The 67,261-nt window shown below is 18.4% G+C and overlaps 4 protein-coding genes and 1 long non-coding RNA gene across 5 annotated transcripts in view; 4 read left to right on the forward strand and 1 right to left on the reverse strand.

Annotated features, from left to right (window-relative positions):
- The window catches only part of LOC128959374 (macrolide glycosyltransferase-like), a 1,648-nt gene extending 757 nt beyond the window's left edge, over positions 1 to 891 (reverse strand). The window contains exons 1-2 of the mRNA XM_054305320.1: positions 273 to 891; positions 1 to 43 (exon numbers count right to left, since the gene is read on the reverse strand). The exon at positions 1 to 43 is cut by the window's left edge and continues 757 nt beyond it. Coding sequence (XP_054161295.1) covers positions 1 to 43; positions 273 to 891 — 662 coding nt within the window. The remainder of the gene's footprint in view (positions 44 to 272) is intronic.
- Positions 892 to 10,143: 9,252 nt separating this feature from the next.
- Positions 10,144 to 10,763, forward strand: LOC128959386 (uncharacterized). The gene is made up of 3 exons (XR_008484581.1): positions 10,144 to 10,216; positions 10,328 to 10,408; positions 10,704 to 10,763. It is a non-coding gene; the product is annotated as an uncharacterized LOC128959386 (long non-coding RNA).
- An 18,949-nt stretch (positions 10,764 to 29,712) lies between these two features.
- On the forward strand, positions 29,713 to 32,645 carry LOC128959384 (kelch-like protein diablo). The gene is made up of 8 exons (XM_054305330.1): positions 29,713 to 29,726; positions 29,795 to 29,986; positions 30,054 to 30,136; positions 30,232 to 30,287; positions 30,678 to 30,900; positions 32,192 to 32,310; positions 32,383 to 32,549; positions 32,631 to 32,645. The coding sequence occupies exons 2-8, from the start codon at positions 29,915 to 29,917 to the stop codon at positions 32,643 to 32,645; spliced, it is 735 nt and encodes a 244-aa protein (XP_054161305.1). The 5' UTR covers positions 29,713 to 29,726; positions 29,795 to 29,914.
- Positions 32,646 to 39,402: 6,757 nt separating this feature from the next.
- On the forward strand, positions 39,403 to 44,530 carry LOC128959375 (influenza virus NS1A-binding protein homolog). The gene is made up of 12 exons (XM_054305321.1): positions 39,403 to 39,434; positions 39,507 to 39,698; positions 39,810 to 39,898; positions 39,989 to 40,044; positions 40,294 to 40,513; positions 40,875 to 40,993; positions 41,058 to 41,138; positions 41,349 to 41,443; positions 43,480 to 43,674; positions 43,796 to 43,878; positions 43,995 to 44,050; positions 44,307 to 44,530. Exons 2-12 carry the CDS (start codon positions 39,627 to 39,629, stop codon positions 44,528 to 44,530), a joined length of 1,290 nt encoding a protein of 429 aa, XP_054161296.1. The 5' UTR covers positions 39,403 to 39,434; positions 39,507 to 39,626.
- Positions 44,531 to 51,969: 7,439 nt separating this feature from the next.
- Positions 51,970 to 54,381, forward strand: LOC128959385 (kelch-like protein 5; the record flags this gene model as incomplete). Its single annotated transcript, XM_054305331.1, has 9 exons — positions 51,970 to 52,020; positions 52,113 to 52,313; positions 52,389 to 52,471; positions 52,576 to 52,631; positions 53,026 to 53,245; positions 53,696 to 53,814; positions 53,876 to 53,956; positions 54,170 to 54,264; positions 54,341 to 54,381. Coding segments are annotated over 9 exons (918 nt in total), but the record flags the coding sequence as incomplete, so codon positions are not given.
- Between the last annotated feature and the right edge of the window lie 12,880 nt (positions 54,382 to 67,261).

Consider the following 67,261-nt stretch of genomic DNA (forward strand, 5'->3'; position numbering starts at 1 on the left):
CTCATTTCAGTCCAACTGTTTTTATCGCTATCGGCTGGAAAACCTATCAATATATACATATATAATAATTGTAAAAAATAATTAAAATATATATTTTATTATTATTATTATTATTATTATTATTATTTTTATTATTATTTTTATTATTATTATTATTATTATTTCTATTATTATTTCTATTATTATTTCTATTATTATTTCTATTATTATTTCTATTATTATAATTATAAATATTATTATTATTATTATTATTAAAAACTAATAATAATTACCGGAAGCAAATGGTGGTGTCCTATAGTCGTCGATAGCAAACAGCGGATTACCGCTGAAAACACTGACCCACGGCTTACCCGAATGTACGAGTGCTGGTCGTCCCAGAAATTCATCCAAAATAATCAAATCGGGATCCACTTCCCGGACAACTTTGGCATACATTGGATCCGATTTTCGGGCTTTTTCTAGTATTGTATCCAAAACTGGTATATTTAACATCATTTTCATTTTGTCCACTGACGACAATCCCGTCATTAGTCCCGATTTCAGTATCATTTGTGCCCCTTCTTCGCCCGGTTTTTTGTTTTCGCCGGTTTGTTGCGTGGATTGTTGTCCCGATTGTTGTCCGGATTGTTGTCCGGATTGTTGTCCGGATTGTTGTCCGGATTGTTGTCCGGATTGTTGTCCGGATTGTTGTTGTGTCTGATTATCGCCACAATCATCGATAATCACTTCATCGAAACCATACTGAGCTAACTGTCCCCTGAATGCCCGGTCGACGATAAATGTCAACCGATGGCCACGTTTTTGTAGTACTTGAGCCAAACCGATACAAGCGTTTACATGGCCCACGCCCTCCATAACCGACACTAAGATATTTAACTTTTTATTAGACATAATTTTTTTTTTTTAGTTTTTTTTGTTGATTAATAAATAATTTTAAAAACTTTTTTTTTTAAAAAAATTTTAATATGAAATTAATGTGTTTTCAATTCAAATGCACTTAAAAATATATTTAATAATAATTATTATATTTTCATCAATAAAATAATAATTTACACGACTTTTATAGTATCAAAAACAAAACAAAAAATATTAATCAAAAAATTTACGTCAAAAATAACTTTTATCACTATTAAGTTATTTATATATTGAATATAAATAAATTTATTTTCACAGATATATATATATATATAGTATTTGCAATACTATTATAAATACTGTACTAAACATAAAAGTAATAGTTTTTATAAACAAAAAAAGAAAATTCAAGTAATTTACTAAAAAATAATGTCCTAATTATTATCACTTTTTTGTATTGAGATTAAACAAAATTTTTTAAAAAGGACATTGGGGACAAAATTATGATTATTTTTATCAATATTATTATTATTATCATTTTACACACATAGTTATATATATATATATAATATTATTAGTGCATTAGGGACAAATTATAGTTATCATATAAATATATATATATATACCGGTATATATATATACAGTATATTTTTATTAATATATACACATTAATAACAATATAAAGTAATAAAAATTTCAAGGACTAAAACTATGCACTTAAAAATCAAATTTTTATTTATTATTATTATTTTTTTTGTATAGTATAGTATATAATAAATTAGTAATACCAACAAAATACTGTATTATTAAATAATTTAATTTGTTAGTACATTGTAACTGATTGTACCTTAATGTACTTAATTAAATATATATATTATTAAAAAATATTTTAAAAAATATATATTATTTTTCATGTGTTTTAAATTGATATACATGTTAATCATATATATATATATATATATATATATATAAAATGAGTAATTAATTGTAAAATTATTATTTTTGCTCAATTATCTTTATATTATTAATATTAATAATGATTTTTTTCTTTTTAAAAAATAATGTATAATAAATAAATAGTAAATATTAATTTACATAATTTATTTTTATTTTGACAATGTTATTGTTAATTGAAATGTTAAAAAAGTATCCAAGGTAATATATTAAACAATTACCAAATTATTTTAAATGTTATAAATTAATTGTTAGTAATTTTTTTAAATTTTAATATCTATTAATAATAATATTATTAGTTGTTTGATAGTGTTTTCATTGTTTATAATAAATATATTGCCATAGAACTTAATGTTTATTTTTTAAAATAAATTTATCAACTTTTAATAAAATAGTTATAAAAATAACAAAAATTATTCAATTTTTATATTCAAAAAAAAAATTATATAAAATAGGATGTTTACATTAATTTTTTTAATAACATTATATTTATAATAATTAGTTGTATTAATTAAGTAATATAATAAAATTTTAAGTTAAAATTGATTTTTTATAATTATAATTATTATTATTAATTTGTAATATTAATTTGTAATATTAATTTGTCTTTATTATTTAATTTAAATTTTACTTAATCATATTTAATTTTTTTATCACATGTTTTGCATAACAGAAATATTATAAAAATTTTATTTATTTATTTAAATAATTGCAAATTTTAATTAATAATTTTAAGTCTATTTTTTCAACATTTCAAATTATAAAAATAAGTAAAATTTTAATTAAATAAAAAGACATAAAAATATTAAATCAATAACAATAATTATAATTATAAATTTTTGTTATTATATTACCACATGTTATTATATTAATATATATATATCAGCAGCCATTAAAAATTAATTTTTTTTAAATAATTGTAAATTTAAATTAACAAACAATTGTTATGAATGAAATTTTTGCTAAAACTAGTAAACTATTTGTATTATCAATTATTATTATTATAGTAATCATAGAGATTAATGCAAAGGATCCAGATAAAAAACGTAATTATATTTTAATTATTATTATTATTATTTTAATTATTATTATTATTATTTTAATTATAATTATTATTATTTTAATTATAATATTAATTATTACTTATTTTTAAAAAAAATAATAATCTTAGCATGTCCAAAAGGACAAAATTTAAATGATAAATGTGAAATTGATTAAGCAATCAAACTAAATCTCATGGATTAATATGTCAACTTGTTGAAAAAATTAAAAAAAATTAAAAAAAAAATCATTAATTTAATCAATTTATTTTATATACAGAACATGTATTAATTTATTTAGCTGTTATAATAATTATTATATTTTTATAATTTAATTTTTAAAAATTTCAGTACAATATAATATAATTTTTTTAAAAATAAGTCTAGTATTTTAAACTAAAAGATTGTTTCTAGAAATCTAATCAATAAATATTTTTTATTATAATAATGTTTTATTTTAATTATATTTCAAACTATAAATATACAAAATAATTAATGTCTAGTATTTTAAACTAATATATTGTTAGGTTAGATTAGGTTAGATTAGCTTAGGTTAGGTTAGGTTAGGTTACATTAGGTTAGGTTAGGTTAGGTTAGGTTACATTAGGTTAGGTTAGTTTAGGTTAGGTTAGGTTAGGTTAGGTTAGGTTAGGTTAGGTTAGGTTAGGTTAGGTTAGGTTAGGTTAGGTATGGTTTTATAACATTTGAATACATTTTTAAGCAGAATTTTTTAAATAAATTTGACATTTCAAAATGCTCTAACTTTTTAACCTTTAGTTTGCGACTCCTATTATTTTACATATGTTCACTACACATTAAAGCCTGTCTACCTATCCGACCCACCCCCGCCTCCGGTGCGCCCCATTCTGGAAAGTGTAGAGATAAATACTTATCATTTCTTAAAATAAAAAACAAAATAATCAATATAACTATTGATTATTACTTAAAATGGTTAGTTTATCTTTTTAAAAAATAAATATTTTAATTTAGATTATTTTACAAACTTAATATCTTATGCTTGTAATTGTTTTTTTTTATTTAACACATGATATGTTTAATTTTATTAAACAGTATAATTATATAAAAATATATTATTTATTTTAGCGCTTAATTAATAGTTATAAATTTAAATGATAAGTAAACTACACTATTAATATTTAATTAGTTAGTTATAAAATAATTTAAAATATTTACTAGAAATTTACAAATTATAATGGAATTTATATTATATTTTTAAAAAAATAGTAATTAACTTTTTTTTATTAACTTATTTTTAAATTTTTTTTTAACTTAAATAGTGATAAGTTATAAATATAATATTATATATATTTTAAAAAACTTAAGCATTAAAAGCAAATAAATATTTTTTATAAAAAAATGATTACTATAGTTATAATCAAAGATAAATATATTTATTATCTAATAAAATTATTAGTTAAATATAATAGAAATTATTAAAAAATATATTGTTATTTTGAACTATTGTTAAAGTTATCGTTAACTTATTGCCAATAAACTGTGTCAATTAATATTGTAAATAATTTCATTGTAATAATGATGATTTTATTTTTTATTTATTTAAGGACTTTTAGTATTTGAAGCACTTTAGCAATACTTTTTATTATTATTATAATAAACACGTATCTGAATTCTATATGTCTGTCTGTCTGCCTGTCTGTTGGTCTGGCCATAAGTCATGATCAATGGTAGTCATATAGGCGGCCATTGGCTCAAAGTAATTTTTTGTTATAAATATATTTATATACTTTATTAGGCTTCCGTACAATATATATATATATATATATATATAATAGGATGTTATACTCAGTTATACGCTGTCATTGGCGACAATTCAGGTATGGCCGTTGTAATAGTAATTAGGCATGGTTCACATATTACGTTCGCACTTTTGGGGAGGGGGGGTGTTAGCCAAAGCGAACTTTTATGAACGAGAGAGAGGGGAAGGGTTTAGACTTTAAAAACGTTCGAATTTAAATAACATTGGGGAAGTAGGGGTCTAGATTTCTTAAAAAGTGCGAATGTAGTATGTGAACACCACTCTAGTGTAGTTCACATATTACGTTCGCACTTGAGGGAAAAGGAGGAGGGTCAAATTAAAAAAATTGAGATTTTAAAAAATATTAGTAAATTTATTATTTAAATATTTTCATATCTCATTTTAGATTTTCATTCATTTTTATACACTTAATTAAAACTAATATTACTAAAAATTAATAACATACAGATTTTTGCAATTAAATTAATTAAATGGAGTTTTTTAATAATTAATTTAGCAGAAAATAGCATAAGTACTGTATAACGTTGTGTAAAATAATAGCTAAAATTAATAGCTAACTATTGAACTATTGAATAAAATTAATATAGTTTCAAAAAACTTATTGTTATAATAATAATACTACTACAAAAATGATTGGACAACAATCAACTAATGAGCATGGTGGTTTTGTTAGTATGATGACCATTGTCATAGTACTAACTGTATTAATAATACAAATTACAATCGATTTTAATGATCCTAGATTTAGTCGGTCTGGTGCAGGTAATTAATAAATACAATATATATATATAGTATTATTATTACTGTATATTTAATTGTAATTATAATAGTGTTTATATATAGATTATTTATGGAATAAATTTATAAATACCATAAATGATAAAATAAATTAACATTTTGAATTAAATTTAACATAATTAAAAAATATATTATTAATATTCTATATTATTATTTATATATATATTTTTAAATTTTGATTCTATTGTTTGTTTGTAAATAATTAGGATGCGATCCTAATTGTGACTAATCGGGCGAAAAAAATGCAATTTATTTAATTGGGAAAAAGTAAAAGTAAAAAAAGCAGCAGTAAATAAACTAATTTATTAAAAATTATTTATTAAAAAAAACTAATGGAAAATAAATAGTTTTTTTACCTAGTTATTAATTTCTAAAAATTAAATTTAAATAACATCCAAAAAAATTATTATTTGTAAATTAAAAAAAATATTTTATTAATAAAATTGCTTTTTTAAACAAATATTTCATGTTGTTGTTTAATTTAATTATATAAATAATTTTTTTTAAATATCTAATTTTAACATAATGAGCTAATACTAGGCGGCCATTTATTGAAAAAATACTAATATATAATTTTTTTTAATTATTTCATATCCATTTTTATAACATTTTTTTAATAATTTAATTTTGCAAAAAATAGCATAAAGTAGTTAGGAGTAAATAATAACATTTAAAAAAATTATTTAATGGATAATTAATAAATTGACGTCAATAAATTTAGAAAATTTAGTTTTAAAAAAATATTAATATATTTATTATTTAATTATTTTCATATCTCATTTTCTTAGATTTTCATCCATTTTTATCCACTTAAATAAAACTAATATTACTAAAATTAATTTATAAAATACAGATGTTTAATTAAATTAATTAAATGGAGTTTTTTTAAAATTTAATTTAGCAAAAAAATAGCATAAATACTATATAATTTTGTGTAAAATAAATTAATTGTTAGTTAACTATTGAACTATTGAATAAAATCAATATAGTTTACAATAAACTCATTGTTATAATAATAATAATAATAATACAAAATGTTTGGACAACAATCAACAAATGAGCATGGTGGTTTTGTTAGTATGATGACCATTGTCATTGTACTAACTGTATTAATAATACAAGTTGCAGATTGGGTTAATCCTAATTTTAGTGGTGCAGGTAATTAATAAATACAATATATATATAGTAATATTATTACTGTATATTTAAATGTAATTATTATAGATTATTTATTAATAAATATAAGATACCATAAATGATAAAATAAATTATTTTTAAATTAAACTAAAAATAGTTTTAAAAAATATTTAATAATTTTTAATCTATTGTTTGTTTTAATAATTAGGATGTGAACATGATTGCTAAATGACTTATCTGGGAAAAAGTAAATGAAAAAAACCAACACTAAAAAAAATCTTAACTCAAAATTATTAAAAAAAATAAACTAATGGCAAATGAAACAAATAATTTTTTGTTATCTAATATTTAATAATTATCTAATAATTAATTTTCTAAATTTCTAAAAATTAAATTTAAATAACTTATTTTAAAAAAATTGGTTTAAAAAAAATATTTGATGTTATTGTTTAATTTAATTACAAAAATGAATGATTATTATGCCTAAATTTTAACTTAATGTAATAATACATTTATATTTTATAATAAATATATTTTACTGTATATACAGTACTAATCTATAACTATACTGTATTATACCTTAAGTGACTAAATTTGAGTTTATTTTATAGTATTTAATCATGTGATAGCTTACATTATCTGAAGTTAAGTTTACTTTTTTAAAACATTTATTTGATTTTATAAAGTTACAATTTAATATTTTATTTGTATATGGATTTTCTATGGAAAACTATTATAATAATTATAAAATTTTTGTACACTAATTGTTCAACATAAATATTATTTTATTATAATAATTATAATAAAAATAATGTCTAATAAATTTATTAATTTATTGATTTTATTTATATTCATTAACTATTTTAATAGTATTTACTAGCTAGTAATAATAATAATTATTATGATTATAATGTAATGTATATTTATTAATTTTTTTACAATTTTAATATTCAAGTTATTTTTGTGTCTAATTATTAGCAAACAATTGACTTAATTGACAAAATTTAAACAGTTTTTAATTATAAAAAATATATATAATTATAAATGTTTGTAATGTTAAGTTAGTAAAATAATTTGATAAATATAGATTATTTAATTGATATTGTTACTACTATATATATATATATATATACAGTAAAATTAAAAAACAACGATCTTAATTATCATGTTTTTTTTCCTTAAAAAAATTTTACAATTAAAAAAAATAATTACTAATGTATATATATCAATAATAGTGGTCATAATCATAGTATAAACAACACATTTTCTAACAAATATATTAAATTAATTATTATAAACTAATTTTTGTATATTTCAGGCATTTTTTTTAGTTATAATAGTGTTATAATATTTGTATTAATTAATTATCAACAAAAAAACTAACTGTTAAATATAATATCTATATATTTTGCTTATACACTGATTAAATTATTGCATTTAGACATTACAATAGGTAATTATTGTATTGTTGTATTTAATCTAATATTTAAGTACAATAAGGTTATAATAAGTTTTCTTTTGAAATAATTTGCACTTAAACTTATGATATGATATTTTTTTTATTAATAATTTTTTTCATATATATATATATAATAGCAATAACAATATATTTGTTGTACACTAATTGTTGAACATAAATATTATTTTACTATAATAATATTTTTTTTTTAAAAAAATGTCTAATAAATTTAATTTATTGATTTTAATTATATCCATTTACTTATTTAATTGTTTTTATTTGTTAAATACATTAGCAATTAATAATAATAATAATGTAATGTATAGTAATTTATATATTTTCATTTATAAATTATTAATTAATTTTTTGTTACTAATTATTAGCAAACAATTGATGACTTATCGGGCGATAGTTTTATCTATATATGCGGCGGATATGATGGGACAACACGTTTGACTGTATGTTATAAATATGATAAGCAAACAAATGTTTGGCAACCAATACAATCCATGTCCACTAAACGCCAAGTGTTTAGTTTGATTTCAATTGATTCAAAATTGTATGCAATCGGCGGTTGGGATGTATGTATCAGCAAAAAAAAATATAATTAAAAAAAATATAATTTTATTAAAAATATCAATAACTATTATTAAAATTATTAATAACTAGTATTAATTAATTATCAACAAAAAATAACTGTTAAAAATATTATAAATATATATATATTTTGCTTATACATTGATTATATTATTGCATTTAGACATTACAATAGGTAATCATTGTATTGTTGTATTTAATCTGATATTTAAGTACAATAAGGTTATCATAAGTTTTTTTTTAAATAATTTGCACTTAAACTTATGATATGATATTTTTTTATTAATAATTTTTTTCATATATATATATATATAATAGCAATAATAATATATTTGTTGTACACTATATGTACAGTATAAAAATATTAATAACTAGTATTAAAAATATTAATAACTATTATTGTATTTTTTAAATATATATATCAAAAAATAGGGTAATTATTTGAATAGTGTTGAAACATACGATACGCAAACAAATCAATGGAAACCAATAGCATCGATGAATCAATTACGCGGGTATTTGAATAAAATTAATTATTTTTAAATATAATAATATTTTTTAAATAAATTATTATAAATTATTTAATTTTTATTGTTTTTGAATTTTTTTAAAAAAGTTACAATGATGCAACTGTAATAGATAATAGAATTTATATATGTGGTGGACGAAATAGTAAGTTTATATATATATTTTTTTGAAAAATAAAATATTTTTTTAACTTAGTATTTTTATTAAATTAATTTACTAATTAATAACATTTTCATAATCTTATTATTAGTATTAGGAAATACTAAATTTTTTTTTAACTTACTATATGTTACTATCAAATAATTTATTAATCAATTGATATTTTTTAATATATAATTAGATAATATTTCAAAATCATGTGAATATTATTTACCAAATACTGATGAATGGTCTTTTGCGACACCAATGATTGAGGAAAGGTATGGTCTGGCACTGGTAGCACACGATGGGCTTATGTATGCTATCGGCGGTAAAAGTGGTAATGAAATTGTAGATACAATGGAAAGATTGGATACAACTACACAACAATGGATACCAATGAAACATATGAGATATCCGAGGTTAGTTTTATTTAGTATTATATATATAATTATTGCTTAAAAATTATTTATTATACTAGTAGTTATTATTTTTTATTTTTTAAAAATAATTAAATTTAAGTTGATTAGAAATTAATTAAATTAAAGTTGAATATAAATTTATTAAATTTAAATTGAATAAAGATTAATTAAATTATTTATTTGAATAAAAATTATTCAGTATAGTGCTTTGTAATTTTAATAATTATAAACTAGTTAATTTGCTAGCTAAATAGCTAATTAACTATAACTATTTATTACTATGTTGATTATAATTAATGTAATATATAGAAAAATTTTAGCTATATATATAATTTTTATTTATTTATTTTTTTTAATCAATAAAATTATAGATATTTATTTGGTTCAGCATCATTTATGGGTAAAATATATGTTTGCGGGGGTGTAGGTTATAATGATTGGAAATCATGCGAAACATATGATCCCAAAACAAATAAATGGACAGTAATTGGTTGGTTGTTATTAACTATTAAAATAATTTTGATTTTTGATTTTTTATTTTTTGATTAATATCTATTAATTATAATTAATATACAAATTATTTATTTATTTGAATCAATAGCACCAATGCTTTCAACTAGATATCAATTTAAATTGATTGCATTCAATGATAAATTATATGCATTGGGTGGCTATACAAATGGTATAATTTCAATTTATTTACTTTAAAAAAACTAAAATTGTTATAAAATTGTATTGTATTTTTAGTAACTTTTTTTAGATATAATTTTAAATAATTTAAAATTTAATTATAGGTTAAATATATATATATATTATAATGCTTAACAATTGAGTATATTTTATTTATTATATAATATAATTTTTAATACATTTAATAATACCAAAAAAAACTATAAAATCTATTATTATTATTTATTTTTTATGTTTATATGCTTTATATCTAATCTATAAATTTTTTATTATTATTTATTATATAGTTATTGACGGTGTAATAGATACGGTTGAAACATATGATTATAAATTAAATCAATGGTCGTATACAACATCATTGTCAATAAAAATGGCTGGATTTGGGGTAAAATTAATTTTTAATAATTTTTATAAAATATTAATTACAGTAATTTTTTGTTTCTAGGCAACAGTTATATAAAAATTATGAAATTAAACAAAATTTTTTATAACTATTCATAGTTTGATAAAAATTAAATAAAAATTATAAATTATTTGTTTTTGTGTTTTGTTTTTATAAATAATATTTATAAATCACTTATAGTTATTAATTAGCTTAAAAAGTTAATAAATTAGATTAGATTCAAATAATTATAATATTATAATAACAACTATTGTAATATCAATTAAATTTGAATAATTAAAATAAATTATATTAATAAATATATATTTTTCAAGTAGAAAATAGCTATTTTAACTAGTGATACATTTTAATTAAATTTTTTTTTAATTTATAATAATAATCATAAAAATAATAATTAAAGCGATCCGTAAGTATCAGCAAATGTATGCAAACAATAGGCCGATAACAAGTCGTCGCCGAACCGATGGATCGATGAAATATTTCGGTATTTTTTTATTGTTGATTATTGTTGTTGTTGTTCTCTTCAAAAATGTTTGTAAAACTATTAAATAAAATATTTTAGAAAAATAATTTTAAAAATATATTTAGTAATATTTTTGAAAAATAAATTAAATAAATATATTAAGTAATATTTTTTTTTAAAAAAAATACATACTTATTAAATTATTTTGATAATGATCTAGGTGCTCTTGGTAGTCTTGTGGTACGGGTAAAAAATTTTGCATTATCACGTTTTTCATTAATTACGAATATAGGTCCAATTAGTTTAATTGATAATTTTATAATATTACTTTTAAATTTATTTGTATATACTATATTTTGATGTTTATTTATATATTTAACATATAAATTTATTATACTATTGGCGCATAGTAAAAATGAGGCACCTAAATATAAACTAATTAAACTAGCTAGTTGGCAAAAAAAGTCCTCAAATGTATACTTATATAATGACACAAATATTGTTTCCGGTTCATTAGTATAATATAAATATAAATTAGTATTATTTGATTGAGATTTTTCATGAAAATTTGTAACAGAATAATGATAATCTATATAATCTATAATTTTTGAGCATTTATGGTCACAATAAAATTCAATAGTTTTATAATAGAAAATATTTGAAAATTTATTTACATCATAGCCGTCACTTGTAGTTAAATTGTTCCACAATATAAATGGTGGATAATTATTAAATTGTTGATAATATTTTTCAACAAAACATTTATTATAACATGATTGTTTTGTTGAATGTGATCCAAAATCATTTATAACGGTTTTACGTTTAATAACTAAATGATTTTCATTATATTTGTTTATTTCAAGATAAAATATTTTGTCACTATGTTTACGTAGATATTTGTCTTTAGGATTAAAAAAATATAGAGATAATAAATTGCCTAGATTATCTTTATTAATTGAAATATTAATGCTTAAAAAATATAGTGGGAAATTATTTTTTTGAACATAATTATTAATATTTTCCCATTGAGTCATAAATATGGCACAAAAATCATTATAATCTATTGTATATTTAATTGAACTAATATTTTGACATTTTTTTATAAATGTTACCATTTTTATCATATAAACTACAATCTATTGAATTTTTATAGTTAATAAACGAATTCATTTGTTGTTCAAATGTTAAATTATTAAATTTTTTATAATTGAATTTATCGGATTTATTAGTAAAATATTTAAATTGTTGATCACTTTTAATAAGATAATGTTTAGGTAAACATAAAACAATTGATGGTAAAACAATTTTTGTTGTTATTTCATATTTAACTATTGAATTAAGTGGGTATGAAAAATAGGAAATACTTAACTTTAAACTTTGATAAATTAAACTAAAAAATAATATACTATAAAATATTAAATGTAAACAATTTAATTTCATTGTTATTATTTAAAAAAAATAATAATTTAAAATTGTTTTTTTTAATTTAAAATATATTGACTATTCTCATTAAAATAATAAAAACATTTTTTATTTATTATATTATCTAATAGTATTTAGTAGTAGTTAAATATTTATTAATTTTATATTTCAAAACATTTTTTATGATAATAAACTATTTCATCTCTATCTAGTCTATCACCATGCTCAATACATTGTACATGACTTGGACAGCATCTGGTCTCTATACCATGACCTATACTTTTGCAATAATGTAGACCAGATTTACATTTATTATTATGACCATGGACAACTATAGATATTGTAAAAAATATATATAAAAAATTTTTTTTAATAAATAATAAAATAATCACAATTATTAGTAATTATAGTTTTTTTTTGTTAAAATACTATCTAATTATAGACACTGTATATATATATTGTGGTGTGTTGCCGTCTTTTCTGTCCCGCTTTAAGTCCCGAGACCTTAGTCGACACACACAACCCGAGATCTGTCCGACCGTAGATCTCGCCGAAGACCGTCCGATAATAGCCTTCGCTGAGGACCAACTTCGATTAGTCCTCAACAATATCACAGTCGACACAATGAAGTAATCCGTAATAATGTTACACACAGTATAATAGTTAAATGAATTGTTTATTTGATAATAATAATAATAATAATAATAATAGTAAAATAAAGTTCATAACAATATACAATAATAACTAATAATAATAATAATAATGCTGACCAATGCTTTGCAAGTCGATAATAATAATAATGTGTGTGTAATGTAATAATAATAATAATAATAATAATAATAATGTTAATAGTTAAATGTTAATAATAATAATAATAATAATAATAATAATAATGTAATTAATAAGACTAATAATAATAATAATAACATAATAATAATAATAATAATAATAACAATAATAATACATCAATAATTTATATGCTAATTTGAATCAATAATAATAATATTGTAATAATGCAGACGACATAATAATGAGTAATAATAATAATAATAATAACAATAATAATAATATACAATATATAAGTTAATAATAATAATAATAATAACATTACTAAATAAATTCCCATTAATAACAAAGATATAATATATAATAATACTAATTAATGTTCCCATAATATTAATAATAATAATAATAATAATAATAATAATAATAATAATAATAATAATAATAATAATAATAATAATAACCAATAATAATAATAATATTTAATAATAATTATAATAATAATAATATTTTTAGACGGGATAATTAATAATAATTAATAATAATAATAATTATCCCTTAATAATAATTTATAATAATAATAATAATAATAATAATAATAATAATAATAATAATAATAATAATAATAATAATAATAATAATAATAATAATAATAATAATAATAATAATAATAATAATAATAATAATAATAATAATAATAACATAATAACACATAATAATAATAATAATAATAACATGTATGTAACACACATAATCATAATAATAGATAACACACATAATAACATACACAATAATAATAATAATAATAATACATAATAATAATAATAATAATAATAATAATAATAACAATAATAATAATAATAATAATAACATAATAATAATAATAATAATAATAATAATAATAATAATAATAATAATAATAATAATATAATAATAATAATAATAATAATAATAATAATAATAATAATAATAATAATAATAATAATAATAATAATAATAATAATAATAATAATAATAATAATAATAATAATAATAATAATAATAATAATAATAATAATAATAATAATAATAATAATAATAATAATAATAATAATAATAATAATAATAATAATAATAATAATAATAATAATAATAATAATAATAATAATAATAATAATAATAATAATAATAATAATAATAATAACACACACACACACACACACACACACACACACACACACACACACACACATAATAACATAATAATAATAATAATAATAATAATAATAATAATAATAATAATAATAATAATAATAATAATAATAATAATAATAATAATAATAATAATAATAATAATAATAATAATAATAATAATAATAATAATAATAATAATAATAATAATAATAATAATAATAATAATAATAATAATAATAATAATAATAATAATAATAATAATAATAATAATAATATTTACCTTTAGTATTACAATGTATTGATAGTATTCAGTATTAATGCAGTATATGACACACTACTTATTATTTGAAAACAAAAGTATTATTAATATACTAATAACAACAGTATTATATGGGCAACTCTACTTAGTATTACTACAACAATATTAATTATATTCTGTATTAAAACAATAGTATTAAAACAATAGTATTAATATACAATTTGTATTATTTAGTTATTATTTATAATGTATATAAAATATATTTTTTAAAATGTATTTTAAAGCCGTTAAAAAGCCTATACAGTATTAATAACATTTAAGTGCAAATACTTTATCAGTATTTTAATAAGTTTTAATTATTTGCATATTTAGCAAAAATATATCAGTAAATAGTATTACTGATATAAGGCAATATCATAATTATATTTAATAAAAATCGTATTGTTTTTTATCTAAAAATATAATTTTATTTTTTAATATAAAATAATATTTTCCTATTTTATCTAAAAGTTAAGCAAGGATTTAGATTTTTTTTTTAATTAGAGTAGGGGTCTACAAAAGGTTACAACTATATACTAAATTAATTCAATTAAATAAACATATATTTTATATTATTATATAAATTTCTAATTAAAAAAAATATATTAGAAATTAATATTTATATTAATAAAAATAAGCTTACTAATTAGAGTTGTCAATAGTAGTACAGCAAACATTAACATCATTTTAGCCATTTTTTTATTTTTTATAATAGTATATAACTATAATATTTTATATTATAAAATAATATTTTAATTTTAATAATCATAGCTTTTACACTTGCTTTATATACATAAGTTTAACTTAATAATTTTCTAATAATAGATAATTATAGGCTATTTATTAGTTTATTGTACTTAATTAGGTAATTAATACATTTTTTAAATAAATTATCTATTATTAAGGTTATTTAACTTAATAATTTATTATCAAATTTTATTATTAGTATGTATATGTATATAATTACTGTATTAAATGTCAATAGAAAAATTTGCTTATGTAATCATATAACTAAAAAATGTTTATAAAATAAATTAGTATTAATGTACAGATAATAGATTTTATGTTTTTTAAACTAAATTATTAATTACATATTGTTTAGAAACATTAACATTTAATATAAATTATATATTAGTTTATATATTAGTTTATATATATATATATATTATTTAATAATTTTAATGTTTTATAGAAAAAGTTTAATAATTTAAAATTAAGATATATTTTAGTAATATTTTTTTAAAAAAATCTATCACATTTTAGAAATTATTAATTAAAAACTAAAATAATTATAATAAATAATTTATATAATAAATATAAATAATATATTTTGCTTATGTAAGCTAAAAAAAATATTTAACTAATATAAATTTTTTTTAAATTATATATAATGTACTAAATAAGTACATTTTATTATGTAAAATATTTTTTATTTGTTTGAGTTTAATGTTACTATTAATTATAAAAGTTTATATTAATATTGAAACAAAAAATTTATTATATATTTTACAAGATATTTAATTATTTGTATTGATTAATATACAGTATATTAAATTATTTGTAGATATATTTATTATTGAATTTTTTTTAGTTAATATATTATTTAATAAAATTAATTATAACATATATTATTAAATGTGAAAATTTGATTTATTATTAAATCTAAGTTTAATAATTTAAAATTAAGTTATTTTTCTGTAATATATTTTTTACTAAATAACTTTTTAGAAATTATTAATTAAAAACTAAAATAATTATAATAAATAATTTATGTTATATATTTTTTATACAAATTGTTAAATCTATATAAATATTAACCTAATTAATGTGTTTATTAAAATAATATGTAATTTTGATATAACTTTTTTTATTAAAAAAAATACTATACTGTTTGATTGACATTGAAAAACATAATTAAATACATAATTAAATAATTTAAGCATAAAAATATCAATAAAATATTTTGCTTATGTAAGCTAAACAAAAATATTCAACTAATATAAACTATTTTTTATTAGATATAAATCCTAATAATGTACTAAATAAGTACATTTTAATATGCAAAAAATATTGTCTATTTGTTTGAGGTTAATGTTACTATTAATTATAAAAGTTTATATTAATGTTGAAACAAAAAAAAATATTATATATTTAACGAGATATTTAATTATTATGTATTGATCAACTATATTAACTTATTTGTAGATATTATTATCTTTATTTTTAAAAATTAATAAATTATTAAATAAAATAAATTATAACATAATAATAAAAACATAATATATATATATTGCTAAATGCAAAATATTAAAAAAATCATTTCATATGTTATTATTTTTTTTAAAAAATTACCAATTATAATTAAACATTAAATTTATTAGAAAAAACATAATATTAATTATTTACTAAATTATTATATATTTGGTATTATGTTTTAATAACATATTTATTATACATATAGTTTAAACTAAACAAATATTAACATAATAAATGTGTTTATTAACATAAAATGTTATCTTTTATGTACTGTTTGATTGACATTGAAAAACAAACAAAAATACACAATTAAATTATAATTTTAATAATAAAACATTTTTAATTTTAAATAAAAATATTTTAAAATTCAATCAATTAATAATCTAGTTAATTTTTTTACTATTATAATTAGCATAATGTATATATCTGTATACAATAATAATAAATATATAATAGAGTATTATAAGTAAACATAAATGTTATAAATATTATAAAACTTATCTAGTTTAAATTAATCTAGGTTATCTAATAATTAGAAAAAATGGTAATCAAATTAATTTGAAAATAAAATAACTTTTTTTTGTTATAAAGTCTGTGACAGAAGGGTGCGAACTGGTTTTTGCTTAATATCTCTATAACTAATTGAGCTAGATCAATAAAAATTTTATGAGAAACATGGAATCCTGGGACGTATAACTTAGTATAGTTAGTTTTTATAGATTTAAGCTTATGTAGCTAAGCACCGGTAGGTGCCATATCTCTAAAACTATAATAAATATCTAAATTCTGATAATGTGAATTTAAACTAGGTGAAAATTCATTAGACACGTGTTTCAGTATTTTTTTAAAAAATTAATAAATTTTAAACAAAAAACAAAAAAGTGTAAAATTTGTGATATTTTGATATTTTCTAGAAAAAAAGTGTCAAGGTATTTTGATATGAAATTAATCTATTATTATTTGTTATTTTATTAGGAATAATTATTCTATTTACAATTTTTAATTATCATGCTTAGTTTTTGAGATATTAAAGAAAAACCTTTTTACCATTATATAAATTTAGTAACAAATATAATTAATAAAATTTTATAAGAAAAAATTATATAATGGTAAAAATGTTTTTCTTTAATATCTCAAAAACTAAGCATGATAATTAAAAATTGTAAATAGAATAATTATTCCTAATAAAATAACAAATAATAATAGATTAATTTCATATCAAAATACCTTGACACTTTTTTTCTAGAAAATATCAAAATATCACAAATTTTACACTTTTTTGTTTTTTGTTTAAAATTTATTAATTTTTTAAAAAAATACTGAAACACGTGTCTAATGAATTTTCACCTAGTTTAAATTCACATTATCAGAATTTAGATATTTATTATAGTTTTAGAGATATGGCACCTACCGGTGCTTAGCTACATAAGCTTAAATCTATAAAAACTAACTATACTAAGTTATACGTCCCAGGATTCCATGTTTCTCATAAAATTTTTATTGATCTAGCTCAATTAGTTATAGAGATATTAAGCAAAAACCAGTTCGCACCCTTCTGTCACAGACTTTATATATATATTTATTTGTAGCTAAGTATTGATCTTTTAATTAAAATAAGTTATTAAATAAAAAAATGTAATAATGAAAAATAAAACAATTAAAAACATATTAGTCATATTGTTTTATTTTTGTAAATAATTAACAAGCATAATTAAGTATTAAATTTTATGAATACAAAAATAATAATCATAATTATTTACTAAATTACTATTTTTTGTTTAGTTTTAATGCATATTTATTATACTAAATAATATATAATATATATGATATTTTCTATTTATTTATAGCTTTAGATAACATATTATATGCAATGGACAGCAATTGGTTGGTTGTTGTTAATTATTAAAATAATTTTTATTTAGTTTTTTTTTTGGATTAATATCTATTAATTATAATTTATATACTAATTATTTATTTATTTGAATCAATAGCACCAATGCTTTCAACAAGATATCAATTTAAATTGATTGCATTCAATGATAAATTATATGCATTGGGTGGCTATACAAATGGTATTATTTTATTTATTTAATTTTATTTTAGCTAAAAACTAAAATTTCTATAAAATTGTAGTATATTTTTAGTAAATTTTTTAAAGTATTATAATTAAAGTATATTTATAAATAATTTAAAATTTAATAAGTTAAATATATATATATATTATGAGGCATAACAATAGGTATATATTTTAATTCTAATTTTAACACATTTAATAACAACAAAAATAACTATAAAATCTATTATTATTTATGTTTATATGCTTTATATCTAATCTATAATTTTTATATTATATAGTTATTGATGGTATAATAGATACGGTTGAAACATATGATTATAAATTAAATCAATGGTCGTATACAACATCATTGCCAATAAAAATGGCTGGATTTGGGGTAAAAAATTTAATAATAATTATTTTTAAAAAAATATTAATTGTACTAATTTTTTTTAAAAAATTTCTAGGCAACTATTATATAAAAATTATGAAATAAAACAAAAATCTTATCAAAAGTATTGATTGTTGAATAAAATTAAATATTCAATTATTTTATTTAATAAAACTGTTTAAACAAAATTTATTTATAAATTAGTGTGTTTTTGTTTTTTTTATAAATAATATTTATAAATCACTTATAATTTTACAATTAGTTTTAATAGTTACTAAATTAGATTAGATTCAAATAATTATAATATTATAATAACAACTATTGTAATAACAATTAATTATTTTTGTTTGTTTTCATTTTGTTTGTTTACATATTTTAATTGAATAATTTTTTTAATAAAAATAAATTATATTAATAATTTAAAATTTTTTTAAATAGAAGATAGCTATTTTAACTATTGAAACATTTTAATTATATAATAAACAAATAAAAAATTAATTCATATTAATCGAAATAATAATAATAATTAAAACAATCCGCAAGTGTCGGCAAATGTATGATAACAATAGGCCGATAACAAGTCGTCGCCGAACCGATAGAGGGATGGAATATTTCGGTAACTTTTGTTGATTATTGTTGTTGTTGTTGTAGTCATTGTCTTGTAAAATGTTTGTAAAACTATTAATAAAATAATTTTGAAAAATAATTGTAAATATAAATAAATAAATATATATTTAGTAATATTTTAAAAAAATACATACTTATTAAATTATTTTGATAGTGACCTTGGTGCTCTAGGTAGTCTAGTGGTACGGGTAAAAAATTTTCCATTCTCACGTTTTTCATTAATTATAAATATAGGTACAATTAGTTTAATTGATAATTTTTTAATATTACGTTTATATTTATTTGTTATATTAATATTGTTTATATTAACATTTTGTTGTTGTTTATTTATGTATTTTACATATAAATTTATTAGATAATTGGCGCATAGTAAAAATGATGCACCAGAATATAAACTAATTAAACTAGCTAGCTGACAAAAATAGTCCTCAAATGAATGTTTATATGAGGACTCAAATATTGTTTCCGGTTCTCTGTTGTAATAGAAATATAAATTTGTTTCATTGTATTGTAGATTAACATTAAAATCGGTAATCGAATAATGATAATTAATATAATCGATAATATTTAAACATTTCACATCGCAATCTAATTTAATTGTATTATCAAAAATTTTTGAAAAATTGTTAACATTATTATCAATGTTGCTTATGTTGTTCCATAGAATAAATTTAGGATAACGTGTATATTTTTTATAATATTTTTCTATATAACATTTATTATAGCATGATTGTTTTTTTAAATGAGACCCGTGTGTATTTATTATTGTTTTACGTTTTATAACCAAATTATGTGTATTAAAGCTATTAATATCAATATAATTTATTTTATCAGCAGATTGACCAATAATTTTATCATTTCGATCAAATATATAAAAATATATATATTTTACTAAAAGTTGTTTAACATTACTTAAAGTTATTTCTAAAAAATATATTGGAAAATTATTTTTGACATTATAATTATTATTTTTTTCTTTTTTCCACTGTGTTAAAAAAATAGCACAGAAATCATTATAATCTATTAAATATTTAATTGAACTAATATTGTCACATTTTTTAAGTATATTACCGTTATTATCATATAAATTACAATCAAACAAATTTGTATAATTAATAAATGATTTCATTTGATTATCAAAGCTTAATTCATTAAATTTTTGTAATCTAAAATTATTAACCGATTTATTAAAAAAATATTTATATTTTTCATCATTTTTTATTAGATAATGTTTTGGCAAACATATTGCTATAGACATTAAATCTATGTTTGTATTAAACTGATATTTAACAATCGTATTTATCGGATAAGAAAAATATGATATACTTAATTTAAGACTTTGATAAATTACACTTAAAATTAATATAATATAAGAAATTAAATGTAAACAATTTAATTTCATTATTAATTGAATATATTTAATAAAATTAGTTGTTGATTTATTTAGAAATACTATTCTCAATTGATACGTTTACAATATTATTTATAATTTTTAATTATTCAATTATTGCTAATTAATTATTATTAATTAATTAATTAATTACAGTACATTTTTTCTTAAATTCCCAAACTTCATCTGCAAATATTTTTTGACCATCATAAAAACATCGGACATCATCTGGGCAACAACTTGCTTGAATATCCTCATCTTCAATTTCTTTACAATAATGCTGATGTTGTTTACATTTGTTGTGATTACCATGTACAACTATTCAAAATATAATTATTTAATCAATTAGTATTTAATAACAAAATTAATAATAATTTTTTTTAATAATTTTAATAAAAAAATATCATAAATAAAACTAATATAAAAATAATAATATAAAAATATAATAAATAAAACTAATATAAAAATAATAATAAAAAATATAATAAATAAAACTAATATAAAAATAATTAATTTTATTAAATAAAAATATTTTAAATATATTAAGTAACTTTTTTAAATACTATTTTAATATCTATTATATATATATACAGTATATATAATTTATATTAATAAATATAAGCTTACTAATTAGAGTTGTCAATAGTAGTACAGCAAACATTAACATGATTTTAGCCATTTTTTTTATTATTTATAATATTATATAACTATAATATGTTATATTATAAAATTATATTTTAATTGAAATAATAATAGCTTATATACTTGCTTTATATATATATGTTTAACTTAATAATTTTCTAGTAATAAATAATTATGGCTTATTTATTAGTTTATTGTACTTTATATTAGGTAATTAATATATTTTTTTTCTATAAATTATCTTTTATTAAGGTTATTTAATTTAATAATTTATTAACAAATCATTATTATTAAAATTTTCATTAGTAAATATATATATATATAATTAATGTATTAAATGTCAATAGAAAAATTTGCTTATGTAATCATATAATTATAAAACTTTATAAAATAAATTAGTATGAATGTACAAATAATAGATTTTATGTTTTTTTAAACTAAATTATTAATTACATATTTTTTGAAACATTAACATTTAATATAAATTATATATTAGTTTAAATATATATATTATTTAATAATTTTAATGTTTTACTGAAAAAGTTTTATAATTTAAAATTAAGATATATTTTAGTAATATTTAAAAAAAAATCTATATCACATTTTAGAAATTATTAATTAAAAACTAAAATAATTATAATAAATATCAATAATATATTTTGCTTATGTAAGCTAAATAAAAATATTTAACTAATATAAATTATTTTTTATATTATATATAATGTACTAAATAAGTACATTTTATTATGTAAAATATTTTTTATCTGTTTGAAGTTAATGTTACTATTAATTATAAAAGTTTATATTAATATTGAAACAAAAAATTTATTATATATTTTACAAGATATTTAATTATTTGTATTGATTAATATACAGTATATTAACTTATTTGTAGATATGTTTATTATTGAAGTTTTTAATTAATGTATTATTTAATAAAATTAATTATAACATATATTGTTAAATGTAAAAATTTGATTTATTAATAAATCTAAGTTTAATAATTTAAAATTAAGTTATTTTTCTGTTTTTAGAAATTATTAATTAAAAACTAAAATAATTATAATAAATTATTTATGTAATAAAATGTCAATAAAATATTTTGCTTATGTAAGCTAAACAATAAATATTCAACTAATATAAACTATTTTTTATTATATATAAATCCTAATAATGTACTAAATAAGTACATATTAATATGTAAAACAAATAGTCTATTTGTTTGAGGTTAATGTTACTATTAGTTATAAAAGTTTATATTAATGTTGATAAAAAAATTTTTATTATATATTTAACGAGATATTTAATTATTATGTATTGATTAACTATATTAACTTATTTGTAGATATTATTGATTTTTTTAAATTAATAAATTATCAAATATAATTAATTATAAACATATCTTATATTGTTAAATGCAAAATATTAAAAAAAAATATTATTGATTTGTTATATATGTTAATGCTAATAAAGTATATTTTTTATTTTATTTTTTATTAAAAATAATTAACAATTATAATTAAGCATTAAATTTGTATAATATAAAATGTCTACTAAATTATTATATATTTAATACTATGTTTTAATACATATTTATTATATACATATAAACTAAATAAATATTAACTTAATCAATGTGTTTATTAAAATAAAATTTTTATATAACATTTATTTTATTAAAAAAAACACAGTACTGTTTGATTGACATTGAAAAACATAGTAAAATACTAATTATAATTATAATAATAAAACATTTTTAATTTTAAACAAAAATATTTTAAAATTCATTTAATTAATAATCTAGTTCATTTTATTACTATTATAATTAACATACTGTATATTTCTGTATACAATAATAATAAATATATAATTAAGAGTATTTTAAGTACACATAAATGTTATAAATATTATATAACCTATTATCTAGTTTAAATTGATTTAGCTTATTTAATAATTAGAAAAAATAGTAATCAAATTAATTTGAAAATAAAATAACTATTTTAATAAATAAAATGTTTGCCTAAACTAATAATACTCTAAATATTTATGATTATAAAAATTGATAATAATTTATAAATAAATGCATTTTTCAATTTAATTTATTGCTTACTTTTTTTTGATAATTATTAAATTAGTTAGACTGACAATATATATATATAAACTAATATATTATATAATATATTAACCTGTATATATATGGTCAAACAAAATAGACAATAATGATATTAATAGTTATTAAACTTTTTATTAATGTCAAAATATATTTATTTATTTATTATCATATTATTATTATTTGCTTATATAAACCATTGTTGTAAACTTTAAAAAAAAAATTATTAGATACTTGTGCAGAAAAAATACAATTTATCGACAAATAGTATAAAACTTTTAAATATACACAAAATATATTTATAATATGTTTTTGAAAAATTTTAAAAAGTTTTAAACAGTTTTTTTATATTATTATTATTATTATTTAGGAAAAAATATACACTTGATTTAGTTATACTGTTATTAACAACTATTATTATTTCAACTATTTTTTTTATATATAAACAATAAAAAAAAAGTTTTTATTTTTTTGTTGCAAACAATTGTTTAAATAGTTTTTCATAGATATACTAAAAAAATGTAATTTTATTATTGATTTTATAATTATATTATTCAATGTTTTACTAAATAAATTATTTATATATATATATATATATATATATATATATATATATATATATATATATGTATATTATATATATTGCTAATTATAATAAAGAAAAAACAATTAAAAATGTTTACTAGTATTTTCCCTAATAATCAACAAGCATAATTATCTTTTTTTTTTAAAAAAAAGTTTAGCAAAAACAAGATAACATCAATAATATTAATTTTTATCAATATACTTTAAGTATTTTTTATTGATTTTTTTTGTTATATATATTGATTTGTAGCTAAATATTGATCTTTTAATTACAATAAAAAAACCTAATTATAAATATAACAATTATTGTTAAATGTAATAATGAAAAATAAAACAATTAAAAACATATTAGTCATAATGTTTTATTTTGTAAATAATTAACAAGCATAATTAAGTATTGAATTTTATGAAAACAAAAACAATAATATTAGTTATTTACTAAATTATTATTTTTGTTACGGTTTTAATTCATATATTTTAAACTTTAAAAAAATATTAACCCAATCAATGTATTTATTAAAATTATTTTTTTATTAAAATATATAAGTTATCATAAAACAGTATATAATACTATTCAATATACACAAAATGTATCTATAATTTTTTGAAAAATTTAAAAAAACTTAACCAGCTAGTATATTATAATTTTTTAAAATATACACTTAATTTAGTTATAATGTTATTAATAAATATTATTATATTAACTAATTTTTTTTATAAACAATACATACAAGATATATATATTTTTGTAAACAATTGTCTAAATAGTTTTTATACTAAATTTTGTTATATATATTTATTTTATAATATTTTTCAATGTTTTATTAAATAAAGTTATATATATATATACAGTATATATATTTATATGTTACACATTGCTAATTATAATAAAGAAAAAACAATTAAAAATGTTTACTAGTTTTTTTCCTAATAATCAACAAGCATAATTATCTTTTTTTTAAAAAAAAAGTTTAGCAAAAAACAAGATAACATCAATAATATTAATTTTTATCAATGTACTTTAATTATTTTTATTGATTTTTAGATATATATTTATTTGTAGCTAAATATTGATCTTTTAATTACAATAAGTTATTAAATAAAAAAAAATTATTTATAAATATAACATTTATTGTCAATGTCAACTGTAATAATGAAAAAAACAAGTAAAAACATATTAATAATATTGCTTTATTTTGTAAATAATTAACAAGCATATTTAAGTATTAAATTTTATGAAAACAAAAATACTAATCATAATTATTTACTATATTACTATTTTTTGTTTAGTTTTAATCAATATTTATTATACTAAATAATATATAAAATATAATAAAATAATCAATGGTTTATATATTTGAGACAATAAAATATTATTTAGATATAACAAAATATTTTTAAAAAATTAATAAATTAGTTGAATAAAATTGAAAAATATATTAAAATTTTACAAATAAATACTACTAATAATAATATAAATAAAAGGATTGAAAACTAAAAATATTAATATTTAATTAATTAATTATCACATTGAATATAATGTAAATTTTATACCTGTATAATAAATAATAAAAAATATACAATATATATTTTTTTATCATTAATTATAAATACACTATATTATTTAATATGATAAATACCATTGGTTATAAATTGGTCTAGTTTATTTTGGTAATTAGTTAATAATTATTAGATTAGAAAAAAAATAAATATAAAAATTATTAAATTATTAAATATTATTATCCATCAGTACTTCAAATAATACTTCAAACTTTCTATTTATTAGATAATTATTTAATAAATAAAAATAAAGTAAAAAAATATTGTTAATAAATATGAAATAAATACTGATTTTACATTAAATTAAAAAAATTACTACAAAACAAAAAAATGTTTATTAAATATAAGTGTAATTATTATTATTATTAATTATAATATTTTTTATATTAATTAAATTTTATTGATTTGTTTTAATATTTTTTTGTTGTTAATTAGCAAACTTTTGGATTAACCGATAGTTTTATCTATATATGCGGCGGTTATAATGTGTCCACTGAGCTATCGGTATGTTATGAATATAATACCCGAACCAATGTCTGGCAAACCATACAATCCCTGTCCACTGGACGGGCAGTGTTTAGTATGATATCATTCAATCAAAAATTGTATGCAATTGGCGGCTATAATAATGTAATAATTAATGATAAAAATGTTTTTATAAATTAATATTTTTAAAAATAATTTTATATATTTTTATTAAAAATCTGAATTTTTAGCAAAAATATTTAAATACTGTTGAAACCTATGATATAAAAACAAATCAATGGAAATCTATAGCATCGATGAATATATTGCGCCGGTATTTATATATTTAATTATTTTTAAAATATAATAATTAAATATTATTATAATTTTATGATTATTTTATTGAATAAATATTTTTTTATAATAATAATTAATTTTATATATAAAGTGAGCATGATGCAACTTTAACACAAAATACAATATATGTATGCGGTGGATTTAATGGTAATTATAAATAATAATATTTTATATTATATTGTATTTATTAAAAAAAATTAAAAATCATAGTTTATTTTAATATTTAAAAAAAATTATATATTTAATTAAAAAAATTAAACTTTGTTAATCTACTGTGAAAAAAATTGTTGATATACTATATATATTAGATATTTATATTACTGATAAATTACAACAAAATAACTTTTTATTATTTACATTTTCAAATGTAGTTACTTATTAAATATAACTATAACTATAATTATTATTATTAATTTAAATTTATATATTTAATTTAAAAAATAAATATTTAATCTATTGTTAAAAATTGTTGATATACTATATACTGTATATATATATTAGATAATTATATTAAATCGTGTGAATATTATTTGCCGACTACTGATAAATAGCATTTAACGACATCAATGGCTACCGATAGGCGTGGTCTGGCACTGGTAGCCGATAATGTATATCTGTATGCTATCGGTGGCTATCGGGAGGAGGTCTTAAATACAATGGAAAGATTGGATATACTAACCAAACAATGGAAACCAATGGCAAATATGAACTATACTAGGTTAGTTTAGTTTTTTTATTTAAAAAAATATGTATATATATATTTAATCATTTAATTTACAGTATAGTAAAAAATACCTAGTTAAAAAAATTTATATAAAATAAATTAAACTAATTAAAAATTTAAATAATTGATTAACTAATAATAAATTAAAATAATTGATTAGCTGATTAAAATTTTTTATATAATTAGATTAAGTAATTATATATTTTTATTCTAAGTTCTACTTTAATAATAATAATTATTATTATTATAAATAAAAATATAGATATTAATAATTGATAATTAATTTATTAGAAATATTTTTGTTTTTTTTTGAAAATATAAAGATATTTATTTGGTTCAGCAGTTTTCATGAATAAAATCTATGTTTGCGGCGGTTTGGGTTTGGATGGCAATGGAAATACATGTGAATCATATGATCCGAAAACAAATCAATGGACACCTATTGGTTGGCTATTATTATAATAATAAAAAACATAAATTATTTTTTAATTAATTTATTATTAAAAAAATATTTAGCATCAATGCTATTGGATAGAAGCGATTTTAAATTGATTGCATTAAATAACAAATTGTATGCAATGGGTGGCCAAACAAGTGGTAAATATTTTTTTAAATAAATAAATAAACTAAAAAAAATAAATAAAAATATATATTTGTAGTTAAAACTTATCCAAACTTTATATAATAGTAAAACTATATTATTGTTAATTTAATCAATGAAAAAAATACATTAGTTTATTGTTTGTTTGTTTTTTGTATTTAATAAAAAAAAATAGTTTTTTTGGTGTTATTATTAGATAATAATAATGTTTTTTTTAAATATTTTTTTCATAGACGGTGTAACAAATACTGTTGAAATATATGATTATAAATCAAATCAATGGTCGTATACAACATCAATGCCAATAAAAGATAGGGATTTTGGGGTAAAAATATAATTTTTTTAAAAAAAATATTAAAAATTAATATTTTTTATAAACTTAAGTTATTAAATATTTTTTTTTATTTACAGGCAACTGTTGTTATATAACATAATCTAAATATAAAATATTATTATTAAATAATTAATAATATTAACATATTATAAATAAATAAATGTCAAAATTTTTATAATTAATTGTATTTAACTAATAAAAACATTTTGTAATTATTATATTATACAGTATTAAATATAATTATTGTTATTATTTAAAACTGTAACTTAAAATCAGATAAATAACTTTTTTTTAATAAAAAACAATATAAAAATATTTTTAGTAATACAGGTATTTAGGTTATCAGTACTTAACAAAAAAATACTTGACTTTATTTTATTTGTTGATATTATATTTATTGTTGTTTTTTAATATATAAAAATCATATATATAATAATAGTATAAAAAATATAATCTAGTTCAAATTAAATATATACACAGTTTAGTTTGATAAACAAAATATTAAATTATTTTTTATTTAAAAATGTTTAACAATAACTATTACTATTTAATATTTTTAAATGCTATTGTTATTATCAATTCAATTAATTATGTTTGCACATTAAATGCAACTAAAATTATTATTAATGATAATAATAATAATAATAACAATAGTAGTGACAATTATAATGTATTGAAAAATATTTTTTTCAATTTTTATATAAATTAATTATTATTATTATTATTATTTTCAATTAGCAAACAATTGATAGTTTTATCTATCTGTGCGGTGGTTGGGATGGCCGCACATATTTGTCTCAATGTTATAAATCAAATAATATCAAACAAACAAAAAATGTTTGGCAATCAATACAATCAATGTCTAGTAAACGGTATTTATTTAGTTGTGTTTCATACGATTCCTTATTGTATGCAATCGGTGGCAAAAATGTATGTATTTTTAAAAAAAAATTGTTTAAAACTTTAAATTAAAAATTTTATATTTTACATATAAAAGGATACATATTTGAATACTGTTGAAACATATGATCCAAAAACAAATATATGGAAATCTATTGAATCAATGAATATTGAACGCAAGTATTGATATAATTATAACTATTATTATTGTTGTTATATAGTTATCATAAATATTTTATTTATGGGTTACCTATAATAAAATATGATTTATAAAGTGAGCATGATGCAACTGTAATTCAAAATACATTATACGTATGCGGTGGTTCAAATGGTAAGTATATAATATAAATTATTGTGAATATACACACAAACACACATACATAGATATAAACACATACAAACACATACAAACACATACAAACACATACAAACACATACAAACACATACACACCCATACACACATACATAGACATACACACATACATAGATATAAACACATACAAACACATACAAAGACATACAAACACATACAAACACATACAAACACATACAAACACATACACACACATATACAAACACACACACACATACAAACTAACACATACATATGAACACATGCACACACATATATATACACATACACAACATTTTATAAACATTATGTAATTTTAAGTTATAAAAAAATAAAAAATTCATAATTTTTAAAAAATTTATTTTCAGAAATATATATTTTAAATTCTTGTGAATATTATTCACAAAATACTAATAAGTGGTCAATGACTACACCAATGAATTCAAAAAGACGTGGTCTGGCACTGGTAGCACACAATGGCTATATGTATGCTATCGGAGGTAATAATGGTATCGAAGTTTTCAATACAATGGAAAGATTTGATACAACTACTAAACAATGGCAACCAATGGCTAATATGAGTTATACTAGGTCAGTTATATATACACATATATATATATAAAGAAGTATTTCATTAATTATGTCCGAGCGGTTTTCTAAATAACTTTTGATCTGGTAGAGATAAATTATTTCTGTAAAAAGTTTATAATTTAGTTATTTACGCGTGATAATAACCACTTTTCATTTTTATATTTAAATAACGTGATCACATTTTTAACGGGATGTTTGAAAACCACTATGTCAAAACCTAACCTATAAATGATAGATTAAAATTTTTATAGCAAGTTTGTAATGTTTAAATTAATTATTTATGGGAAGAAAAAATTTTTAAATTGGTCGAAGAATAAAGTTTCTATGGCTTTTCGAACTTATGGAAAAACACATTATATAAAATAGTCGAAAATAAAATTACGTTATTTATGGATAGTAGACACTTATTAGATAAAGATTTTAATACTATTACTTATTCTAAAAACAAAATTTTTTTATGTCGAATATTTTTTCAGATAATCAAATTACAATAAAAAACGCAACCTTGTTATACGATAATTTAATTTTWATTTATATTTGATTATATGAAAAAATATTTGACATAAAAAAATTTTGTTTTTAGAATAAGTAATAGTATTAAAATCTTTATCTAATAAATGTCTACTATCCATAAATAACGTCATTTTATTTTCGACTATTTTATATAATGTGTTTTTCCATAAGTTCGAAAAGCCATAGAAAMTTTATTCTTCGACCAATTTCAAAATTTTTTTCTTTATATAAATTTTCATTTTAAGCTTTACAAACTTGCTATAAAATTTTTATTCTAACATTTATAGGTTAGGTTCTGACATAGTGGTTTGCATACATTCCGTTAAAAATGTGATCACGTGATTCAAATTTAAAAATGTAAAGTGGTTATTATCACGCATAATAACTAAATTATAAATTTTTTACAGAAATAATTTATCTCTACCAGATCAAAAGTTATTTAGAAAACCGCTCGGACATAATTAATGAAATACTTCTTTATATACATACTGTATATATGCTGTCTATATATATATAACCCAGTCCAATTTGATATTATTTAATTAAACATTTAGCTAAAATTCAATTATAAATACAATATAATTAGCATGCTAAATGTTAATTTGTTAATAGCTAAATTTTAGCTAAAATATTTACTTAAAATAATATTATTTAACAAACAAAAATAGTTACTAAATACATAATTATCAATTAATCAAAAACTAGTTTATAGATAATAAATATTTATTATTTTGTTAATTATTAAATATTTTTTTTTAAAATATATATATATATATAGAGGTTATTTTGGTTCAACAATATTTATGGATAAAATATATGTTTGCGGCGGTTATAATAGTAGTAATGAAAAAACATGCGAAACATATGATCCACTGACAAATCAATGGACACAAATTGGTTGGTTATTATTGATTAACAAAATATATTTATTTTTAAAAAAAATATTTACTATATTTATATTATTTATAGCATCAATGCTATCAGATAGAGATAATTTTCAATTGATTACATTTAATCAACAATTATATGCAATGGGAGGTGTATTTGGTAAACCAGATACGGTTGAAATATATGATTATAAATCAAATCAATGGTCGTATAGCCAATCGTTGCCAATACATGCTTACGATTTTGGGGTAAAATATATTATTATTATTATTTTATTTTTTTAAAAATACATTTGAATTAATTATTATTATTTATTTTTTTTTATTTAGGCAACTGTTATTTAGACAAACTTATGGAAAATTGTAAATCAATATTAATTAAAATAAATATATATTATACATCATGTATATTGATTTTATTGTTATTATTAAATTTTTTTATATGAATTATTATTATATTTACTTCAAATTAAAATAAATTGTAATTATTATATTTTATTAATATAATAAATAATAATATATCTGATACTAATAAAAAATAATTTTATTAATATCTTATCAGTGTTTAAATTAATATACAGGTATTGTAAAAATATTTATATACAAAAACAAATTATATAAAAATAAACTTTTTTAATATTAAGTTGTATTAAAATATAAATGTATGAAAATGTATATTTATTATTGTAATAATACCAGTAAAAATATATTAATAAAAAATTATTTTTTAAAAATAATAATTCAATACAAATATTTTCTAGTAACTACTTTTTAATTTTATTTGAAATATTTTTAAAAATTGTATTTATTTTAAATTATTTTATAATTTGTTGTTGTTGTTGTTGTTAAATAGCAAACTAACCAATTATCAGATGATAAAATACACAAAAAAAATATTACAAAATAATTTTAACATTAAATAATATCTATTGAATATACAGTATAATAGAAATAAATTATTTTTTTCACAAAAAAATATAATTAATTACTTATAATTTATATAATTTAAAATTGGATGCTTTTAATCACAACTAATATTTACTACTATTACTAATAACAATAATAACTATTACTTATAACAAACAGTTATTTAGTTTATTATTAGTTTATAATCTTTATTTTGTGACTATATTTTTAGTACATAACATATATTACATAACCAATTAAAATGTATTTTTAAAAAATCAGTTAATATTTAGTTCAATTATTATATCTATAATATCTATAACATTGTTATGATATATAAATAATTACAACTAATAATAATTAACCTTACTAGAAAAAATTGAAACAATAACTTTAACAAAAAAAAATTATTATCATTATTATTATTAGTGTATTGATTAATAATTTTTTATACTCTATTAAATAGTTGTTATAATAGTTGCTAAAAAAAGTCAAATAGTTGTTAAAATAGTTATTTTAACTGTATTAAATAGTTGAATATAGTTGCCAAAAAAGCCAAATAGTTATTGAAATAGTTATTTATTTTCTTATAAATATTTGCAACTGATATATAATTCACTTGTTTTCAGCATATTTACAAAAAATGATTTATATAAATAAACTAATTATTTCTATTGTTAAAAAAGTAATATGAGTTAATAACAGTTTACATATTTTATATAATTTATATAACTATTACTTTTTGTTTTTACATATAATTGTGCAATATTTTACAATTTAATGCTTATATTTTTCAAAATCAATGAAATAATTATTTATAAGTTTTTATAGTTTCTAACCCAACAAAAAGTTATTTATAGTTATAATAAAATTTCGGAAATAGCGTCCACTGGTCAACTTCGGTGGACATACTAAGTCCCAGTAATAAGCGTTGAACCGACAAAATAATTTTTTTAGTTGGAAATCAAGACACTAATTATTATATATCTAAACTTTATATTATTAGTACAATACTTGAAAGTGTGTTATAAACTTGAAAATTATATCAATATTTAAAAAATATTATTGTATATAAACTCTAATATAATTAAATCAAAATAAATTAGTTGTCATAAAATTATATGTATAGAAAAAATCTATAATTTTTTAAAAAATTATTTAGTATAATAATAATAAAAATTAATTATAGCACAAAATGCTTAATAAATATTACATTTTAATATCAATTACACAAATTTTTATATTAAATTGTATTAAATCATTAAATACAAGTATAATTAACAATAATAGTGATTATAATGTAATTTATATATAGAAAAATGTTGTTTAAGTTTAATATTTATCCAAAAAAAAACTTTATATAAATTAATAATTATTTTTTTTAATTAGCAAACAATTGACTTAAATTTTATCTATTTGTGCGGTGGATATGACGGGACATTTTTATCTGAATGTTATAAATATAATACGCAAACAAATATTTGGCAACCAATACAATCCATGTCCACTAAACGTATGTATTTTAGTTTGATTTCATACGATGATTCAAAATTGTATGCAATCGGCGGCATTAGTTATGTAAGTAATTGGTGTTAAATTTAAAAATAAATTAAATTGTTAATTAATTTATTTTAGTAAAATTTAAAAAATAATTGTGGTTTATATTTTTAGCCTAGATTTTTGAATAGCGTTGAAACATACAATACGCAAACAAATCAATGGACATCAATAGCATCGTTGAATAGAATACGCGGGTATTTAATAAATATAATTTAAAATCTATTTATTTATTTATTTCAATGTATTAATATTTTATTTTTATATTTAAAAAAAGTTATCATGATGCAACTGTATTAGAAAATACAATATATGTATGCGGTGGTGAACAAGGTATTTTAATATATTTTTAAAAATTAATTTTGTTTATTAAATTAATTTATTCATAGCTCAATCATTAAACTATTTTTTTTATATTTATATCAACAAAAATAATAATAATATAACACATAGTTTTGATATATCATATGAAAAATTACATATTAAAATAATTTTTATATTTTTATACATTTTTTAAAGAAAATGTGAAAATAGTAGACAATAGGATAGTTATGTTACAGACTAGTTAGTTATAGACTATTATTAATATTATTATTTTTGTGTGTGTGTTTTTACACAATACTATTACAATAAATTTTAATCTACGGATAATTATATTTTAAAAAATATATTTTAATATATTTAGCAAATATATATAAATCATGTGAATATTATTCACAAATAACTGATAAATGGTATGAAACGACACCAATGGCTACTGGACGGAGTCGTCTGGCACTGGTATCACTACATGGGTTTATATATGCTATCGGAGGTACTGATGGTAAAGTTGGTTACAATACAATGGAAAGATTGGATACAACTACACAACAATGGCAACCAATGGCTTATATGAATTATACTAGGTTAGTTATTTTTTTTTGAAAATTTATAATGTAAATATAATTATACATATTTATTTATACGAAACAAAAAAAAATAATTAAATTTGTAAAATTTTAATTAAAATAGTTTTATTACTAGGTGATTATTAGATTGAAATTATTGATTTTATTTTTTTTTATTAATAATGAACTATAATATAATACTAGATTAGTTTTATTATTTACAGTATAAATATAAGTATACATATTTATTATACAAAATTTAAAACTAATTAATTTTCTAAAATTTTAATTTAAATAGTTTTTTAACTAAATGATTATTAGATTGAAATTATAGATTCAATTTTGTTAAATAGTTAACTAAATATTAATAATAAATTAAATAATTACATAATATTTTTTTTAACTTTAATTTTTATTTTTTAAAAAAAATATTTTAAGATTTGCTTTTGGTTCGGCCATATTAATGGACAAAATATATGTTTGCGGCGGTTATAGTAATAGTAGTAGTCATCAGAAATCATGCGAAACATATGATCCGAAAACAAATCAATGGACACCAATTGGTTTGTAATTATTAATAATATTAATTAACTATAATTTAATTATTAGTAAATAATTATATATATATATATATATACTGTATTATTTTCAATAATATTTTGTTAAATAGCATCCATGCAATTAGATAGAAATGATTTTCAATTGATTGCATTTAATGACAAATTATATGCACTGGGTGGTTTTTCAAATGGTAATATATATATATAAATTACATATTTATTGCAAATTATTTATTATTATATTTCTAGTTATTTATTATATATTTATTATTATTAATTATATTATTCAATATTATTTAATTTTATATTTATTATTATTAATTATATTATTCAATATTATTTAATTTTATATTTATTATTATTAATTATATTATTCATTATTATTTAATTTTAATTTTACAAACACTTTAGAATAATATATGTTAACATTTATTATTATAAAAATATGATAAAAATAGTACATTATTATTAATTTATTGTATATATTTAAAATATTTATTTAATATATTTCAATTATTTTTTTTATAAATTTAGTTACTTATAATTAGTAATTTTATTGTTAATTAATTAAAAAAAAACTTATAATATTTTTAATAGTCGGCAAAACAGATACGGTTGAAATATATGATTATAAATTAAATCAATGGTCGTATACAACATCATTGCCAAAACAAGTTGATGTTTTTGGGGTAAAATATTTTTTTTATTAATTTATTTTATAATTTTCAAAAAAAACTTGAAAAGTTTTGTTTACTGAAATCTATAATGGCTTTTTGAGTCTGTGTGTGTGTGTGTGTAGCAATTTTTTTGCGAATTTTGAAATTCTGACTTCAGATTCGGTTAGAGGACTACTAATAATGTATGGAAAAGTAGCATCAAAATTTTGATATCTTTTCGGGAACATAGAAAAAATGGCGGCCAAAGTAAAGAAAATTTTAAGAAAATTTTTTTAAAGTATAGATTTGAATAAAGTATCAAAAACAAGCATAAGAAATATGAATTAAAATTTTGATATCTCATCGGATATAGAATTTTATAGAGCATCAAAAATAAGATAATAGCTCAAAATTATTTTTATTTTTATAAAATATGGTTGCAAAAGTATTATTTTGGCATTGAAATATTTGATACCCGACATGACTATAATTGTGTATATTTTGTCATAATGAATCATTTGATACCCAACATGACTATGGTTGAGTATATTTTGTCATACTGAATCATTTGATACCCAACATGACTATAATTGAAACATGATTATAATTGGGTATATTTTGTCATACTGAATCATTTGATACTCGACATGACTATAATTGTGTATATTTTGTCATACTGAATCATTTGATACCCGACATGACTATAATTGTGTATATTTTGTCATACTGAATCAATTGATACCCAACATGACTATTGTTGAGTATATTTTGTCATACTGAATCATTTGATACCCTACATGACTCTAATTGAGTATATTTTGTCATACTGAATCATTTGATACTCGACATGACTATAATTGAGTATATTTTGTCATACCGAGTCATTTGATTATATGACTTAAATCAACTGACAATTAATTGGCGAAGATAATATTTTATGCCGTCAAAGTTTTTTTTCTGATAATGCTTTCTAGCATTCTTAACTGGTTTTTTTATATACAATTGATATATTTTTTATTTTATTTCTAGGCAACTGTTTTATTGATATAATAAAAAAAATATGAAAATACTAAACATTATTATTATTTAGATTATCTAAGTATTTGTAAGAGTGTCTAAAACACAAAAACTAATTAAAAAAGTATAAATATTAGATTATATATATATAATATTTTTATAAATAAACATTATTTACTTTTAACTTAATTATATAGAGATAACTATTTTTATTTTAATAAATTAAGTTTTGTTCAATACACTTGAAGTTAATTATAACTTACTAAAAATGTACAAGTTAATTATATTTATATTTAAATAAACACTGTAGATTATTTAGAAAAAAATTGTAAAACAAATTTTATAAATAAAACTATTAAATTTAATCTATTTAAAAATTTTTAATTTAAAACCTAATTTTATATATTAAGTTAATATTTAATTAAAAGTAGTTTTTTTATTAGTTATAAACAACAATAATAAGTTTTTTAAACTTCAAATAAGTATTAATAAATATATATAATTCTTAAGTATTTTTTTTTATCAGAATTGATTATCAATTAAGTATTATTATTATAATTATTATTAATAAAAACATTTAGTTTTTATTTTTTTAAAATTATTTTTAAATGAAGTAAAATAAAATATAATTAATATAGTAGATTTGTGTTTTGTAGATGCACTAAAAATTTTAATTAAAATTATAAGATAAAGTTTAAAAATTTGTTATTTAACTATAGTATTTAGAGAATTTTAAAATTTTAGTATTTTTATGAATATTGTAAACCTTGTAATGTATTGTAAAAAATGCATATAATAAATAATTAATTATTAATTAATTAATTATATAAACTAAATAAGTGCAAACTAATAAAACTAGAGGTAAATATAATAATAAACACTCAACTAATTAATGATTATTTAATTGATAATTAAATTATTATATTTTTATTAACAAATTAAATAACTTAAGATTAGAAAAATTATATTGATATCTTTGTAAACACTTAAACATTTTTTCAATTATATATTATAAAATGTAGTGTTTTTTATTATAAAACAATAAATATTATATGTATAACTCTGCAAAAAAAATAATAAACAAAAATTGTAATTATAACTTAAAACTTAAATTTATATAATTCTCAATTTTAATTTTATACACAACAAAATAAATCATCTATAATTAAAACTTTAATATTAATAATTAATTTATTTAAAAAAACAATATTTTTAATCATTATTATAAGAACTTTAATTAATACTTGATCTTTGTTTTATAAACTTGAAAAAAAATTATATCAATTTTTTTTACTGATTATAGTATTTTTAATATTAAATAAAGTTTATATAATAAGACATAGTTTTAATAAACAATTAATTTTTTTCAAATATATGTAAGAAATAATAATACATTAATTGTTTTTTTAAATATAAATTATTAACAAACAAAACAAAAAAATGTTTAATAAATATTATATTATAGTATTTATTGCTATTATTTATTTACTATTAAATTGTTTTGATTCAACAAGTACAATTGCAATCAATAATAATAATAGTGATTATAATGTAAATAATATTTTTTTTAATAAATAAAAACTACTAAATAATTTTATTTTTTTATGTTGTTGTAATTGTCAGCAAACAATTGACTTATCGGATAGTTTTATCTATATATGCGGCGGATATGATGGATCAGCCTATTTGTCTCAATGTTATAAATATAACAAACAAACAGGTATTTGGGAAACCATACAATCCATGTCCACTACAAGAGCTTTATTTAGTTTGATTTCATTGGATTCAAAATTGTATGCAATCGGCGGCTATAATGTATGAAAATATTGAATTTAAAATATTAATAATTTCATTAGTATTGTTTAAAACATGTTTTATATTTAAATTATTTTAATTTCTAATCAAATAAATATATTTTTTTATTAGGACAAATATCAATATTTGAATATTGTTGAAAAATATGATATGGAAACAAATCAATGGAAATCAATAGCACCTATGAATATAATACGCAGGTATTGATAAAAAAACTAGTTATTTAAAAAGATTATTATAAATTATAAATATTTTTTAGATTTATTTAATATATTGAATTTTTTTAAAAGTCAGCATGGTGCAAGTGTTATACAAAATACTATATATGTATGCGGTGGTTACAATAGTGAGTATATATTTTTAAAATTATTGTTAGATTAATAACTATAGCACAAAGATAAAAATTTTATTTGTCTTATTAATAATTACTATTTAATTTAAAAAAACAACACAAATGTGTTAAAATTAGAAACACTAATAGAAAAATAATTATAATAATATTAAAAATTGAAATTATATTCTGCTTGGTTAATTTTTTTTATTATATCATTATTTTTGAAATATTCATTATTTCTATTAAATTATTTATATTTAGACAAAACTATCAAATCATGTGAATCTTATTCACCAAATACTAATGAGTGGTCTTTTGTAACACCAATGAGTACTGAAAGGCGTGGTCTGGCACTGGTAGCACACAATGGGTTTATATATACTATCGGAGGCCATAATAGTAATGGATATTTAAATACAATGGAAAGATATGATACAAAAACACAACAATGGCAACCAATGGCTAATATGAAATACGCTAGGTAATTATTTCTTTATCTATACTACTATATAATTTGGTAATGTTTGTGCCATTATCTGTGACGAAAACAATTACTTTTAAGGTGTCGCGCGATTATTAATAATTTTAATTTATTAAATAAAAAAAATAAATATACTTTTTATAATACACTGTATATTATATTATATATAGCGCGTGAAAGCATTGTTTAGTAAAGAGATAGATATTATAGTTATCATATAATTTTGAAATAAATTGATAAAAAAATTAATATCGCTAGACTAATAAAAAATTAGATTATTATTAATTAATAATTAATTTCTTTAATCAAATTCAGTAATTTTTTTTAAATATTTGCATTAATATTTTTATAAAAATAAAAGATTAAATTTTGGTTCAGCATCATTTATGGATAAAATATATGTTTGCGGCGGTTATGGTAATAGTGACAAGAAATCATGTGAAACATATGATCCAAAAACAAATCAATGGACACAAATTGGTTGATAATTTTAATTATAGAAATTATTTTATTTGTATTAATTTTTATAATTAATTTTTATTAGCATCCATGCAATTAGATAGAGTTGAATTTAATTTGATTGTATTTAATGACAAATTATATGCATTGGGAGGCTATTCAAAGGGTATGTACAGTATATGACTATCTATAGTACTTAAATTTTAATTATATATATGTATAATTTTATTTTTTTATAACATTAAATAATATTAAATTTCGTATGATTATGTTAAAATATTTTATTTTTTTTGTTAATTTAATAATATTTCATTTATGATTATTAGTCATATAAATTATATTTTTGTAAATATATTAATTACATTATTATTTTTAGATTTTAAACAAACAGAATCGGTTGAAATATATGATCATAAATCAAATGAATGGTATTATACGACATCATTGCCAATAAAATTATCAGCATTTGGAGTAAATATATTTATTTTATTTTATTTGTTTTAATATTAATTATTATATTTTATTTCCTAGGTAGCTGTCCTATAACAAAAAATATGTAGTAAAACTATGATGAAAAATGAAATTTTTATTTGCATTACAATTAATATTTTTTTTAAAGAATACTTATTTATTGTTATTCAAAATTTTTTGTATTAAAGTTTTAGATATTTGTTTTTTATTAACTATGCGAAGTATTTATATATATATTTATATTATACAATTATATTTAATTATAAATTAATAGTTAATACTTATTTAAGATATAGTAATGTAATGTAAAATCTATGTGAAAATATAATAAAAAATTTGTTTTAAATTGCACTATAATTAATTAATAGAAAATATAAGCTACTTAACTAAATCATTAGTTAAGTACAAAATATAATAAATTAAAAATATTGAAAAATTGATTATTTAGACAATTAATTTAAGTTTACAATAATAAGAAACACTCCACAAATATGATTATTTAATTGATAGATATAATATTATAATTTATCAATAAAAATATTACTTAAGATTATTAATTATATTGATATCTTTGTAAACACTTAATTAATTAAAAATTATATTATTAAAATAACAAAAATAAAAGTAAGTGTTTAAATTAATAAATTTTTATATTACAAAAACAGATTATATAAAAATTTAATTTTATTTATATTAAATTGTATTAAAATATGAATATATAAAAATTATTGTATTATTTAAAATATTATATTATTGTAATAATAAAAATATATTAATTGATAATTATTCATTAAAAAAAATAATTTTATACCAAATTACTATTACTAATTGTTTACTAATTACTAATAGTTATTATTTTTCATTGAATTCTTATTTGAAATATTTTTAAAAAATTAAATTTATTTAAAATTATTTTTTTTTGTTAATTAGCAACCTAATAAATTATCAGATAATAAAATAATCACAAAAATATTACAAAATAATATTAACATTAAATCCTATCTATTGAATAAACAGTATAATAGAAATAAATATTTTTTTTTAGTAAAAAATAAATAAATAATTACTTATAATTTATGTATTTGAAAATTTTATGCTTTTAATCATAAGTAATTTTTTTTTACTATTACTAATAACTAACAACAATAACTACTACTACTAATAACAATTAGTTATTTATTTTATTATCTTTTTTTTTTGGTGACTATACAATATTAACTTATTTTTTTCAATACATTAAATTGATTATGTAATATATGTAATGTACTAAAGTGACTATATTTAGTACATAACATATATTACATAATCAATTAAATGTATTGAAAAAAAAAATAAGTTAATATTTAGTTCAATTATTATATCTACTATATCTATATAACATTGTTATGATAATTAAAAAATAATAATTAAGATAGAAAAAATTAAACAATAATTAACAAAAAATTTTATCATTATTATTATATACTGTATCTAAACTTTATATTATTATTGGTAGACTACTTGAAAGTGTGATATATAAACTTATAAAATTATATCAATATTTAATAAATAAATTATTGTTATAATATAAATATAAAATATAAATACATATTATCAAATAAATTAGTTGACATAAAATTATATGTATAGAAAAAAATTCTATAATAACTTAATAATAATCGTGTTTTTTATTTCCCATATGGAATTCAATAATTTTTTTTAGTATTATATAAAGTTTATATAACAAAACTTAAATTTTTTAACAATTAATTAATTTTATTTTTCAAATATATCTAAAAAATTATTATATATTAATTGTTTTGTTTTTTTTTTGGAAAATTAATTATTAACAAACAAAACAAAAATGTTTAATAAATATTATATTATAATATTTATTGCTAAAATTTATTTACTATTAAATTGTTTTGATTCAACAATTACACATGCAATCAATAATAATAATAATAATAATAGTGATTATTATGTAAGTATTTATTTATTTTTTTTTTAAATAATCCCTAATAAATATTATTTTTAATTATTAATGTAATTATTAGCAATCAATTGACTTATCCGATGATAGTTTTATCTATATATGCGGTGGAAGTGATGGTTCAACCTATTTGTCTCAATGTTATAAATATAACAAACAAACCGGTATTTGGGAAACCATACAATACATGTCCACTGAAAGGATTTCATTTACTTTGATTTCAATGGATTCAAAAATGTATGCAATCGGCGGCTATAATGTATGCAAAATAATAATGTGTTTATAAAAATAATTTCAATAATTTATTTTCATTATAAATATTGTTACACACATGCAAAAAAAATGTTTTTATATTAACAAATTAATTAATTATTTATTAGGATAATGATTTAAATAGTGTTGAAACATATGATCAACAAACAAATCAATGGAAATCAATTCAATCAATGAATATAATACGACGGTATTGATTAAAAAAAAATACTAGTTATTTAAAAAGATTTTTTTTATAAAAAAATGAATTAATAGTTTTTATTTTTATTTAATATATTATTATTATTTATTTTTTTAAAAAAAAAGTCAGCATGGTGCAAGTGTAATACAAAATTCTATATATGTATGCGGTGGTTACAATAGTAAGTATATATATATATTTTTAAAATAAAAAATTTTTTTTTTTTGATAAATAACTAAAATTTAATTTGTCTTATTAATAATAGCTATTTAATTTTTTTTTAAAAAAACAAACAAAACAAATGTTTCAAAATTAGTAACACTTATGATAAAAAACAATTATAATAATATTAAAAAATTGAAATTATATTCTGCTTGGTCAAATTTTTTTTTTGCATTATGTCATTATTTTTGAAAAAAAAAATTATTTATATTTAGACAAATATATCAAATCATGTGAAGCTTATTCACCAAATACTGATGAGTGGTCTTTTGTAACACCAATGACTACGGAAAGGCGTGGTCTGGCACTGGTAGCCAACAATGGGTTTATATATGCTATCGGAGGCTATAATGGATTTGAATATTTAAATACAATGGAAAGATTGGATACAACTACACATCAATGGCAACCAATGGCTAATATGAAATACACTAGGTAGTTATTTATATATTATTATTATTATTAAGTTTTAAAATAAATTAATCAAAAAAATATTTAATATTACCAGATTAATAAATAATTAGTAATAATTATAGATTATTAAAAAATTATTAATTAATTAAATAACTTTTATCTAATTTCACTAATTTCTTTAATACTTTTTAATTTAAATCTTATAAAAAAACAAAACAAAAGATTTAATTTTGGTTTAGCATTATTTATGGATAAAATATATGTTTGCGGCGGTTATGATATAAGTGATGGGAAATCATGCGAATCATATGACCCGAAAACAAATCAATGGACACCAATTGGTTTATTATAATTTTAATTATCGAAATAATTTTATTTGTATTAATTTTTTTTTATAATAAATTTTATTTATTAGCATCAATGCTTATAGAAAGATTTGAATTTAGTTTGATTGAATTTACTGATAAATTATATGCATTGGGTGGCTATACAAAAGGTATATTTTAGACTTTTATTTTAGATATTTATGATTTTAACTTTAAGTAGTATCATGATAATTTTGTTGTTGTTGATAAATGTTATAACATTTTTTGATGTTCAAAAATTTATAATAAATAAAATAATTATTTATAGATAACATAATAATTTTTATTTAGTTTAAATGTTTTAAACATACATTACAATAAATAATAACTACCGATAAATATTTTATCTAAGTCATAGTTTAGTTATTATTTATTGTAATGTATTTTTAAAAACATTAAAAACAAAAAAATAAACAACTAAATAAAAATTATTATGTTATCTATAAATAATTATTTTATTTATTATAAATTTTTGAACATCAATAATGTTATAACATTTAAACGTATACAAATTAAATAAATTATTTATCTAAGCCATAGTTTATTTAATTTGTACTAGTCTATATGTGTGATTAGTTTTATCATGGTACTTTTCATAAATTATAATAATAGCTAAAAAAATTCCTATTTATAAAGTTAATCACTGTTTTAGACTATCTATAGAATTTAAATTAAATTCGTATGATAATGCTAAAATATTACAAAATTTTTTTAATTAAATTAAAATTATATTTATTACATTTAATTATTTTTAGATTTTAAACAAACAGATACGGTTGAAATATATGATCATAAATCAAATCAATGGTATTTTACGACATCATTGCCAAAAAAACTACAAGATTTTGGAGTAAATATCTTTGTTTAATATTTTTTGTTTTAATATTATTTATTGTATTTTATTTTTTAGGCAACTGTTATAAAAAAAATATGAAAACCATCATAAAAATTTTTATTTGCAGTACAATTAATATTTTTTAAAACAATACTTATTCATTGTTATTTAAAATTTTAAAGTTTTTAAATATTTGTTTTTTATTAATTATATGTAGAATTTATACATTTTTAACTTATATTACATTTTTATAAATTACTAGTTAATATTTATTTAAGACATTATAATTTAATGTAAAACCTATGGGAAAACATAAATTATATAATAAACAGTTAGTTATTAATTGCATTTTAATTAATTAATAGAAATATAAGTTACTTATATAAGTATAAAATATAATTAATTTAAAATATTGAAAAATAATTGATTATTTAGACAATTAATTTAAGTTAACAATAATAAGAAACACTTAACTTAAATATGATTATTTAATTGATAAATATATTATTATAATTAATCAACAAAAATATCAACTTAGGATTAATATTTAATTATATTGATATCTTTGTAGACACTTATTTAATTAAAAATTATATTATAGATGACATATATATATATATATAGTTTTATTAATATCAATAGTTTATATATAACTTAACAAAAATCTAATTAATAAATTTTTTCACTATACTTAGACTTTTAATTATAACTTTAAACTTAAAAATATCATTTCTCTGTTTTAATTTATCAACTAATTTATAAGTAAACAAAATATAATCTAGCAATATTTATAATCATTATTATTAAGTACTTAAATTTAATACTTGATCTTTGTTATATAAACTTGAAAAAAAATGATATCAATATTTTTTTTTACTGATTGTTTACTGATTTTTAGTATCAAACTTATAACAATTAATTAATTTTTTTTTCTAATATATGTTACAGAAATTATTATACGTTAATTGTTTTTTTTTTGAAAATAAATTATTAACAAACAAACAAAAAAATGTTTAATAAATATAATTTTATATTATTTATTGCATATATTTATTTACTATTTAATTGTTATGATTCAACAAGTATAATTGCAATCAATAATAATAATAATAATCATAGTGATTATAATGTAAATTATATTTTTTAATAAAAAAAATGTTAAATATTTATTTTCTAAAAAAAACCTAATAAATAATTTTTGATGTTATTGTAATTATTAGCAAACAATTGATGACTTATCGGATAGTTTTATCTATATATGCGGTGGATATGATGGGACATCACTATTGTCTCAGTGTTATAAATATAACAAACAAACAGCTATTTGGGAAACCATACAATACATGTCTACACCGAGAAATATATTTACTTTGATTTCATACGATTCAAAATTATATGCAATCGGAGGCTTAAATGTATGCAAAAAATTAAAGAGAGAGAGAGAGAGAGAGTCTTAAACAATTTTAATTTCAATTATCTGGTTAACTATACGCTGGATTTAACTAGTGACCAAGGTGGCAATGTTGTAGATTATAATTGGTCATTTTTTAAAAAATTAATTGCATCATTGGCTATATACTATAATAGTAGACGATTAAACAATTGTAAGATAGTTAGACTGCAATTATCTGCCCCAATAATATAATTAATTAAAAAATGACCAATTACAATTTTATACAGTTTAAAATTATCTACAACATTTCCACCTTGGTCACTTTTAAATCCAGTTTTATTGACTAGATAATTGAAATTAAAAGCATCGACTCTCAAAAAATGTTTTATATTTCATTATTTTAAAATCTAAACAAATTAAATATTATTTTTATTATTAGGACAAACATGAATATATGAATAGTGTTGAAACATATGATACGCAAAGAAATCAATGGAAATCAATAGTATCGATGAATATATTACGCAGGTATTGATAAAAAACTAGATATTTTTAACAGTTTTTTTTAAATAATAAATATTTTTAATTTTTATTTAATATATTGATTTTTTTTAAAAAAAAGTCAGCATGCTGCAAGTGTAATACAAAATACTATTTATGTATGCGGCGGTCAAAATGGTAAGTATATATATATTTAAAAATATTTTATAAGTTTGATAAATAACTATAACACAAAAATAATAATTTAAATTTATCTTATTAATAATACATATTTAATTTTTTAACAAACATAACAAATTTTATTTAAATTAATTAAAATCAACACTAATAATAAATAATAATAATATTATTATTAACAATTGAAATTATATTCAGCTTGGTCAATATTTTTTGAGTGCATTATATCATTATTTTTATTAAATTATTTATATTTAGACAAATATATCAAATCATGCGAATCATATTCACTAAATACTGATGAGTGGTATTTTGTAACACCAATGACTACGGAAAGGCGTGGTCTGGCACTGGTAGCCAACAATGGGTTTATATATGCTATCGGAGGCTATAATGGATTTGAATATTTAAATACAATGGAAAGATATGATACAAAAACACAGCAATGGACACCAATGGCTAATATGAAAGTTACTAGGTTAGTTATTTTTATATTATTATTATTATTATTATTATATAGTTTTGAAATAAATTAATCAAAAAATTTTAAAATTAGTAGACTAATAATTATTTAAAAATTATTTATAAATTTGAATATCTTTTTAACAATTTCAGTAATTTCTTAAATATTTTAAGTTTATATTTTTTATTTAAAAAAATAAAAGATCAAATTTTGGTTCAGCATCATTTATGAGTAAAATATATGTTTGCGGCGGTTATGATAATAATGATAGAAAATCATGTGAAACATATGATCCGAAATTAAATCAATGGACACCAATTGGTTGATGATTTTAATTATGGAAATTATTTTATTTGTATTAATTTTTATAATTAATTTTATTAGCATCAATGCAATTAGATAGAGTTCATTTTAATTTGATTGCATTTAATGACAAATTATATGCATTGGGTGGCCTAACAAAAGGTATATTTTATTATTATCTATAGAATTTAAATTTTAACAAAAAAAAATTATTTTATATCTATATAATTCTATAATTTTTTTAAAATAAAATTTAATATTAAATTTTGTATAATAATTATCAAATATTCCTGTTTTTTAGTTATATTAATAATATTTCATGTATAAATAATGAATTATAACATCTATTTTACATATAACTTATATTTTTTGTGATTATTAAAGATATTATCAAAAATAATTAGATATATAAACCATTGATTGAAAACTATTAATTAATTGCAAAAGTTTTAGTCACATATAACAACATATTTTTAAAAGGTAGTCATATATTATCAAATATTAGCACATATTTTGCATTTAATATAAAATAATAGTTAAATTACTTTTTTCTCATGTATTTTTGTATATATTAGTTGTTTAAATTTTTTTTTAAAAAATAGTATTTTATATGAATGCAACATAATTTGTTAATTTTTGTAGACATAATATAAACATAATATTTATAATATATTGTAACGTCCTGCGTCGCTACTTCGACGTAAGGGTGAATCGGCTTTAAGTCGTCAGTGTCGTAGGCACCATGTAGGTCTCGCACCGACCTGTATCTGTAATATTCGCTCGCATTCGCTCGCCAGCTCTATGCAGACTTCCTCGTTTATGATTCCCCAACGCTGCACTAGGTTGCCGTGCGGTGGTTATTACATGACACCATTGCCTGATCATGGCCGATCCTTACCACACCCATGAAGCACGTAACGTTACCTCGTCTACTCGGATTGTCGTCTGTGAAGTTTCGTCTGTCTAGGGGTTAATCGCATCGCGAAATTATACGTTGTCTAGGGGTTGTAGTATCGCGAAGTTATAAGATGTCTAGGGGTTCTCGACGGCCATCCGATAACCGCCTTCCGGTCGCTCCCGATGTGGCGTTTGTATTACACTGTCGGCCCTTTGGCCTGATCTGGCCGAGACCTCATCTCGAGCCTCAACCGTCTTCGCGACGGGAAGCGAGACGATACCGGTGGTCTCGGCTACAAACCAAATGTAGATCAGAGACTTCGCTAGCCTCGACCGAACGACTCGGGAGGCGAGACTCTGTCTCAGTAAACAAATCTTACCCGATCTCTGTCCAACACTTACGCGACTACCGTCGCCGGCGAACGCAAGGCCCGAAGGCCTGCGCCTACAAACATTTTAACTTACTGTTGCTGTTGCTAACCGTCATCAATTTATTGATTAAATATATAAAAATATAATATGGGTTACAATAATAGATACTACACGTCCTCTCGTCTCGGCGTCTCGAACTCAACTCCTCGTCTCCAGTCACTCAAGTGACTTGGGAACAGAGTTCTCGGAACACTTCCCGAGTCGGCGCTCTAATTACACCAATCATATACTACTTAACAATGACACAACTACTTCAACTGCTCTCTTATTGGCTATTACCGTCTCGACCTAGTTAATACGTACCGGTTGTCATTAAACTAGTTATTGCCTCAAAATAATGCAATCAAGGTTTTCTAATGCTATATAGCCTATGTAGTATATCGTATGCTATAGTGTTACTTATTATTATTATATAGTGTCAATTAATACAGTAGTATTGTATTGGTGTTGTTAATGCCGCTAACATTGAAATATACTGCTATGTATTATAATGTTATGCTATATACACCTCTGTGTATTATGATGCTATGCTTCGTACCTCACTATATAGCTTAAAGCTATGAAGCTATGAAGCTTTAAGGCCTCTACTGAAGCTTAATCTCCGTCAAACGTAACAATATTTTTCTACTATTTTCTAGTCTCTGCTAAAAGACAATAGAAATAAAAACATTATTTGCATCTATTTAAATTAAATAAATTTAATTAATATGTTTATTTATAAGTATAAATAACAAAAAAATTAAAATGTATTGTTTTATTATTAATTGTAAATATAAAATTAATTGATTGATTTTTTAAATATAAATACTTTAGACTTTTCAAAAACAAAATATTATTACATATTTTCATGTTTTTTTAAACAAATATTTCATTGAATAAAACCTGAATTTTAGTCACATATATCATATAAATTATTTTTTAGCTGTCGGACAAACAGATACGGTTGAAATATATGATCATAAATCAAATCAATGGTATTATACGACATCATTGCCAATAAAAGTATCAGCATTTGGAGTAAATATATTTAGTATTATTTTATTTTGTTGTTAATAATATTAATTATAATATTTTATTATTTTTTAGGCAACTGTTATAACAAAAATATGAAAATTTTATGAAAAAAAAACATTTAATTTTTATTTGTATTAAAGAATACTTATTCATTGTTTTAAAGTTTTTACATATTTTGTTAACAATGTGTAATATTTATACTTTTGTTTAAAAAAAATTATAATACATTTTTTTTTATAAATTTATAATTAATATTTATTTAAAATATTGTAATGTAATGTAAAACCTATGGAAAAATATAATAAACAATTAGTTTTAAATCTCACTTTAATTAATAAATAGAAATAAAATTTACTTAACTAAATAAATTAGTACACAATTAATTAAAAATATTGAAAAATAATTGATTATTTAGACAATCAATTTTAGTTAAAAATAATAAAAACACTACAAATATGATTATTTTATAGATAAATATATTAGTATTATTTATCAACAAAAATATAACTTAAGATTAATTTTTTAATTATATTGATATCTTTGTAAACACTTATTAACACAAATTATATTATTAAAATATCTAATATAAAAGTAGTAATTTTTATTATGACAAATATACTGTATATCTAATTATATTTATATCAATAGTTTATATATAACTTTTCTAAAAGCTAATAAACAATTTTATTTCAGTACACTAAAAATTATAATTATAACTTAAAACTTTAAAAGTTTATCATTCGCAATTTTAATTAATCAACTAATGTACCGTATATACAATACTATATACTCTAACAATATTTTTAATCATTATTATTAAGTACTTAAATTAATACTTGATCTTTGTTTTATAAACTTGAAAAAAATGATATCAATATTTTTTTTTGTTTTTTACTGATTGTACGATTTTTAGTCTTAAATTAAGTTTATATAATAGGACAAACTATTAACAATTAATTAATTAATTTTTCAATTATATCTAAGAAATTATTATACATTAATTTTTGTTTTTGAAAATAAATTATTATTAACAAACAAAAAAATGTTTAATAAATATTATTTTATAGTATTTATTGCTAATATTTACTTACTATTAAATTGTTTTGATTCAACAAGTACAATTGCAATCAATAATGTAAATAATATATTTTTAAAAAATGTTAAATATTTTTTTTAAAAAAAAGACTAATAAATAATTTTATTTTTAAATATTAATGTAATTATTAGCAAACAATTACTGATGACTTATTAGATAATAGTTTTATCTATATATGCGGTGGTTTGGATGGCACAACCTATTTGTCTCAATGTTATAAATATAACAAACAGACAGGTATTTGGGAAACCATACAATCCCTGACCACTAAACGAGATTTATTTAGTCTGATTTCATACGATTCAAAACTGTATGCAATCGGCGGCTATAATGTATGTATTTGAAAAAAAACTGATATTTAATTATATAAATAATTAATAATTTTTTTAACAAATAATAAATTTAAGGGTAAAACTTTAAATAGCATCGAAACATACGATACACTAACAAATAAATGGCAATCAATAGCACCGATGAATATAATACGCCAGTATATCATATAATTTTATTCAACTATTAATTAATTAATTATTTATTTAATCATTGATTATAAAACCTTATATTTTTAATTTATATATATATATAAATATAAAGTCAACATGATGCAACTGTAATTCAAAATACAATATATGTATGCGGTGGTCTAAATGGTAAGTGTAATATAATATTAATAATTAATATATTATTATTATTATTATTAATTAAATAAACAAAATTTTTAACTTATTTTTATAATAATTGAATTACAAAAACAAAAAAAATCATTGTATTTTCATTTTCTTTTAGAAAAATTAATTAAAACATATATATATATATATTAAAAAAATCATTTGCTTACGCACAGACACACACACACATGCATAGAAACACATATACATACATACATATATATATATATACAAACACATATATATACACACACATACATAGATACACACACATACATACACACACATACACAAAAATGAAATAATTGAAATTTTTAAAAATTATAATCTATAAAGATTTTTTTGTTAAATTTTTTAAAATAATTTTAATATTCAGGCAATGTATTCAAAACATGTGAATATTATTCACTAACTACTAATGAATGGCATTTTGCTCAACCAATGGCTACGGAAAGGCGTTGTCTGGAACTGGTAGCTAACGATGGCTTTATATATGCTATCGGCGGTCATAATGGTAAAGAATATTTGAATACAATGGAAAGGTATGATATAAAAACACAACAATGGCAGCCAATGGGATATATGAGATATGCTAGGTTAGTTATTTATATATATATCAATAATTATTAGTTGAAAAAATATACTAAATTAAGGTACAATATTAATACAGTATATACTGTATATATATAATATATACTTTATATATATTTAGTATATACTTTATATATATATAGTATATACCAGTGATTAACATTAAGTGATATCATGATAACTTTTTTGATAAATGTAATAACGTTATTAATGTTCAAAATTATAATAAATAAAATTATTTATAGATAACCATAGATATCATGGTACATTTCATAAATTATAATAATAATTAAAAAATTCCTATACATATAATGTTAATCACTATAATATACAGTATGTATATAGTTACATATATTTACAATATTATCTATGTTTAAGTAAATGAATTTATTATCATTTTTAAAATAATTTTTTAATTTTTTATTTAAATTTTATATATATATAAAAAATGTAAGAGGTTACTTTGGTTCAGCATTATTTATGGGCAAATTATATGTTTGCGGCGGTTTGGGTAATACTGATCAAAAATCATGCGAATCATATGATCCGAAAGCAAATCAATGGACACCAATTGGTTTGATATGATTTGTCTTTTTTATTTTTTTTTAAATATTTATTTTTGTTTGTTTGTTTAGCATCTATGCTATTAGACAGACATTATTTTAAGTTAATTGCATTTAATGAGAAATTATATGCATTGGGTGGTCAAGGAAAAGGTATATATATTTTATTAATAATTTTTTTATATATAACATGAAATATAAGTTTTAAATTAAATATCTGAAAATTACTTATATTTTTAAATAATAAAGTATAATTTTAGACTAGTTAAAAAAAAAGTTTTATAGTTAAATTTAATTAGAATAATACTGTTTATTAATATATAATAGAATAATTAATAATTATTTTTAAAATAAATATTTTAATAGATGGTAAACCAACTGAAACTGTTGAAGTTTATGATTATAAATCCAATCAATGGTATTATACGACATCATTGCCGAAAAAAATTTACGCTTTTGGGGTAAAATATTTTATTTTTTTTTTGTTAAATTATTTTTTTTACTAATTTATTATATTTTTTTAAAAATTTTATTTAGGCAACTGTTTAACAAAGTTATAGTACAAAATTATTGTAGTTTCAAAAAAATTAATATAACATTACCTAAAATTATTTGGAAAAATTAATAGTTTAGATGTAAATTATTTTGATTAGTATTATACTAAAGTTATTTATTAAAGCAAATAATAAAAATCTAATTAACAACAAAATTTAGACTAATTTACTTAAATTATTACTTATTATTAAAAAATAAAATTCTCTAATCTTAACTACCATTTAAGTCTAATATTTATTTTTAATTAAATATTTTTTTTAAATATCAACAAAAATATTAATTAAATGAAAAAAATATAGTTTTATTTTTATTAATACAACTAATAAAATAATTTAATTATTTTATAAAAAGTTTATTAAAGTAATTTAAAAAAATTATTGTTATTATATTCAAAATAACAATTAAAAATTTTAAAATCAAATAATTTAATAAAAATTTAATTTATTTTACTATTATTATTAGAATATTTTTTATAACATATTTTAGTTTTTGTCTTAATTTAAAATATTTCAAATTTAATTATTTGTTTAAATATGGTATATATTTATTTATAAATTTTATATATCATTTATTAAAATAGTTTGTAATTTAAAAAATCTATTTTTAAAAACATTATTACAACATATATATAATTTTAAAATTTTACACAAACAATCTTATCAAGATAACACTTTATGATAATAGTTTTGTCTGCTTATATGACACCTTTCCTCAACAACCAAATTTTAATTCAAATCAAAAAATGTATTGTTATATTTTAAATTTTTATTCAAATCAATGTTATTTCTATTGGAAAGTTTTAATGTTTATTGAGGCAGGTAGGTATTTTATAGACGTTTATTTTATAGATGGATAGCATAAATATTTTATAATCTAGCAAAATTTCTTTTTATAATCAGAATTTTAATTGAAGTTGATTATTGTATATGCATAGCGATAGGTCTTGTATTTTGATGATAATTCTTATTCTTAGATCGGTAAAACAAATTTGGCAGTCAATCTAATTTTTTATAAATATTTTATAATTAGTAAGATAATGCACTACTATACATGTTGCGCGGGACAAACTAGTTTTTATAATAATAATATTGTGCGTAATAATTTACATGTTTTTTGTGTTAATTAAAATTAGTTTTTTTAAGTAAATTAATAAAATGAATTTTTAATTTTCTTTATTATATTATAAAATATTGACATATAGTCTTTTGAGGTGGTGACTGAATTGCCCACTGCTCTGCCCACTGCTCTGCCAACTGCCCACTGCTCTGCTTTTGGGGGTATAGGGGGTATAGACTTATTACATTTTAAACAATTTTTTCAAAAATCCAAAATCAAGGTGGGTCAATAGAAAATTCTTTAAAATTTTCTTAAATTCTAGAATATACCCATGTAATTAATGTTCCCATAAGTTCACGTATAAATTCCTAGGAAAATAGGCAAAATTTCTAAAAATATAATAAAATATAAAAATTAATAAAAAAATATTAAATTTTAACAAAAAAATAATTTTAAAAAAATTGGGCAGTGGGCAGAGCAGTGGGCAGAACAGTGGGCAGAAACAGTGGGCAGAAACAGTGGGCAGAGCAGTGGGCAATTCAGTCACCACCGTCTTTTGATGTCTATTGTCTATTGATAGCTAAATACTAAAAATTTTATTACAAATACATTACAAACAATAATGATTTGACAAAATAATCAATTAGTTTTCAGTCGTAGACTATCGTTGATTTTAATTGTATTGATTATACATTTTAAAGTCAATTGCAATGATGATGATAAAACAGGTAACAACCTGTCTCTCTCTCTCTCTCTCTCTCTCTGTCTCTGTCTCTCTCTGTCTCTCTCTTTTTCTCTATGTCTCTCTCTTTCTCTCTGACTCTCTCTCTCTCTCTCTCTCTCTCTGTCTCTCTGTTTCTCTCTTTCTCTCTATTTTTTTTTACTATGCTTTACTATGCTGTTCACCACTTATCTGTCGAGATGTTGGTGATTGGCAAGCTGTTGATGACATGTCAAATACAATAGAAGATAATGAAACAAATTATATATGTGCTTGTAAATATCAAGATAATCATTGTATTATTGAACATGCGAATGAATGATAATATGATGGATACAACAATAAGAAATATTCATATTCATAATACTATATTTAATAGTTTTTAGAATTTAAATTAGTTGTTACTTGTAATGTGTTAACTTATATGTTTTACTTATAAGTTAAAATTATAGTTTCAATATACTTCAAATATATACAATATAAAAGTATAGAAATAAAAATAAATTAATTGTTATTATATCCAATATCTATTCAACAATAGAATAAATAATTTAATAAATTTTAGTTTATTCTTAATATTATAATAAAAAGAATTTTTTGTGTATAATTATATCTATTATATTATAAAAATTATTTAATTAATTTTTTCATTATAATACTAACAATATAGCAAATAGGCAAATCTGGTTACAGATAATGGATATAATGAAATTGTAAAAACAATTTATCATTAGGTTTTCAAATAACACTAATAAATAATTTATTATTTACTAATACTGAAACTAAATTATCAAATCATATGAAAACAAATCAATTACTAAATATATTAATTAGATTTAAATTATTAGATAAAACTAATGAATTTTATAATTTTTGTAAACTTAATTTTGATTATTCAAATTGATCTGAATTATAATCATATATTGATTGACGAATTTTCGGTTTAATTTCGGTATTGAAATTATTTCTATAACTATTAATATTTCGATAAATATCGCTAAGATTTTTATCGATGTCATTAATTGATAAATTAATAGCTAAGGGATAGTTAGATATAATATAATAAGTAATCATTGGTAGTCTAATAGTGGATTTATATTTTATTTGTGTACTAATTTGATATGATTTATATAATGCTATTATAGACCATAAATGCCAACACATTATTAGAAAACATGATAAAAATATTAAACAATTAATAAATTGTTTATTAATATTAATGGAAAAATTAGGAAAATTTAGTCTAATTGTTGTTAAACTAGTTTTTAATTTATTTAGTTTACTGATTGTTATTTCAATTACTGATATTATTACTGAATAATAACTATAACCCCAAAACATACCCATAAGTCCTCCCAATTCACACCAATAACTAATGGCTGACATCATTGGCGTATATATTACTATTAGTTTCAAGTGTCGATTAATAGAAATTATTAGATTTTTTATACCAATATTAGTAATTTTGTTAATATTTGTACGCAAAATATCGTATGAATATGTATTGCAATCGCGTTTACATTTTTTTTAGTAATTCAACTAAATTGTAATCAACAAAACAATCAGTTATATTATTATTATGATTATTGCTTATATTATTATAATTATTAATTATGGATAAAATTGATGATTTATTTTCAATAGGATATTGAATCCAATAGTAATTATAATTACATTTTCTATACTCTCTATCAGTCATTATATTTAACATACATTCCGTCCGGGATTTTGGTTGAATTGGTTGTCCATTAGTTGATTGTTTAACGCCATCGATGTTGTTATCATCATATGATTGGCAATCAGTCTGATAGGGAAACGGTAGATATTTTTGCAGATATGTATTAATCATGAATAATGATATAAAATTTTCATTATTAATAATATTCAAATTGTTTGTCTGAAAATGTGTCGGTGTATTACTTGTAGAAAATTGAATTTTCATTGACATATTATAAATAAATTTTATTTGAATATTATTTGTTATATAAGCAATTTGTTTATATTGGGTTAAGTTATCCTGGTTGTACATTAATCCTAGACATGGTCTACCCGTATAGCTATAACGTATATAATCATTACCATTGAAATGATTGCATTTTCGATAATAATCGCCAATAATAGTACAATCAAACAATTTATTGTTAGTTATTAGTAGATTTTTCAACCAATATTGTCCATCAAAACACACTGTTATCGATGGTATAATTGATACATCAATCAAATCATACGTTTTATTGAAATATAATTCATTGTTTGTCTGATATTTCAAATACTCTGTTGAATGAATTAATATTTTATAGATAAATAATATCCACAATAAACTGATAATAATTTTAATTTTCATAATTTTTATTCGAAAAAAATAATGTCTATTTTATTAAAAATTAGTTTAACATAAAAAAATATTATTACTTAATATGAAAATATTTATATCAATTCTCTGACTTAAACTACAACTGATTAAAACAAATTTTACAAAACTTTATATATATTTATATTTGTTTCCCAATTAAATGTTTTGATAATAATAGTAACTACTAGTAACTAAATGTACGAAAATATATAATATATTTGTATTATTCAACAGAAATATTTAAATAAAGTATTTAAAAAAAAAGTTTTTTGTTAATAAATATATAGATAAAACATTTTGATATTATAAACAGTTTACAGTATTATAGTAACAAAAATATTATTTTAAATATAACGTATAATAGAATATTTTAATAGTAATTTAATAAATTTTTTTTAGTTTATTGTTAGTATTATAATGAAAAAATAATTAATTCATTTTTTTATTATTATAGATAATGTTATAATTATGCTAAAAATATTATATTATAATTGTTTTTATTATAAGACTAACAATACAATTAAAATTTATTAAATTATTTATTCTATTGTAGAATAGTTATTGAATATATAATAGCAATAAATTTATTTTACTAATTATATTAAACTTATTTTAGTGATTTATTTAATTATTTCTATTCAATACAAAACCAGTTGAGAATGCTAGAAAGCATTTCCACACGAATTCCTAATCATAATTAAAAATTAAATTTAAATTAAAAACAGCAGCTCCGCTACGTCATAGCACACCAAACATTCGTCAATCAAAGTCCCGACTTTAAAAATTTAATTAACCATTTTTGAGATCAAGGAATCCGATAAACATAAAATAAATTGGTTTAGACAAAAAAAGAGTATCGTTAAATTTTACTTTTTTATAATTGTTATATATAAGTTAAACTCAATATTTAAATTACAAAAATCGAAAAATAATAAAAAATAAGTCATTAAATTTGAAGTAATGAGATCATTTTCAGCGTCATCGATTGTTATGACTTCAATGTCGTCTTCAATGGTTATACCATGATTTCGTTAACCCAAGCGAAGTCAATATCGTCTTCAAATATAAATGGATTGTTTTAAAGTGAAATATTGTTGACCTCGTCAGTGGCAATCTCTTGAGATTCGACTCTGATGTTATCTTCATTTGGTGCAAACAGAAGATCGTCGTCGTTTTATGCAAACATTGGTTCCTCTTGTTCAGAACAATATGTAGGATGCGGATAGTACATGTTGTGGTCAATTAGTGCCTAAAGATTATACAATCATTCTCAAAGACGTATTGTTGGTGGACTGGATGTTCGTCATCCAATATCTCTATCTGTTGTCACTCTTCATTTTAGTCAAAGATGACATCCAAAATTTCTAGTTCCACAAGTAATGTTCGTAACGTATTATGCATCAGAGGTCAAACCAAAATACAATTAAAGTTTGACACGTATTTTGCATCAGAGGTCAAACCAAACTACAAGTAAAGTTCGACACATATTATGCATCAGAGGTCAAACCAAACTACAAGTAAAGTTCGACACATATTATGCATCAAAGTTCATGGAAAACTACAAAAAAGTTATGACACTTACTGTGAATTCAGAGTTCATGGAAAAATACAAGAAAAATACGACAATTACTATGACATCAAAGTTCATGGAAAATTACTATAAACGTACTACACTTACTATTACGTCAGAGTTTATGGAAAAGTACTACCAAGATATTTTTAATTTTTCACATAATTCTATACTATTTTGTTCATTTCAAACAATTTATTTAACATTAATATTTAAGTATTAAAAATTTAATAAAAATTTAAATGCACATAACTTACATTATTACGATTATTTAAAACAAATCTAAACTTTAAAAAAAATTAAAATAAAAAAAATTAAAATAAATTTAAAAAAAATATTTTATAAAAAAATTTTGACACTATTTTCTTTATATTCCTGATAAAATAAACTTTAAAAATAAAAAAATTTAAAAAAAAAATAAAAAAAATTTTTAAAAAAAATAAAAAAAAAATTTTTTATTAATTATTGGACTCCATTTTGTTTTTTTTGCTTAAAAATAACTTAAAAAATAATAAAAATAAATAAAAATAAAAAAAAACACAAAAAAAATCGTAGCTGAGCCTGGATTCGAACCTATGTTCTCGTGGGACAGACAGACCGACAGACCGACAGACCGACAGACCGACTTATAGAATTCATATACGTATTCCTTTCAGGAATTCGTGAATATTATTTTTTTGTTAATTTATTTACTATTGGTAATAATATTTTTAAAACATTTAATTACAAACAAATTGTAAATATACAGTATATATATAAAAAAAAAGTTTAAGTAAAAAATTACATTAATTATAGTTAAAAATCAGTGAATTAATATTTTTTTTGTATGTAATACTTACTATTAATATTATTTTTATTTAGTATTATAAATAATTTTTTTAACAAAAGAAATTAAAATTATTATCAGTTTTTTTTAAAAATAATTAATACTTATCTTCAACGATATCTACCGTTTCTCTATCAGACTGATTGCCAATCATATTATGATAACAGCATCGATGATAGCGTTAAAACAATCAACTAATGGACGACTAATACAATCAATTGAACCGAAATCCCGTACGGAATGTATAGTTAAATATAATGACTGATAGAGAGACTATAAAAAATGTAATTATAATTACTATAACTGCTAATATTGGACTCAATATCCTATTGAAAATAAATAAACAATTTTATCGTTAATCAAAAAATTCTAATAATTTAAATGTAATTCAATACTAAGTCTACTATTTAGAAATTTTAAAAAGTTTCCATAAATTTCCAATCAACAAAAAAAACAATTACATTATCAAATTTTTATCAATTAATTCAATTTAACTATTAAATCTATAATCAAAAAAAAAATAAGTATATTGCTCCACATATATTATTGAAATATTTTTTAAATTCATGTTAATAAAATATTATATAATTATCTATAAAACTTAATTAAGACATTATTGAGATAACAATCAAACAAACAAAAAATAGTTATTTTAGTTTTGATAATATAGAAAATTTAAAAATTAATTATACTAATTTATATATATATATATATATATTTAGTTTGCAATTGATAATTATTTATTCAATAATAATTGTTAAAAAAGACACCAATGGCTTAATATAATTGAGATTAGATTAGATTGAAAGTGATTGTTAATACTGAGACTTGAAATATTAACTCAATTGACTTATGATCAATACTTATACAATTAGAATATTTATAAATATTCTAATTTTTATGTTTTTGTTTAAATAAAACATTTTAAGTAATAAATTGTACTATTTATAAGAAATTTGAAAACAATTTAATTTCAAATACATTTACTTAAATAAATATATTTTTTCATAAATTAAACAATGATGGATATATAATTATAGCTATAATATCTAATAACAATTAAACTTTACAATTAAAAGCAATTAAAGAATATTTTTTTTAAATATAAATTTATAAATATATATAATAAATTATTTTTAGAAATATTTTAAGATTCAATTTTAGCAATTATATTGAGTAACTATAAAAAAATTATGTAATAACTTACAGATGTTTTATTTTAATACAATTGTAGTTTTTCTAGTGGTCTTTCTATTTGACGTCGTCAGTGGCGTCAGTAGTTTAGTCAGATACAACCAAATGGCAAAATTTAACAAAAAAAATTTAAATTTTTACTTAATATCAAAATTAGATTTTTTAAAATTTATATTAATTTATTGAGTTAATATTTTTTACTTTATTACAAATAAAAAATAACAATAATGATGTCAATAATAATTAATAGAGCATGGTGGTTTTGGTGTCTACCTGCTTTGTTTTGAATTTTTAAGTATAAATTTTAACATTATTATAGGAAATAAATTATTTCATAATCAATTTATTTTTTTTATAAATTATTTTATTTAATTATAATAAAAATTTATATATTTAATAATTACTTCATAAATAACAACTCTATTTTTATTCATTATATTGTGTAACTATGGAAAAAATAATTAATAATAATAACATACAGATGTTTTATTTTTTTAAAATTAAAAATAGGTTTAATTCTAAATTAATGAATTTATTAATTAAAATAAAATATAGTATTTTTAGTATTTCAAAATTTTAAAACACTCTTATTTTATGTATTACTGTAAATCTATATATTTCTTACATTATAATAAACAATAATGATTTTTCAAAAAAAACAGTTAAATGATTATGATGGGTTTGGTGCTAAACTATTGTTGATGAGATTTGTTGTTATTTTATTGTTAATACAATTTACTGTCAATTGCAATGATGACGGTAATTATAAATATAATAATTAACCGATTACTTATATTTTACTAGATTATATGATATATATATATATAACTATAAACTATATAAATGCAATTAAAACTAAATAATTATTAAATCTAATATCTTATTATAAACTATATTAATATAATATCTTTTTTTAACAAATTTTTTTTATAAAAAATTATTTTTATATATAAATGATTAATTAATATTTAATTATATAGTATAGTTTAAATATTATCTATTACTCTTTCTCTGTCTTACTAAGTCTCTCTACTTTAAGTCACTTAAAGTCTCTTTGATAGTCTCTATCATCTCTCATCTGATTTTTAATTTATAAGAATTTGTTTTTCTTTTTATAGATCAATGTATAGAATTTGGAGAACGATGCGAAAATGAGAAAAGCAATTGTTGTGGTCATCGTGTTCATTGCGAATTACATATGTGTCAATGTAGTCATACGGATACCGATTGTATAATGAGGCAAATGAAAAGGAGAAGAGAAAAAAATTATAAGAAATTTAGAGAACAGCAAAAGAAAGAAATGGATGAGATGTATGAGAAAATTAGTAAAGCAAAAGAAGAATATGATAGAAAATGTGAAAAAAGAAGAATAATAAATAAATATTCTATTTTGTTTTTGTTTAAATAAAACATATATTATAAGTAGCAAATTGTACTATTTATAAGAAATTTGAAAATATTTAATATTTAATATTTAAAATATTAATTGTAATTTTTACGAATTTATACAATTAATTTTCAATATTTCTTATTTGTAATTTTAAATTATTATACATTAAATCTCACAAATAATCTCTTTTACACGCTTACATAACCTGTCTACTAACTCTCTTTCTCTCAGAGTATATAATTGCTGTCTTTACTATCTCTCTCTTTCTCTCTCTTTCTCTCTCTCTCTCTCTCTCTCTCTCTTTAAGCACTGGGATTTAACTAAATTATATAGTATTTTTTGTTTTTAAAAATTTTAAAGCATATTTGATATTTTTATTAAAATTATTTATAACCTACAGATGTTTAATTTTTATATTTTATTTTTTACTTTTTTTCTAAATTAATGTATTTATTATTAATTTAGTATAGAATATAGTCGTTATTTAGTTTTTTTTGCTTTTTAAAATTTTTAAACATTTTAATTGTTAACTATACAACTAAACATACCTTACTTTATTACAAGTTCATTTTTATTAGAATAATAAAAATAATGATGACAGTTAAACAATCAAATAATCATGGTGAATTTGGTGGTAGACTATTTTTGATTAGATTTGTTGTCAATATTGTTATTGTATTGATAATACAATTTTACTGTCAATTCGAGTAATTATAATATCAAATTATTTACTAACTATATTTTATCCTTAGTCTCAGTTTCCTTAGTTTTCTAAAGTTAGTGACTTAGATGAACAACACTAAGTCTATCTTTTAATTCTATTTTAATTTGTCTTTATCTTTCCTTCTCTTTCTCTCACTTTAATTTATTATTAAGCATTTGTTTACTTTTATAGATCAATGTAAGGAATATCAGAAATCATGCAAAGGACCATACGATATATGCTGTCGTTCACTAATCTGCTATATGAATGTTTTTACTAACAATTAAACTTTGCAATTAATTGGTATATTTTGTTATTTTATGTCTCTTTTTATTATATAATTTATGTTATATATTTTATTTAGTTAAAATATTTAGTTATTAATGGTTCTCATTTTTTATGTTTAAAAATACTTTTCTCTCTCATTCTCTCAGAAGAGAATTGTTATTTTTTTCTTTCCGATTCTTTTTTTCTAATAATATTTTTAAAAAATTTTGTAATATATTAAAGAATTATTCTAATTAAAGGCTATGCTATCCATTTAATCATAACTTAGATATATAATAACTCAATTTTTACAATAAATTTTCAATATTTCTCTCTACTCTTTTACATACACTGCCTCTACTATCATTATGTCTTTCTCTCTTCATTCACACATTCAATACCTCTACTTTCAATAACTCTCTTAAACAAAAAAATACACTGATTTTTTTAAAAATCTGTTTCACTTACAGATGTTTTATTTTTATAAATTAAAATTAATTTTTTAATTCTAGAAATTTCCTATTTTACGTTGTCAATGCTTTAGTTCCATGTGTCCAATCAGTGCCGTTAGATTTTCAGTCAGAATCATCCAATTGTTAAATACTTTGCGTGCGAGTGAGCCCTATGTTATACAGACCTAGAGATACACATAAATCGGTCTAGCCTCCCGTTGATAGTTATGCATAACATAATGTTTAATGACGCATAATGTAGTTTAAAATAATATTATTTGTAAATATTTTAAATTTAACTAAAAATACAGACATAAAGTAATTTTAACTGAATTTATTGATATTTATATATACAATCTATCTTTCTATTTCTCACATTATCTCTCTCTCACTTATTAAAAGTGAAATATTATTTAAAATTAAGTTTTCAAAATTAATTAATATATTTATTCTACAATTACTCTATTTATCTTCATTATATTGTGTAATTATTAAAAAATTATTAATTATAACAACCTACAGATGTTTTATTTTCTTAAATAGAAAATTCATATAAGGAGTCAGTCAATTAATGTTGCGTCGCGTAAAATTTGAATAACTTTTGAAAGGTTAGAGATAATTTAACTCTGTAAAATACATTTAAGAATATCATATCGACCTGAGATAATATACAAGCAATCACAAAACTAGGATGACCAGATATACAAAATATCGGGACCAACGCAAGACATTATGCTACAGGCCAATCTAATAATGAAAAATTTATTATGACTGGAAATTTGTAGTTAAGAAATAGTAATTTGATATAGAAAAAGAATCATCAAAATCAAATTAGTAGTTTTATTTTTATGGTTTGTTAAGTTTGTCATAAATCATATTAAATAAAATAGTCTAAAATAAAAATGACGTTATTTATGACTTGTATATATTTATTAGATAAATTTTTTACTTTTATTACTAATTCTAAAAATAACATTTTAATATGTCGACTAGTTTTCGAAATAATCGTATTTTAATATAAATCACACTATTGTTATTTGATATATTTATTTATATTAAAATTCGATCATTTCAGTTCCAGTTTCAGTTTCAGATTATTTGTCAATTGTAGTTTGGCCTGTAGCATAGTGTTCTGCGTTGGTCCCGATATTTTGTATAACTGGTCATCCTAGTTTTATCATTGCGTGTAAATTAAGTCTGTTCGATATGATATTTTTAAATGTATTTTACAGAATTAAATTATCTCTAACCGTTCAAAAATTATCCAAAGATTACGCGACGCAATATTAATTGACTGTTTATTTATTTCTAACTTAATATAATTATTAATTTATATTTAAGATATAGTCATATAGTATTTTTTGTATTTCAAATCTACATTATTTTTCACTTATAACAAACAAATTCAATAAAAATAACAACAATAATGATTGTTCAAAGAAATCAATTAAATGATCATGGTGGATTTGGTGGTAAACTATTATTTATTAGATTTGTTTTAACTTTATTGATAATACAATTCACTTTCAATTGCAATGCTGAAGGTAATTATAAATATAATAATAAGTAACTAAATAACTAAATGATTAACCGATAAATAATATTTAACTATATTTTATTTTAAAGTTTATCTAACTTTGTCATTTTAAATGTCTTAATCTTTCTCATATCTTTAACATCTGTTTTTTTAATTAATAAGAATTTGTTTACTTGTTATCAGATCAATGTATAGAATATGAGGAACCTTGCGAACAGAATAAAAGCAAATGTTGTCGTGATCTCGTATGCATTGTAGAAACTTGTGAATGTAATTTGGATGATGAAGATTGTAGAACAAAAGAATATGAAGATAAAAAAGCAAAAATATACGAATCATTGAGTGATAAAGAAAAGAAAGCATTTGAGTTGAGAGAACAAAGAGAGAGAGACAAAGAAGAACAAGAAAAAAATGAAGGATAATATAAATAGATAAAGTTATAAATATATATAATACTTTTTGTTTTAATTAAAAATATATTTTTTTATTAAAACAACTGTAGTATTTTCAGAAATAATTATAATTAATAAAATTTAAATTATTTTATAAATTTAAAATATTTATTGTTATTTTTTGTATATAAATATGTCTTGTTTGATTTTTAGACAATTTTAATTTTTTTTATCTTAACTTATCAAACATTACAATTTAAATGAATTAATAAGAAAAATAAATCCTTATAATATATTAATTGATAAATATATAGAAATAGATTATTTTATAAACTTTCATTTTTATTATAATTAAATTTTATGTAATAAATTACAGATGTTTTATTTTTGTAAATTAAAATTTGATATTTTTTTCTATACGTCTATCTATTTGACTTCGTCA

This window comes from Oppia nitens, unplaced genomic scaffold (genome assembly GCF_028296485.1).
Source record: "Oppia nitens isolate AA-2021 unplaced genomic scaffold, nextdenovo-longstitch-racon4-pilon3 scaffold49_pilon_pilon_pilon, whole genome shotgun sequence".
Lineage (NCBI taxonomy): Eukaryota > Metazoa > Arthropoda > Arachnida > Sarcoptiformes > Oppiidae > Oppia > Oppia nitens.

Bases quoted from the DNA above. Each gene is read 5' to 3' on its own strand.
- LOC128959384 (XM_054305330.1), top strand. From the start codon at position 29,915: ATGTCTAGTAAACGGTATTTATTTAGTTGTGTTTCATACGATTCCTTA. The intron at 29,987-30,053 runs GTATGTATTTTT...TACATATAAAAG, and splicing joins ATGCAATCGGTGGCAAAAAT to GATACATATTTGAATACTGT. The intron at 32,311-32,382 runs GTTGGTTATTAT...TATTATTTATAG, and splicing joins AAATCAATGGACACAAATTG to CATCAATGCTATCAGATAGA.
- LOC128959375 (XM_054305321.1), top strand. From the start codon at position 39,627: ATGTCCACTACAAGAGCTTTATTTAGTTTGATTTCATTGGATTCAAAA. The intron at 40,514-40,874 runs GTAATTATTTCT...TAAAAATAAAAG, and splicing joins GCTAATATGAAATACGCTAG to ATTAAATTTTGGTTCAGCAT. The intron at 43,675-43,795 runs GTATGCAAAATA...ATTATTTATTAG, and splicing joins ATGCAATCGGCGGCTATAAT to GATAATGATTTAAATAGTGT.